This window comes from Emys orbicularis, chromosome 12, assembly GCF_028017835.1.
Source record: "Emys orbicularis isolate rEmyOrb1 chromosome 12, rEmyOrb1.hap1, whole genome shotgun sequence".
Taxonomy (NCBI): domain Eukaryota; kingdom Metazoa; phylum Chordata; order Testudines; family Emydidae; genus Emys; species Emys orbicularis.
In genome coordinates, this window is record NC_088694.1 from 51,623,728 (window position 1) to 51,695,467 (window position 71,740).

At 49.5% G+C, this 71,740-nt stretch overlaps 2 pseudogenes and 2 gene segments (V, D, J or C); all 4 read right to left on the reverse strand.

Annotated features, from left to right (window-relative positions):
- Positions 1-9,932: 9,932 nt before the first annotated feature.
- LOC135886384 (Ig heavy chain Mem5-like) lies at positions 9,933-13,458 on the reverse strand (annotated as a pseudogene).
- A 306-nt stretch (positions 13,459-13,764) lies between these two features.
- On the reverse strand, positions 13,765-35,164 carry LOC135886385 (uncharacterized; annotated as a pseudogene).
- Positions 35,165-36,618: 1,454 nt separating this feature from the next.
- LOC135886386 (Ig heavy chain V region 914-like) lies at positions 36,619-39,154 on the reverse strand. The segment is given in 3 exon segments: positions 36,619-36,940; positions 38,923-39,001; positions 39,103-39,154. Coding segments are annotated over 3 exon segments (453 nt in total).
- Positions 39,155-41,407: 2,253 nt separating this feature from the next.
- On the reverse strand, positions 41,408-43,041 carry LOC135886387 (Ig heavy chain V region 3-like). The segment is given in 3 exon segments: positions 41,408-41,470; positions 42,460-42,902; positions 42,996-43,041. Coding segments are annotated over 3 exon segments (552 nt in total).
- Between the last annotated feature and the right edge of the window lie 28,699 nt (positions 43,042-71,740).

Here is a 71,740-nt window from a genome sequence, read left to right on the forward strand (position 1 = left end):
CTGCAACTTTAGGTGCCTAGCTAGCTTTGAAAATCTGGCCCAGAAAGAGAGTTGTGCAAGGGGAGTTTTGTGGAACCTCCATCATTGGAGATTTTTAAGGGCAGGTTAGACAAACACCTGTCAGGGATGGTCTAGATAATACTTAGTCCTGCCATGAGTGCAGGGGACTAGACTAGAGACCTCTCGAGGGCCCTTCCAGTCCTATCATTCTATGATTCTATGCCCTGGGGAATAGTTATTTGTAAGCAGGGTTATAACATTCAAATATCTTCAAATATCTATTTGGTGGAAGAGTCCAGGGTGATGGTGATGGTGATTCGGCCTTGGAAGGATGGGGAGTACATTGTGCTCCCGGTCCAGTATGCCATCCACTCCAGCCCTTGGCCTGGGGCCTGGCATATCCAGTGCCAGTAGTAGCTGCTGGTGACGGTGACCCCAGTGACAGCGCAGGTGAGTGTGAGGGTCTCTCCGGGCTTCACCACCCTTGGGCCAGACTCCTGGAGCTGGAGCTGGGACAGGACACCTGGGAAAAGCAGGGATCAGTCAGATTCAAACCCACCTTCCCCCCAAACCAGCGCCGCCTCCCGCAGCCTCCCGCAGCCACTCACCCGGGGCCAGAGCCAGGAGGAGCAGGGGGAGGAGCAGAGAGTTCATTGTGTGCTAGGCGGGGACAACACAGAGCTCGCAAGGGACAGCTCAGCGCCTGGGGACTGCAGGTCTGGGCGCCCCAGGGCCGCTACTTCAACACAGAGCCAGGAGCGGGGATTTGCATAACGTTGGAGCGTCCAAACGAGGGGAGAGACAGAGCTGATAAAAAGGCCGGGGGGTGGGCTCTGCCTGTCTGTCCACCTTGGACAGACAGAGGCAGTGGGTTAGACAGAGACAGATAAATGCTTGGCTCGCGGACTGCAGAAGAGGAAAATGCAAACACCCATATTGAACGGAATTCAAACTCTCAAACCACCCCATCAGTTTCTTGGTGCCCATTAATTCGTGCAAACAAAGGAGGGGTTGAAGAAGTGGAATTTGGTCCCAGGAACGTCAGTTATTCGGCATCTTTCCTTCTTTCAAAGCCTAAACACTTACCCTGGTGTATCCTAAACTCAACACTTATTGACTGGATGAACAGATACCGTAGCTAGGTGGGCAGTTAGATAACTCTGTTACCTTATTAAGGGGGAATTTGAGGTTCAGATCCCCTAGACTCTCACTCTAATATTTCCCAGGACAAGAGGCTCAGTTTGTGGCGGGTTTTGGCCGTGCTCTTCTTCTCCATAAGGATATGGTGGCAGAAGGGTTTGTCCGACTTTAAATAGGCTCCGAGATCCTCCATTCCAGCGCTGGAGATGGGTCACTTTGGCTGGGGGCAGGGTTTTATGCCAGGAATCACTAGATGAAATAATCTCGAATTGGCACCACGATCTCTACCCCAGCCCCTAGACTGACACACCAGTTTTGCAGCTGAACTGACTATATGGGGACTTTAGCCCAGATTCATTATTCAGCTTCAAACCAAGTCCCTGGTGCAAGCTTCACTGTGGCACCATTAGTGATAGCTGCATAATGGATCGTTTCTGTGATGTGTCCTGTCCTTTCCAACCCCCAGCAGAAATAAAGTCCACAGTACAGTCCTCGGCTATGTCTACACTTGCAGATGTAGGGCGCTGCAGTTACTGCGCTGCTTAGAGAGCGCGGCAGGTAAAGCGCTGCTGTGTGTCCACACTGGGCTCCTTGGGACTGTGGAGCATGTCCACATTAGCAGCTCTTGCAATGCCGCAGAGTGCAGTGCATTGGGGTAGCTATCCTAGTGTGCAAGTGGCTGCCGTGTGCTTTGGAAAGGGTTTGCAATGCCTAACACGGCAGGCACAGCATCACATGATGCAGGTTTCCAATCCCATTGTTACAGGGCATCTTACTAGATTGCCAGCTGCTTTTGAAATGGGGAGGGGGGGTGGAGTGTGACAGGAGTGTGTTGTGTGTATGTGTGTGGGGGAGACTAAGGGCATGGCTACATTGCAGGTGTAGAGTGCCGGGATTTAACCCAGCCCTTGGAGACCGCAGCAGGGAAAGCACTGCCGTGTGTTCACACTGACAGCTGCAAGCGCAGTGGCGTGGCCACATTTGTGGCACTTGCAGTGGCATTGGGAATGGTGCATTATGGGCAGCTATCCCACAGAGCACCTCTTCCCATTCTGGCACTGTGTCTTGTGGGAAGGGGGAGGAGGAGAGCGGGGAATCCTGGGTCCTGTCACAATTCCCCGTGATGCATCGCTTCGCATCCCAGCAATCCCTGTGCTTCTGTCCACATTTGGCGCCATCTTTCAACATTTTTTTTTACTTCATGCTCTGTCTTCCCTTTCGGTCTGTGGGAATGGATCCTGAACTTGTGAGGAAAATGCTGATGGGTCTCGCCGGCACGTCACGAATTGCAGTCGAATTACAAGCTTTAAGCTACAAAGTGACAGTGAGGAGTCTATCGATGATGTTGACACGCATAACGTATATGACACGAGATTGCTTGTGGCATTCATGGATATGCTGACCACAGTGGACCGTCACTTTTGGGCTTGGGAAACAAGCACTGAGTGGTGGGATCACATTGTCATGCAAGTCTGGAATGATGGGCAGTGGCTGCAGAACTTTCGGATGAGGAAAGCCATTTTTATGGGACTATGTGCTGAGCTTGCCCCCACCCTGCGGCACAAGGACACAAGATTGAGAGCTGCCCTGACAGTGGAGAAGCACGTGGTGATTGCAATCTGGAAGCTGGCTACTCCAGACAGCTACCGATTAGTCGCTAACCAGTTTGGAGTGGGAAAGTCAACTGTTGCAATCGTGTTGATGCAAGTTTGCAGGAACATTAATCACATCCTGCTCAGAAGAACCATGACTCTAGACAACGTGCATGACATTGTGCCTGGCTTTGCACAAATGGGTTTCCCTAACTGCAGAGGGGCGATAGATGGCACGCACATTCCAATTCTGGCACCAGACCACCTAGTCTCCCAGTACATAAATCGGAAGGGGTATTTCTCGATGGTTCTCCAGGCACTTTTGGATCACCATGAGCATTTCATGGACATTAACGCAGGCTGGTATAGAAAGGTGCATGACACACACATCTTTCGGAACACAGGTCTGTTCAGGAAACTGCAAGCCGGGACTTTCTTCCCAGACCAGAAGATCACCGTAGGGGAAGTCGAAATGCCCATTGTGATCCTTGGAGACCCCACCTAAACATTAATGCTGTGGCTCATGAAACCCTACACAGGGAGCCTTGACAGCAGTAAGGAGTGGTTCACCAACTGGCTGAGTCGGTGCAGAATGACTGTTGAGTGTGCTTCTGGCCATTTAAAAGGCTGCTGGTGCTGTCTTTATGGGAAGCTGGACCTGGCCAATGACAACATCCCTATGGTTATAGCCTTGTGCTGGACCCTCCATAACATTTGTGAAGGGAAGGGTGAAAGCTTCACTCAGGCATGGACCATGGAGGTTCAACACCTGGAGGCTGAATTTGAACAGCCAGAGACCAGGGCTATTAGAGGGGCCCAGCATGGGGCTGTAAGGATTAGGGATGCCTTGAGGGAGCTATTTGATGCTGAAAGCCACCAGTAATGTTTGGTGTCCTGCACAGGAGTGAAGTGCAGTGGTTCCAATGCTAGTAGGCATCTGTTTCCTATGTATGATGCTCTGACTTGCAGTGCCTGTTGCTTTAATGGGCTGCGCTATCTTTTACTTAATGCAATAAAGAATGTTTGCAAATCCAAAAAAAAAAAAATCATTTATTGAAAAGAAACACAACTGCTGGGGAAACACACATGGCATGACACATCTGTGTTGTGTGGGAGGAGAGAAGAGGGCGGGATGGGGAATGGAACAATCACAGATTTGCAAATGTCCTGATATCATATTCAGACTTCCTGTCTGGAGTGCCATGCAATGAGTGCTGCACTTCAGGCTGGCTCGCAAATGTAGTCAAGGTCACTGTGTTTTGGGGCAGAGTGTGTCAGCATGCTGTCTTGTAAGTTCAGAAAGCGGCAAGGGGAAGAGGTAAACCGCAACCCCCACATCAGCCCACCCCCTGCGTCTGTCTCTCTGGCCTGGTCTACACTATGACTTTAATTCGGATTTAGCAGCGTTACATCGAATTAACCCTGCACCCATCCACACAACGAAGCCATTTATTTCGAAATAAAGGGCTCTTAAAATCAATTTCTGTACTCCAACCTGACGAGCGGAGTAGCGCCAAAATCGATATTGTCATTTCGAATTAGGGATAGTGTGGCTGCAATTCGATGGTATTGGCCTCCGGGAGCTATCCCACAGTGCACCATTGTGACCGCTCTGGACAGCAATCTGAACTCGGATGCACTGGCCAGGTAGACAGGAAAATCCCCGCGAACATTTGAATTTTATTTCCTGTTTGCCCAGCGTGGAGAGCACAGGTGACCACAGATAGCTCATCAGCACAGGTAACCATGCAGGCCGATAATCGAAAAAGAGCATCAGCATGGACCGTATGGGAGGTACTGGATCTGATCGCTATATGGGGAGAGGATTCAGTGCTAGCAGAACTTCGTTCGAAAAGACGAAATGCCAAAACTTTTGAAAAAATCTCCAAGGGCATGATGGAGAGAGGCCACAATAGGGACTCAGATCAGTGCCGCGTGAAAGTCAAGGAGCTCAGATAAGCCTATCAAAAAACAAAGGAGGCAAACGGTCGCTTCGGGTCAGAGCCGCGGACATGCCGCTTCTACACCGAGCTGCATGCAGTTCTAGGGGGGGCCGCCACCACTACCCCACCTCTGACCGTGGATTCCGAGGCGGGGATAATCTCATCAGCTACACCTGAGGATTCTGCGGACAGAGAAGAGGAGGAGGAGGAGGATGAGCTTGCGGAGAGCACCCAGCACTCCGTTCTCCCCAAGAGCCAGGATCTTTTTCTCAGCCTGACTGAAGTACCCTCCCAACCCTCCCAAGCCAGTATCCAAGACCACAACCCCATGGAAGGGACCTCAGGTGAGTTTACCTTTTAAAATATAAAACTTGTTTTAAAAGCAAGCGTTTTTTAATGATTACTTTGCCCTGAGGACTTGGGATGCATTCGCGGCCAGTACAGCTACTGGAAAAGTCTGTTAACGTGTCTGGGGATGGAGTGGAAATCCTCCAGGGACATCTCCATGAAGCTCTCCTGGAGGTACTCCAAAAGCCTTTCCACAAGGTTTCTGGGCAGTGCAGCCTTATTCCGTCCTCCATGGTAGGACACTTGACCGCGCCATGCTTGCAGCAAGTAATCTGGTATCATTGCATGACAAAGCCTGGCAGCGTATGGTCCCGGTGTTTGCTGGCATTCAAGCAACATCCATTCTTTATCTCGCTGTGTAATCCTCAGGAGAGTGATATCTCTCATGGTAACCTGGTTGAAATACGGGAATTTAATTAAGGGGACAGAGGTGGCTGTTCCTACTGGCCTGTTTGCCTGTGGCTGAAAAGAAATCCTTCCCTGCAGTTAGCCAAGCGCAGGAGGGGAGGGAATTGGCCCAGAGCTTTTCGCGTTTGGCTAGCAGGGATCTTCCCTGATACCAGCCACACGGTGGGGGGAGGGGTAAAGCGATCATCCCAGAGAATTCATGGTGGGGTGGGGGGTGTTAGTTTGGTTCCTGCAGGGATCTTCCCTGATACCAGCCACACAGTGGGGGGAGGGATAAAGCGATCATCCAGAGAATTGGATGTGGGGGGGGGGGGTTAGTTTGTTTTCTGCTGCTGAAGGTTAACAGGAAAACCTCAGCAGTCAACGGGCTTTGCTTGGTATGTGGGAAAGGAGGGCGCAGAAGCCGAAAGACAATGGCTTACCATGGCCGCATGCAAGCTGAATTCTGTTGCCCGGACCTGCATCTGTGATCTCTAGCAGCAAAGCCACAGGCACTCAATATTAAGAGGCAAAATGCGACCTTGCACAGAAATCACATGTGCTATGTAATGTGAATAGTGTTGGTCACCCTGAAAGAGTATAAGCATTGTTCTGCAAAATGTATCTTTTAAAAAAATTCTCTCCTTTTTTCCCTCCCTCCAGCAGCTGCAAATTCTTCAAGCCTCCCTCCTCCGTCCCGAAGGCTATCTCAGATAAGGCGTCGGAAAAAGAAGACGCGAGACGAGATGTTCGCAGAAATCATGGAATCCACCCGCAGTGAAAGAGCTCATCTGAATGAGTGGAAGGACACGGTTTCAAAGTATAGGAAAGAAGCCAGTGAACGTGAGGACAGGAGGGACCAACGTGAGGACATGAGGGACCAACGTGAGGACAGGAGGGACCAACGTGAGGAGAGGAGAGACGCTCGAGATGAGAAGTGGCGGCAGGAAGATCAGAGGAGTCGGGATGCAATGCTGGGGCTGCTGCGTGAGCAAACAGACATGCTCCGGCGTCTGGTGGAGCTTCAGGAATTGCAGCAGGATAACAGAGTGCCGCTACAGCCCCTGTATAACCCCTCTCCCCCCTCACCATGTTCCATATCCCCCTCACCCAGACGTGTAAGAACGCGGGGGGGGGGGGAGGCTCCGTACACCCTCCCATTCCACCCCAGTGGACAGCCCAAGCAAAAGGCTGTCATTTTTTTTACCTTTTTTTAGTGGCCTTTTCCTTCCCGCCGATCCTCCTCCCAAACCCCACCCGGGTTCTCTCCCTCTTTTTATAATCAATTAATAAAGAATAAATGATTTTTAAACGATAGTGATGTTATTTCCTTTGAAAGTAAGCTGGGGGAAGGGGGAGGGTGGGTTCCTTACAGAGAATGAGTCAATAAAGGGGGCGGGTTTTCATGAAGGAGAAACAAACAGAAATTTCACACTGTAGCCTGGCCAGTCATGAAACTGGTTTTCAAAGCTTCTCTGATGCACAGCGCTTCCTGGTGTGCTCTTCTAATCGCCCTGGTGTCTGGCTGTGCGTAATCAGCAGCAAGGCGATTTGCCTCAGCCTCCCACCCCACCATAAAGGTCTCCCCTTTACTTTCACAGAGATTGTGGAGCACACAGCAAGCAGAAATAACAATGGGGATATTGGTTTGGCTGAGGTCTGAGCGAGTCAGTAACGATCACCAGCGACCTTTTAAACAGCCAAATGCACATTCTACCACCATTCTGCACTTGCTCAGCCTGTAGTTGAACAGCTCCTGACTCCTGTCCAAGCTGCCTTTGTATAGCTTCATGAGTCATGGCATTAAGGGGTAGAATAACTATTGGCATTTCAACATCCCCAACGGTTATTTTCTGGTCCAGGAAGTAAGTCCCTTGCTGCAGCCGTTTAAAGAGAGTAGTGTTCCTGAAGACGCGAGCATCATGAACCCTTACTGGCCAGCCCACGTTGATGTTGGTGAAACGTCCCTTGTGATCCACAAGTGCTTGCAGCACCATGGAAAAGTATCCCTTGCGGTTTATGTACTGGGTACTCTGGTGCTCCAGTGCCAAGATAGGGATATGGGTTCCATCTATTGCCCCACCACAGTTAGGGAATCCCATTGCAGCAAAGCCATCCACTATGACCTGCACATTTCCAAGAGTCACTACCTTTCGTAGCAGCACCTCAGTGATTGCTTTGGCTACTTGCATCACAGCAGCCCCCACAGTAGATTTGCCCACTCCAAATTGATTCCCGACTGACCGGTAGCTGTCTGGCATTGCAAGCTTCCACAGGGCTATCACCACTCACTTCTCAACTGTGAGGGCTGCTCTCATCTTGGTATTCTGGTGTTTCAGGGCAGGGGACAGCAAGTCACAAAGTTCCATGAAAGTGCCCTTACGCATGCGAAAGTTTCGCAGCCACTGGGAATCGTCCCACACCTGCAGCACGATGCGGTCCCACCAGTCTGTGCTTGTTTCCGGGGCCCAAAATCGGCGTTCCACGGATAGAACCTGCCCCGTTAACAACATGATCTCCAAAGCATCGGGGCCCGCGGTTTGAGAGAATTCTGTGTCCATGTCTATGTCCATGTCCTCATCACGCTTGTCGCTGCGCTGCCGTCGCCGCCGCCTCCTCGCCTCGTTTTTCTGGTCCTGGCTCAGCATAAACTGCCAAGAACGCGCGAGGTGTTTACAATGTTCATGACTGCTGTCTTGAGCTGAGCGGGCTCCATGCTTGCCATAGTATGGAGTCTGCAGTGTTCACCCAGGAAAAAAGGCGTGAAATGGTTGTCTGCCGTTGCTTTCATGGAGGGAAGGGTGAGGCTGTACCCAGAACCACCTGCGACAATGCTTTTTGCCCCATCAGGCACTGGGATCTCAACCCAGAATTCCAATGGGCGGGGGAGACTGCGGGAACTATGGGATAGCTATGGGATAGCTACCCACAGTGCAACGCTCCGGAAATCGACGCTAGCCCCGGTACATGGACGCACACCGCCGAATTAATGTGCTTAGTGTGGCCGCATACATTCAACTTTATACAATCTGTTTCCAAAATTTGAATTATATAAATTTGGATTAATCCCGTAGTGTAGACATACCCTCTCACACACTCACAAATGCCTGCCTTTACAGCAGGAGCATTCCACAGTAATGGTTTGCTTTGTGTCCCGAAGCAGATAAGCATGTGGGCTGTCAGAAACAGAGCTTTGAAAGGGGATATCCACATGCCTGAGCCCAGTTCAAAACAATGACCAGGGTGGTCACTTGACTTCAAGGGATTATGGGACGTTTCTGAAGGCCAGTCACAGCGCAGTAATGCAACACGTCATCCACACTGACACCACAGTGCTTCAGCCTGGGTGCAGAAAGCTCTATGCCTCTCGTGGAGGTGGATTGCCTGCAGCGCTCCAGCCACAGGTTCCGGGCACTCTAAGTGCCTTGCCAGTGTGGACACCTCAGGAGTCCTCTGGGGCTGATTTAATGCACTCTAACTTGCAAGTGTAGCAAGGCCCTCGCTTCATTTTCCTTCTCTGACACACACTCTCTCTGTGTCCCTGAGCAAGTCACTTAGTCTGGCTGGGTCTCAGTTCACCCTCTGTCTAATGGGAATAACAGCATCCCCCGCCACACAGGAATGTGGTCAGAAGAAATACATTGATAAGATGCATCTGAAGAAGTGGGCAGTAGCCCACGAAAGCTTATGCTCTAATACATTTGTTAGTCTCTAAGGTGCCACAAGTACTCCTGTTCTTTTTGCGGATACAGACTAACACGGCTGCTACTCTGAAACCATTGATAAGATTGAGAGGCTCAGATACTGTGGTGATGGGAGCCATAAAATTGCTGAAGATTGAAAAATACATGATCATAAGATTTCCAGGCCTCAGTTCCCAAAATCGACTAACCAATCTTCTAGAAGTGTTGTGGGGGTATGTTACAGATTATAAGATGCTCAGATAGGATGGTAGTGGATCCCATTAACAGACATCGATAGATAGGGAGAGAGGAAAAAACAATGGCTGGGAAGTCAATAAATTTCCCCAGCTGGAAAGGGAATAGACACTCCAGACGAGAGAGAGAGAGAGAGAGAGAGAGGCTGGAGTGAATGAGTCTTGCTTTGGGGGGTGGTACTGGTGCAATTTATCCTTTCTGGGTGTGTTGGAGGGAATGACATGGGGTTTGGTGTGTGGATGAATGTGGCTGGTGACGGGGAGACCATGGCAGAGAGCTTTTAAATGTATTTAGTGTTACTAAATCCCCGTGCACTTTGACTGTGTAAGGCCAAACTCTTTCCTGCAGGGATACAAGATCATGGTGTGTTTGTTTCACAGGCTGGTCTTATTTACTTTTAGTGTAAGGATGGGTTGAGGACGTCTAGAGGCAGAATTTACAGGGCCCAGACTGGACAGTCAGTAGTTAATTCGGTTCATCACCGGTGCGCAGACACGTTTTCACGGAGCGATCACTCTTCACTGGTTTCTTCCTCTGTCCTCATGAATTTTCACCCTGTGCAAGTGAAAACAGAGGCTGTCCCTTTAGTGCCATCTAGCGGAAAGATCTCCTGCTTTTCTAGACAGATAAATAAAAGCGTTGTAGATGTCTGTGCAGGCTTCGCTTCCCCCTTTTTTTCGGTCCCTGGCGCAGTAATAGGTGGCAGTGTCTGCAGCTGTCAGCAAGCGGAGCTGCAGGGAGAACTGGTTCTTGGAGGAGTCAATGGAGATGGTGATTCGGCTCTGGAAGGATGAGCCGTAGTTCGTGTTCCAGGTGGAACTGCTGTAATATCCCTGTCCCAGCCACTCCAGCCCTGTCCCGGGAGGCTGCCGGACCCAGCTCCAATAGTAACCACTGGTGATGGAGTGACTCGAGACCGCGCAGGTCAGTGTGAAGGTGTCTCCGGGCTTCACCGCTCCCTGGCCAGATTGTACCAGCTGCACCTGAGAAAGGACACCTTGGGGGAAGGAGAAAGCAGAGCTGACTCACTTGGAACCGGTGCATTCCCCACCTCGGTGTTCCTGGGGGTCCCGTGAAACACTCACCTGATGGGGCAGTGAGTAGGAAAAGGGAGCAGAGCAGTGACAGTGTCATGGTGATGGTTAATGGAGACACTCTCCAGGGGGCAGGACCTGTCAGTTCTGTATCTGGGGAGAGACTGCGGCTCCTAGTACCAGGGGTTGGTATTTAACAGGAACCCCCCGGGGCAGGGATTTGCATGCGGGTTCCCAGTGTGGGTGGAAGACAGGGTGAGCGCTCACTACCTGGCCGTGTCCCCTTTACATCCCAGGGAGGCAGTTCTTTCAGCTGAGCACACATGTAACGAGAGGAGGTGGCTGTGAGAGGGGGGTTTGGAGGGTCAAAGAACAGGGCACTGGGACTCAGGCAAACCCGCTGGGACAGGGATTATCACGCGGTTGCCACCCAAAGGGGCTAACTACATGGAAGAGCTCTCTCCGGGGAGGGCTGTCTCGCGGTTGGGAGGGTCACACACGCTCTTCATGCCTTAGGGGCGACCTCGTGCACTGAAGTCGATTGGTGTCTCCCCATTAGAGCAGTGCCCGCTACAGAATGTGCTGGGGAGATAGAGTAAATATGAACAACGCACAGGCGCTGTGAGTGGAAATGAGTCTGATGGGGCAGGACGGAGGTCAAGCTGCGGGGGAAGAAAGGCTGGCAGCACGCAGCAGAGAGCGGCAATTGGCTGTAATAACAGGCGGCGGAACTGGAGGTGGCCAGGAAATGCAGCTGGTGTTGGGGCTAACAGAACAAGGGCCGCGCGCCTGTGGAACCAAAGGGTGGGGCGATGCAGTGGAGGGAAATGGAGCGCTTCACTTCGGAGTCAGTTTTCAAAGAGAACAGTTTGGTGTGTGAGTCCTGCCCACTGCTCAGCTGTAAGGAATCCAGCCTGCCCTGTGTGTGTGTGTGTGTGTGGTGGGAGTGAGTGTGATAATGTGTGTGTGTGTGTGTGTCTGTGTGGTGGGAGTGAGTGTGATAATGTGTGTGTGTGTGTGTGTGTGTGTGTGTGTGTGTGTGTGTGGTGGGAGTGAGTGTGATAATGTGTGTGTGTCTGTGTGTGTGTGGTGGGAGTGAGTGTGATAATGTGTGTGTGTGTGTGTGTGTTGGGAGTGAATGTGATAATGTGTGTGTGTGTGTGTGTGTGTGTGTGTGAGTATGCGCGTGTGACCTATATGTGCACAATAGTTCCACTGATGCCTCCAAACAAGTGGCAGTGAGTAGGAATAGCGCCTGTGTGTGTCTCTTGCAGGGACGTGAGCTGATAGAAGTTTCCCTCCCCCCCCCCGAATATAACTCCCCCTCAGTCCGTGCCTGACTCTGCTTCGGGTGGGGATGTTTGTGTAAAAGGGCCTCGAGTGTCTGCGCGGACCCCACTTCCCCTTTTTGTGCCAGGCCCTGCTCTGCTCTGTGCACTGTGTGCCGGGCGCAGTAATAGGTGCCGGTGTCTGCAGCTGTCAGCGAGCGGAGCTGGAGATAGACTTCGTCCTTCGAGGTGTCCCTGGTGATGGTGATCCGGCTACTGAAAGCCGAGTTGTAAGCTGTGTTGCCTCCGTCTGCAGTGCTCTGGATGCGCCCCATCCACTAGAGCCCTTTCCCAGGGGGCTGCCGGTTCCAGCTCCAGTAGTAGCTGCTGACTGAGAGACCTGAGACCTTACAGGTGATACTGAGGGTCTCTCCGGGCTTCACCATGCCCGGGCCAGTCTGGACCAGCTGCACCTGGGAGAGGACACCTGGGGAGGCGGGGGGGAGAGAGAGAACAGGGCTGAATCTCCCTGGTGCATTCCCACCTCAGTGTTTCTCAGGATCCTATGCAATACTCACCCGATGGTGCAGTGAGTAGGAAAAGGGAGCAGAGCAGTGGCAGTCTCATGGTGATGGTTAATGGAGACACTCCCCAGCGGGCAGTTCTGTGTCTGGGGAGAGACTGAGGCTCCTAGATCCAGGGGTTTGTATTTACACAGGACCCCCCAGGCAGGGATTTGCATGTGGGTTCCCGGGGCGGGTATAAGAGCTGGTAGGGGGTGAGGGCTCAGTACATGGCGATGTCCTCCAGAGAGACTGTGCTCAGCTCAACACAGCTGTGTATTGGTCTGGTGAATTGCCTGGGGCCATAGGACAGAGGACAGGAGTCGCAGGCTCGGTTCCTAAATCACCCACTCGCTCTCTGTTGCCATTGGGTAAATCCATCTAGGGGCTCTGCGTACACAATTCCCCCTCGTGTTGCTGGGCGGTGGGTGCCCAAATCCCCTAGGCAGGTTGGTTAATCTCCGCTTTTGTGACTCTGGGACTCAGTTCCTCATCTGTAAAATGGGGTTAATGAGACTTCCCTGCTTCACGTACAGAGTGTGAGGGTGAAATCCAGGACTGGTTGTGAGTCGCTGACACGTTCCAGTGACAAGGGGCAGAGAAGAACAGAGGCAGGTAGGGGGCTGGGCATCCAGCCGCCAGTGAAATCCAATGAGATTCTGGTTCCTAAATCCTCCAGGCTTCTTAAGAACATAAAAGTGACCCTACTGGGTCAGACCATAGGTCCATCTAGCCCAGTATCCTGTCTCCTGACAGTGGCCAATACCAGGTGCCCCAGAAGGAATGAACGGACAGGTAATCATCAAGTGATCCATCCCCTGTCACCCATTCCCAGCTTCTGGCAAACATAGGCTAGGGACACCATCTCTGCCCATCCTCACTAAAAGCCATTGATGGACCTGTCCTCCATGAATTTATCTAGTTATTTTTTCAACCCTGCTATTGTCTTGGTCTTCACAACATCCTCTGGCAAAGAGTTCCACAGGTTGACTGTACGTTGTGTGAAGAAATACTTCCTTTGTTTGTTTTAAACCTCCTGCCTACTAGTTTGATTTCATGACCCCTGGTTCTTCTGTTATGGGAAGGAATAAATAAGACTTTCTTATTTACTTTCTCCACACCAGTCATGATTTTATAGACCTCTATCATATGCCCTCTTAGCTGTCTCTTTTCCACGCTGAAAAGTCCCAGTCTTATTAATCTCTCCTCATATGGCAGCCGTTCCATACCCCGATAAACCTCCATCCTGAATTCATGTAGAGTCCATCTACTTTGTGTTGTAAGCTGGGGACGAGAGCCCAGGGTGAGAGTTGGGTTTTACCTGTCAGTTCCTTGTTTAAACCATAGTCCTGCAATGAAAAAGGACATTGTTTTCACTGCTGTTCTGACATATCAGTGTAACATTTCCTTGTGTGAACTTTATGAAATCCTGACTCTCTCCTTCTCAGTTCCTGCATCTGCCTCTCAAGAGAAAAATGACAGCATTAAATGTCCTGAATGTCTGTGTAGAAACCGCTTCCCCTTTCTGTATGGGTCCTGCCTTGCTCTGTGTCACTGTGTATCCCCGGTGCAGTAATAGGTGGCGGTGTCTGCCGCTGTCAGCGAGCGGAACTGCAGGGAGAATTGATTCTTGGAGGAATCTATGGCGATGGTGATTCGGCTCTGGAAAGCTGGGGCGTAGTTGGTGCCCTGGCTAGGTCCGTATATATGCCCCATATATTCTAAACCTTTCCCAGGAGCCTGCCGGACCCAGCTCCAGTCGTAGCCAGAAGAAATGGAGTAACCAGACACGGTGCAGGTCAGTGAGAGGGTCTCTCCGGGCTTCACCACGCCCGGCCCGGACTGGACCAGTTGGATTTGGGACCGGGCACCTGCAAAGACAGGAAAAGTTACAGTTAAATCCTGACCTCTCTTCCTAAGGGTTTGATCATTTCCCCTGAATTTCTCCTCCTGACTTACAGGGCGAGAGAGCGAGTAAAACCAGAAGTGACAACACATTTTCCATCTTCTTAAAAAGTTGAGAAAAAGGGACAAAGAATGAAATTCACTTCAGCCTGTGGACAGGCGGGTCCCGTGAGAACCCAGGAGCTGCTATTTAAACCGGGACCCTGGCTGGGAGATTTGCATAAAGATCAGGCACTCCAATATCACCCTTGAATAGGAGCTGAAACCACCTGAGCTCTTTAGCTCCTTTGTTCAGTTGCTCTCTCAGGGCTGTGTAACCAGGCAGGGAACTGAACCAGCTATTAGCGAATGCTGTGTGATCTGGCCCGTTTCTTTCTTTCTTTCACCAGACTAGAAGTCTCCTAATGAAATTAATAGTCAGCAGCTGTAAAACAAATTTAAGGAACTACTTCTTCCCACAAGGCACAGTCAGCTTGTGGAACTACCTTCCATGGGATGTTGTTGTGACGGGTTGGATCACAGAAACCCCCTTGGGAGCTGCCACCCAATGTGCAAAGACTACCCCTGCTTCTGTTTTCCCTGCCAGCTCAGGACTCCAGCACCCCGTCTCGCTGAGCCAGACACTCCAGTCTGCTCTAACAAAGACTCAGGGTCTGAATCACTTGTCCCAAAGCTGCAAGTTTACCTGAAAACCAGCTCACAGGAGTGTGCTTGTCTTTAGCACTCAGATGCCCAACTCCCAATGGGGTCTAAACCCAGATAAATCCGTTTTACCCTGCATAAAGTTTATGCAGGGCAAACTCATAAATTGTTCGCCCTCTATAACACTGATAGAGAGATATGCACAGTTGTTTGCTCCCCCAGGTATTAATACATACTCTGAGTAAATTACTAAATAAAAAGTGATTTTATTAAATACAGACAGTAGGATTTAAGTGGTTCAAAGTAGTAACAGACAGAACAAAGTAAGTCACAAGCAAAATAAAATAAAATGCGCAAATCTATGCCTAATCAAACTAAATACAGATAATCTCACCCTCAGAGATGCTTTAGTAAGTTTTTCTCAGACTGGACACCTTCCAGGCCTGGGCACAATTCTTTCCCCTGGTACAGCTTTTGTTCCAGCTTAGGTGTTATCTAGGGGATTCTCCATGATGGCTCCTCTCCCTCTCTGTTCTCTTCCACCCCTTTATATATCTTTTGCATAAGGCGGGAACCCTTTGTCCCTGTGGGTTTCCACCCACCCCCACTGGAAAAGCACCAGGTTAAAGATGGATTCCAGTTCAGGTGACATGATCACATGTCACTGCAAGACTTCATTACTCACTTGCCAGCACACACATATACAGGGAGACTCACAGGTAAACAGCCATCTGCAGACAATGGGAGTCATCAAGATTCCAAACCATCATTAATGGCCCACACTTTACATAATTACAATAGGCCCTCAGAGTTACATTTTATATTTCTAGTTTTAGATACAAGAGTGATACATTTCTACAAATAGGATGATCACACTCAGTAGATTATGAGCTTTGTAATGATACCTTACAAGAGACCTTTTGCACAAAGCATATCCCATTTGCATTATAGTCACTTATTATCAAATTTTTTATAAAACTATCCCAGTTACATTATATTCACTTATTATCATGTTTTTATAAAACCATGTAGACTGCACAATGTCACACCCTCCTCCTGAACTTACTGCCAGAGACTTGGACACTGACCATGGCGGAGGCAGTATACCTAAAATTCGTTTTTGGGCTCCCCTATGGGGCAGACACTCCTGTGTCCCCCAAAAGGGAAAGAGACCCTGACCCAGCTGTAGGCTCACAGCTACCAGCTATGAGGGACCTTTCGCTGGCCAGCAAAATCCCCCCCCTTTCACTCAGGTTGGGTTTGCTTCCAGCTAGAGTCCTTGGGGTTTGTTCCCACCGCAGCAGTCACCAGGACCCCAACTTCCAGCTTCAGGATACATGTCTCTGTGCACCTCTTCCACTCCATTACAGCCAGGTCATGCTTCTGGGTCTTAATTGCTTTGTCTCTTAAGTCCAGGTTGGTGGGCACCCTTTTCTTTTTCCAGGTCAGCCTTTTCCCAGGCAAATTGTACATTAGTTATCATTTGTCTTCCCTTGAGACCACCACTCGATGAGCTGGGATACCACAGAGAACACCCTCCTGCCAGAACAGGCACCCCTCCACTCCTGTCTTGCTAAATTAGACACTCCAGTCAGCTTCAGCACAGACAGAGGTTGGGCCACACCCATCTGCAGTTCACTGAAACTGAGATCACTCAGCTCAGGGGCTTCTTAGTTAACAGAGACATTCCCAGCACCCATTGTTCAGTCTTTCTGGGCAATTTGAAACTTGTGTAGTTTTAGCTTCTTTTGATCTTCATTCTTACTTATTTTGCTTCCTTTTCTGTCCCTACTTCCCTTTCCCGAAATAAGCAAACAGAAAATAACAAACCAGTAACCACTTTGTCTGTTCTCCAGCCACCACACTTAAAACTCACTTAAAATCACTACCAGTATCTCAAAGCAATCAGCTGTGCACAGACCCTGCTCGACTACCCCACTGTGACGGGTTGGATCACAGAAACCCCCTTGGGAGCTGCCACCCAATGTGCAAAGACTACCCCTGCTTCTGTTTTCCCTGCCAGCTCAGGATTCCAGCACCCCGTCTCGCTGAGCCAGACACTCCAGTCTGCTCTAACAAAGACTCAGGGTCTGAATCACTTGTCCCAAAGCTGCAAGTTTACCTGAAAACCAGCTCACAGGAGTGTGCTTGTCTTTAGCACTCAGATGCCCAACTCCCAATGGGGTCTAAACCCAGATAAATCCGTTTTACCCTGCATAAAGTTTATGCAGGGCAAACTCATAAATTGTTCGCCCTCTATAACACTGATAGAGAGATATGCACAGTTGTTTGCTCCCCCAGGTATTAATACATACTCTGAGTAAATTACTAAATAAAAAGTGATTTTATTAAATACAGACAGTAGGATTTAAGTGGTTCAAAGTAGTAACAGACAGAACAAAGTAAGTCACAAGCAAAATAAAATAAAATGCGCAAATCTATGCCTAATCAAACTAAATACAGATAATCTCACCCTCAGAGATGCTTTAGTAAGTTTTTCTCAGACTGGACACCTTCCAGGCCTGGGCACAATTCTTTCCCCTGGTACAGCTTTTGTTCCAGCTTAGGTGTTATCTAGGGGATTCTCCATGATGGCTCCTCTCCCTCTCTGTTCTCTTCCACCCCTTTATATATCTTTTGCATAAGGCGGGAACCCTTTGTCCCTGTGGGTTTCCACCCACCCCCACTGGAAAAGCACCAGGTTAAAGATGGATTCCAGTTCAGGTGACATGATCACATGTCACTGCAAGACTTCATTACTCACTTGCCAGCACACACATATACAGGGAGACTCACAGGTAAACAGCCATCTGCAGACAATGGGAGTCATCAAGATTCCAAACCATCATTAATGGCCCACACTTTACATAATTACAATAGGCCCTCAGAGTTACATTTTATATTTCTAGTTTTAGATACAAGAGTGATACATTTCTACAAATAGGATGATCACACTCAGTAGATTATGAGCTTTGTAATGATACCTTACAAGAGACCTTTTGCACAAAGCATATCCCATTTGCATTATAGTCACTTATTATCAAATTTTTTATAAAACTATCCCAGTTACATTATATTCACTTATTATCATGTTTTTATAAAACCATGTAGACTGCACAACGTCACAGTTGTGGAGTGCAAAATTAAAAATTGGATTTAAACCGAATTAGATGAATTCACAGAGAACATCAGACATTAAGCATGGCAATACTCGTTCAGATCAAAGGTCCATCTAGCCCAGTATCCTGTCTTCCAACAGTGGCCAATGCCAGGTGCTCCAGAGGGAATGAACAGAACAGGAACCATCCCCTGTTATCCATTCCCAGCTTCTGGCAAACAGGGGACGGGGCACTTCACAGCATGGTTTTGCATTCCTGACCGTCCTGGTTACATAGACCTTTCCCAGACCTGAAAACCAGCTCTGTGTTGCTCAGGAACGTGTCTCTTTCACCAACAGAAGTTGGTCCAGTAGAAGATATTATCCCACCCACCTTGTCTCTTTGATAGCCTGGGACCAACAGGGCTACAACAACACTGCAATGCCAACCACCTGCCTCTGAAGCATCAGCTACCGTTGGAGGTAGGATGCTGGATTAGATGGATTTGGAGTCTCATCTGATATCTTTTCTACGAGATAGGAAAAAAACTCATTTGTTCATTTACAGAGTTTTGGAATACAAGAGAATTCTCTACTCTCTCTCTCTCTCTCGCTTTCTCTCTGTGGATGCTTATATTACTCCTGGAGGGAATGAGTTCTGCTCTGTGTCAAGGGGGGTGTGTGTGTGTGTGTGTGTTGTGATGATGTAACTAAAGATGTGATTACAATCCTAATGAGATTAACCCGTTATAAGTCTCGCTTCCCGCAACTTTCCTCTCCCCAAAGCTGAACCGCTAGAACAAATCTGAAACAGAAATAAAGAGTCCACACACAAAACTGGCACCCATTTAACTAAACGGATTTAAATTAATTCAGTGTAAGTGCTTTTTGTAGACAAGTCCCCAGGGAGCTGTTGCTGTTTTAAGGTCACTGTGCCAAGATTTACATGAACGTTTAGCACTAAAAGTTGTCTAATGGGGAGAGGAGGGAGTGGAAAGGGAAAGCAGAAGATGTCCCTTCATTTCCATCTAGTACAAATTTTGTGTGTGTGTGTTTCCCTTCCTCTACACAGATAAATTACAGCATGACAGGGGCCTGAAAGTCTGGTCAGAATCTACTCCCCCTTTTTGTCCGGGTCCCTGCTTTCTCCTGTGTCACTGTGCACCCTGATGCATCCCATTTCAAAAATCATGTCAACAGGATGATGGGGGTTAGCAATGCATTTTTCCACTTTACAGACAGTGGGGACTTGGTTATTTTAGGCTTCTCTTACTAATTTAACAGACTAGATGGATTTCAGTCTATTAATAAGCTCTCTCTGGAGAGAGCTTATTAATAGGAAAGAATGGGTGGATGGATGGTCACATCATTAGCTGAATTTAATATGGTGCTAAAGTATGCATGTGTGTGTGTGCACACGTTCGCATATAGGTGTGTGTGTTCCTGCAAATAATTTCTGTGACTATGCTTCAAGAAGAAATGGTTTCATGAGTTTTGACTGAAATATCCAAGAATCACAACATGGGTGGAACCGGAAAAAGGAGGGTCAGGTTCTATGTGGTGCCTAATTTGATGTAACACCACAGGCCCAAACTTGCAAACTTCTTCAAGCGGCCAAGCATGGGCCTCCAAGTACATAGCATTGACTCAATAAATATCAGTTCCCTACAACTCTGCCTGCCTGCTGCATCACTTATTGCTAACGAAACACACAAGAATGTGGTGTGGGATTTTCAAAAGCAGCTCAAGGCCAGAGCTACAAAGTATTTAGATACTTAGAGGATTTTGAAAATTCCCATATTTTTAGAAGTCTGCTCCCAAGTATTTACAGGTGCAGATAGATACCTAGTAGCATTTACAACAGTACCTAAGTACTTTAGACACCTAATTCACTTCAAGACTTTTGTAAATTCCATTGGACACCTGTCTACATCTTTAGGCACCTAAACACCTTGTAAGTATGTCTCCTACTAATTTAGGAGCAAAATCCTCACTGAAGGTAAAAGGAATTCATCCTAAATTACTCAGGTACTTTAGAAAATCCAAAATGGAGAATTTATATTCTTTGTAGAAGTGCTGGTCACCCACTACATCTCTTTGAAATCAAGGGGAGCTGCAAGTGCCCAGTGCATTTGGGGAAGCATTTTTAAAGGTATTTAGGTGCCTAGTGAGATTTTCAAAATGCATACAGGTGCCTTTTCCCCATTGAACTCAAGGGGTCTTGGGCACCTTGGGTATTTTGAAGGTAACCCTCAGGCACCTGAGCATCTTTAGAAATGTGGCTCTTCCTCTCTTTCAAAACTGACTTTGCAAAACAAAATTGCCTCCAGGAAAAACGAATGAAGGAAATAATTCTAGGGATCGGTTTAAACAGATCCCTTCTTTCTATTTGTAAAAGGGTCAATATAGCCACTCAGCTGGAAAGAAACGAAACGAAACGAAACACTGGGCAGATGAATCAGCGAAATTCAGACAATCCGATCATTTCTTGGGGTAAAATTGAGCTCTCAAAGTATTTTACAAAGTAAGTAATTGTATAGATGGGGAACGGAGGGACAGAGCAGTGACTTGCCCAAATTCATCAGCAGCAGAGACAATAATAGACTCCAGGCCTCCTGCGTCTCAGTCCAGTGCCTTTATTCACTAGACCACGCTGCCTCCTGTGTGGCTTTTGTACTCCGTCCTCGGGTTTCTGGACAAGGCTTCGGTTAATTCAGGCTGAGCCTAGTGGGAGGATGTATTTCTGCAATATTCTGCTGTGTGATGTAGTCATGTCCCAGAGGGAGATCCCCAGACACACAGACAGCTCCCTGCCTTCTCTTATATTCCTCCCTGTTCCATCGCCCCCCTCCCCCTGGTGAAACCCACATGCAAATCGCTGCCCCAGGGGGGTTCCTGTTTAAATACAAACCTCTGGTGCTCGAAGCTCAGACACTGCCACATGGTGATATCTGACTGATCGCTGCCCTGCCCTAATGAATCATGGAGTCTCTATGGGATTTCAGTTTGCTGTTGTCTACCCTGACTTGTGAGTATTTCTGGAGAACGCAGGGAACTTTCATATCCTAAACTTGAGGTCTATGGAGTAAAACTGGGGTAGGAATAAGAAGGCCCATAATCACTTTCCCTGTTCCCAGGCATCCACTCCGAAGTTCAGGTGGTCCCGTCTGGCCCGGGAGGGGCGAAGCCGGGAGAGGCCCTCACCCTGACCTGCGCTGTTTCGGGTGATTCCAGCGGTGTCATCACTAATGGCTGTTGTGTATGGAGCTGGATACGGCAGAGTTTCGGAAAGGGTTGGAGTGGACGGGATGTATAAATAAAGGTGGAAGCACAAGCTACGCCACATCCCTCCAAAGCAGGATCACCATCACAGTCGATTCCTCCAAGAACTGGTTCCACTCCTGCAGCTCCGCTCCCTGACAGCCACAGACACCATCACGTATTACTGCGCCTGAGAGACACAGGGCATGTCTACACTACAACGTCGATTTTATAGAAGTCGATTTTTAGATATCGATTTTATACAGTCGATTGCGTATGTCCCCACTAAGCGCATTAAGTCGGCGGAGTGCGTCCTCACTACCATGGCTAGCATCGACTTACAGACTGGTGCACTGTGGGTAGCTATCCCACAGTTCCCACAGTCTCCGGCACCCATTGGAATCCTGGGTTAAGCTCCCAATGCCTGATGGGGCAAAAACATTGTCACGGGTGGTTTTGGGTTGTCAGTAGCCCTTCCCTCCATGAAAGCAACAGCAGACAATCATTTTGCGCCTTTTTTCCTGGGTTACCCATTCAGATGCCATACCACGGCAAGCATGGAGCCTGCTCAGCTCACCGTCACCGCTGCTGTTGTGGGCAAGTCTACTGTGAGGTCTACTGTGATCCAAGTAGCCAATGTAATCATTGACATTCTGTTATCAAGGGAGTGACTCTGGGAAATGAGCGGGCCTTTTTAGATTTTAGGTGCATCATATTCCTGTCCTTGGTCGCTGGTGAAGAAGTCTTGCAGCCGTACATTCCAGTCTGGTCAGCGCGGTAACACTGTGTACAGGGGTTTGCCGGGGCTCGACCCTCTCCGGGGTGGCGGGGAGCCACACCGGCTCACTATACACGGTTGACATTGGGGGCAATTAGTTTGGCGGCGGGGTCTCCCTTGGCAACCCTTGCGTTACCTGTAACAAACACTGTGAGCCCAGGCCCTGGGTCAGAGCGGGGCAGCAATGAGTTAGGGGCTCAGGCCCTCTGGCAGGGCTGAGCAGTCCATACAAACAATATCAGGCCCAGGCCCTAGGTCATGGCGGGGCAATACAGAATCCGGGCTCAGGCCCTCAGGCAGGGCTGAGCAGTAGAAGTACAAACAGTTGGGAGCCCAGGCCCTGGGTCAGGGCGGGGCAATAATGAGGCAAAGGCTAAGGCCCTCAGGCAGGGCTGAGCAACAACAGTAGGCCCAAGCCTCCCCAGGCCTGGGGGAGGGGGAGGGGGACACCCGCGAGTTTGGTGGCAGGGGGGATGCAGGCCCTCCCACTCCACTGCATCCCAGCCCGGGGCCCTAGCAGCGGCGGAAACTCGCTGCTGTCAGTGGGGATCCTGGCCACAACACACTGACATCGGCTCTGGCAGTGCTGTAGCCAGACTGGGCTCGGCTGCCCCCGGGCTACTTCCACACTCCCCCTCGGGTAGGACCATAGGTGGCAGGTTTGTATAATTTTTGGTGGTGCCCAGAATGGGTCTAATCCCCCCCCCCACCCTATAAACCAATATATATATATTTTATTAAATAGTGTAAAAATGGACTGGAAGCCGTAAGTGTTTAAGTTTCTCTTTATTGCACAATCACTATCATAAAAAAAAATTATGTAACTAAGAATATCAACGTTATTAATACTCTTTTGAATATGGAAACGACCATACACTGTTTGTTCAATAACCCTCAAAAACAAATACTTTCTAAAATTAAAACAAATATAGCCCCTTCTTTTGCGATGTTCTTCAGGAGGCAGCAAACACTTTTCGTCGTTGTTTGGTTCTTGAAATGAAGTCATCCAGGAGACTTGCAATGTCCAATTCAGAGGTAAAGCTCTTATGAACGTGCAGAAATGTCAAGTGATTTAGACGTTCTTGACCCATTGTCGTTCGCAAATAATTTTTCAGTCGGCGCAAGCAACTGAATGATCGTTCTGCGGTGCAGATTGTAGTTGGAATGGTGTAGAATAATTTCAGGAGAATTGTAACTTCTGAGAACATGTCACTCAAGCCTTCATTTTGTTTTAGAAATTGCTTCACTTCACTCACTGAATTAAGCTGGCAATTTCTCGATCTGCAAATATCACTCAACATTTCTAAATGAAGAAATAGTTTCTCCGTGTTGATGTCACCATGGAAAGCTTCACTTATTGGGACAATGTCCTGTTTCGAGCCATTTGCTGCCTCAGTTATAAGCTTCTCCAATTTTACTGTGAATGTACAGCTTTCTTTTGAAAACCTCTGTTCAATGGCAACTTTGCAAGCATCAATGATCTCAACATATATTTGATGAAAATACTCTTTGGGGTCACTGAAGGTGTGAGGAAGGCTTCCATGGTCGAGCCATCTTGGTGGTTTGCGTTTTCTCGGGAGTGTAGGCTCATCTAAATAAAGATTTCTTGCCTTCTCTACTGTTGTTTCCCAGAAGTGATTGTATGATGAGTTGGTGCGCATCCCACTCAACACCTCTTGCAACAGGCCAACTTTCTTCATAATGACATTTCTTGTCAATGACACATTTGGGCTTTGAATTTTTGCATTAGCTTCTTCTACAGGACCCATGGCTTTCACAAGAACTGTTAGTGTAAAATATGTTGAAAAAGATTGAAGTTGCTTCGAGAATCCACTACATTTTAAGCCAAATTCATTGGAAGAGTAACTAAGTTCATCTAGGCATCTACCATTTCTAATGCTACCACTAATCCTAACTCTGGGTACACTTACACTTACACTTCCTGGTTCGGCGACAGGCAATCGATCTTCTGGGATCGATTTATCGCGTCTTGTCTAGACGCGATAAATTGATCCCAGATCGATCCCGGAAGTGCTCGCCGTCGACGCCGGTACTCCAGCTCGGCGAGAGGAGTACACGGCATCGTCGTGGGAGCCTGCCTGCCGTGTCTGGACCCGCGGTAAGTTCAGACTAAGGTACTTCAAATTCAGCTACGTTATTAACGTAGCTGAATTTGCGTACCTTAGTTCGAAGTGGGGGGTTAGTGTGGACAAGGCCTAAATCCTCTCTCTCGAGCTTCAATCCCGATCCTAATTTTTACTCAAATACTGACCCTCGCCCTAACCCCAATCATACATTCTTCTTTAACCTAACCAAAACCCACCCCTTAATCCCTTTATTTTAACACATAAGATGTATTATTTCCCTCTTTCTGGGTCTTCTCTAAATTCTCACCAAAAGGCAGCCAAGACAGGGAAGAAAAACCCCAAGACTGTTCCATCCCAAGTGTTTGTTTATTGGGGATAAATGGCCCAGGCACCCAGGAATCACCAATTCGGGCGCTGCACAGCTCGCTCTGGGTTGCTGCAATTCCCAGGCCGGTGGGATTTTGTGCCAGGAGGATAAATATGACTTCTGGTGCCTCTGTTTGTGGTTATCTCACCCAGATTGTTGGTGCTTCAAGCTCTTTGATAATTCCAGTCCCTTGTGCCCTTTGAGACTCTCCTCCTGGGTTAGGAGCCAGAGCGGCTCCACCTACAGAGAGTTGACGAAGGGGCTGGCTGTCTGGAAGTAATATCCTGGATCCTGTGAAAATTACTGTCCTGTGGCTAAGCAGAGTTTGGAGATAATTATTTTTTTTAAATAGTTTTGACAGCCAATATTCATGTCTATTTGAAACCATTTTTGACTGTTATATAGTTGCACAGAACTGTGTGTTTTCAGCATGATTTTACTTTGATAATTTGTAAATTTCAATGATGGTGGATGGAAATATGTTTTCGGGGGGGGGGGGGTTCATGTGTTTGATGAAATTCAGGTTTACCAACGTTTATCAAGACAAATCTGCTCCCTCCAGGCCTACAGATAATGTAAGACCTGAGATATTAAACACCCTGCTTCCCCTTTTTGTACCAATCCTGCTTTGCTCTGTGTCATGGTGTATCAGGCGCAGTAATACGTGGCGGTGTCTGCAGCTGTCAGTGAGCGGAGCTGCAGGGAGAACTGGTTCTTGGAGGAATCTGCAGAGAGGGTGACTCGGCCCTTGAGGGATGGGGTGTAACTTGTACCCTCGCTATTTGGATGTAGGAGTCCCATCCATTCCAGCCCTTTCCCAACAGCCTGTTGGATCCATTGCCAGTAGTAAGTGCTGTCAGTGATGGAGACCCCAGAGACAGCACAGGTCAGGGTGAGGGTCTCTCCGGGCTTCGCCGCACCCGGGCCGGACTGGACCAGCCACACCTGGGAGAGGACACCTGGGGAAAGGAAACAAAGCAAGGAACGATGTAGCCACTGAATGTCTCTCTGTGTGTCCCTAATTCCCCCCACTGCCCCATAGACACTCACAGCTGGGGGCGGAGAACAGGGACAGGAAAAGCAACAAAGATTTCAGTCTAGTTTTCAGGCAATGAGGGAAACTCTCCAGGGGGTAGTACTGGGCAGTTCTGTGTCTGGGGTGAGACTGAGGCTCCTAGAACCAGGAATTTAACCAGGAACCCCCGGGGCAGGGATTTGCATGCGGGTTTCCAGGGTGGGTATAAGAGATGACGGGGGTGAGCGCTCAGCACATGGCGATGTCCCCTCGGGGACAGGTGTCCCCTTTATACCCCAGAGAGACCGTGCGCTCAGCTCAGTGCACATGTAATGACAGGAGGTGGCTGTGAGAGGGGTGGGTTGGGGGGTCCAGAGGAGGGGGTCTGGGACTGGGACTCAGGAGAACCTGCTGGGCCAGGGATTTGCATGCGTGTTTCACCCCCCTGTGGAAACACTACCAGGGTGACCTCTCTCCAGGCAGTGCTGTCTGGTGCGTGGGAGAGTCACACGCCCACTTCATGTCACAGGCTGTGATCCAAAGTCTGCTGAAGTCTATGGGTGTCTGTGACGTTTTCTGATTAAAATATGACTATAGAGATCATTGTTGCAACCACTATTACATATTTGCAATGAATCTTATAGAAAATGTGGCATATAAGACATCTATGAAAAGGTTATGATTTGCAGGTTATGATTATGCTATCTGCATGCATGTATCATTTTTGTATTTGAAGTTATAAGTATTGTCTCTATAGCTGGAATTCAAATGTTTGCTCCTGGGGTAACACCCACAAGGTAGCTGGCCAGCACATCTTGGAGGGACTATTCAAATTGAGAGGGCCATCAAAAGGTCACTTAACTGACAATGGACCATGGGAGACGCCCATCTACACTGAGTGGACTGACCTATAAACATGTCTTGGTAAAGACATAATGTTTTTGTTAACTAATATAGATTTTGTCATATTATAGAATTAAAATATTCATAAATATTAATAAAAATATATCGGTTCTGATGGCACAAGATTAGACCTTGATGAACGTGTTCTCTCAGATCAGCTGATTATATAAACAAACCACTACTAGTGGCTGGTACTGGATTAAGTGCTTGTTGAAAGGTAGAGAATTGTTACATTTTATTGCAGGGGTGGGCAACCTTTTTGGGCTGAGGGCCACATCTGGGTGGGGAAATTGTATGCAGGGCCGGGGCAGGGGGTTGGGATGGAGGAGGGAGTGCAGGGTGTGGGAGGGGGTGCGGTGTGCAGGAAGGGGCTCAGGGCAAGGGATTGGGGCAGAGTAGGGGTGTGGGGGGGCTCAGGGAAGGGGGTTGGGGTGCAGGAGGGGTGCAGGGTGTGGCAGGGGGTTGGGGTGCAGGAGGGGTGTGGGGTGTACGAGGGGGCTCGGGGCTGGGAGTTGGGGGGTGGGGTGCAGGAGGGGTTCAGGCTCTGACCAGCGCCGTTTACCTAAAGAGGCTCCGGGATGGCAGCAGCATGCACCGGGGCCAGGGCAGGCTTCATGCACGCCTATCGTGTCCCTGGCCCCGCACCGCTCCAGGAAGCGCTGCGGCCCCTGGGGGAGGAGGGAGCAGAGGGCTCCGCGGGCTCTGCCCTTGCCGCGCCTCCAGGTACCTTCCCCAAAGCTCCCATTGGCTGCGGTTCCCAGTTCCTGGCCAATGGGAGCTGCGGGGGGGCAGGGGGGGGTGGCGGGGCAAGGGCAATGCACAGAGCCCTCTGCCCCCCTGCGCCCAAGGCTGCAGGGACGTGGTGCCGGCTTCTTCTGAGAGGCTGCGGGGCCCGCAGCGCCAGGGGGGCAATCCCGCAGGCTGGATCCAAAGCCCTGAGGGGCCGGTCCGGCCCGTGGGCCACAGTTTGCCCACCCCTGTTTTAGTGTCTTTATAGTTTTACGTCTAGTTGACTAAGGAATTATTTATGTGTGAGAATTCCTCATTATTGTCTTCATATGGTAGCTAAAAGAGGTGACAGGTTGATTGGTTGAGCCCTAGCTTGGTAGCTTGGCTGTCATCGTAGGCTTTCGTGGTCTATAGGCCCAGATTCAAGGTGAAAATTTGTGAGGACAATCTTGTACAGTGAGTTTCGTGAGGATACACATTTGAAATTTTGGACATTATCCCCCTGTCTGTATCCGTATCTGTGTTTACTATATATATATATATGTCATCTCTTTGTCTCCAGCTCAGCCTGTTATATTATAGCTTGCGTGCTTGAGTTTTGATTCAGTGATAAGGATAATAACCTGTCTGATTGTTTCATTTTGTGTTCTTAATTAGTATTCCTTCATTTTAAGTCTTTTCAGCATTTGTGTCATATTCAGCATTTGTGTACATGTTCACAGTAGAAGATTTCAAGTGTGGATAGGCTACATCTTTACTTTAGAGCATTTCAGGTGTAAGTAGGACACTTATTTACAGCAGAACATTTCAAGTTGTAAAGGCTATTTATTGTAAGCAGAGTCAGGATGAGCTCTATCCTGACATCTGGTGGTGAATTATGGCGAGTGTGGAAAAGAACTCCAGGGGCTGATCTTGTTTGCATAGGCACACCCACTCGCCTGGCATGAAACAACAGCAACTGAAAGTGGTTACTTTGGCTGGTGTGGGATCCCCAGTTTCTCTGTTATTGGGGCAGGGAGAATAAAGTTTTGTTACCCTGATTCTGAGAATCAAGGCCAGTGGAACTGTTGTATGACAGAAGCACTGAGTGAGTCCTTCACCATTACCTAAGTAGCACTTGCTTGACAAGGGGCATGGGTTACAAAACCCAGTGAATTGAGAGAGATTGGGGGTAGGTATTTGTACCTGGTGGTGTGGGTGCCTTTTCTGAGTCTGAAACACCAATTGTATCTTCTCCTCCTCTCTCCACTGTTGAATGTCAGAGCTAACTTTGATTCTATTATGAGTGTAGTTACAGGCTGCTGAGCTGAGTTCATGTTGGGCCAATAGTGCACCAGCACTGGGGCTCCCCTACTATCACTAAGTGCTGAAATCACAAAAGAGCTAAAGTTACCAAGAGCTGAGATCACTGAGGCTGTGTTAACTAGTGGGGGAGCCTGAAGCTATATTGCTAAGCGGCTGGAAGAGCAGCTAGCAGAGTGGAGCCTCGTGGGGATGGTTGGAGCAGAGCCGAGCGGCTGGAGGAGCAGCTAGCAGAGCGAAGCCTTGTGGGAGCGGCCCAAGGGATGGCTGAAGTGGAGCGGAGCCGAGCGGCTCACAGGTCCGTGAGCGGAGCGGAGCAGCTGGTAGAGCAGAGCAGTTCGTGGGACGGCAGGAGTGGCTCACGGGACGGCTGGTGGAGTGGAGCGGCTCGTGGTGAAGGCTGCGGCGGAACCCCATGGAGAGGCCGCTGGTTGGCCTCGGATCACGTAAGGTGCCCCTTAACACTCTGCGCACTCCCCCCCCCCTTGAACTCTGGGGCTGCACTGACCAGGGACAGAGACTTTGGGGGGTTGTTGGACTTTTGGGACTTTGGTGATTCTTGGGTTGCTGGTTTCAAGAACCAACGGGAAAGGACACGGCCCAATCTGCTGGGGTGGGTCTTTGCTCATGGTTTGGTCTATGAACTCTAGTTGTGGTGTTTTCCCAATTTAATGCTATGTCGTTTACCTCATGTTATTAAACATTTTCTGCTACACTGAGGCTCTGTGCTTGCGAGTGGGGAAGTATTGCCTCTTCGAGGTGCCCAGGGGTGTGTGTAAGATTTTCCCAGGTGGGGGCTCGAGCTGGTTCCATGTCACGCTGTTGGGAAGGGACCCCTATGTACTGAACCCGGCCCTTGCTGCTATCAACTGGCCTGGCAGAAGGGTTACATTATTAACAATGGAACATTTTAAACTGTGGATATGCTACTTATTTACAGACGAACATTTCAAATATGGTTGACTACATGTTGCGTATTTTTTATCAATTTGCCTGCATCGGTGGCTTCAGTTGAACACACCTTCAACATGTTGAAGCAGGTAAAGAACTATCACTGTTCAACTACAGGACAAGAGCATTTGAATGGGCTCGCCATGCTTAATATCAATTGTGACATTGCACAAAAGCTAGATTTTCCCTCAATAATTAGTGCATTTGCACAGAAAAAGGCTAGAAAAGCATTGGTTAAATAAAAAAAATCAAATTATGTCTCAATCTTTTTTTGGTGCCTTATTTTGTTTTCATGTGTCATCATTTTTTATTTTTATTATGGCTCGGGGCGTCAAAAGCTGGAAGTGGCCCGGGCCTCTCTGGAGCTCTGAGAGGGCCTGGCTAGATCCCTTGTGTTACCAATGTTTTAATCTGTTTAAATAAATGGGCCAGACCACCAGCTATTGTCAGTCGGGGTAGCAGCCTTGGGATCCACGGAGCTTTCAGAATTCAAATCTGTGAGGTTCTGACCCCAGAACGATTGTCCTTCCTTTGGCCTTGTCCAAAGCTCAGAAAAGTCAGAGAAAGTTTTCAGAATCGAGTGCAATGGGCATTGGATCAGCCCCTTAATACATTTCTCTCTCTGAAGGCAGCAGACTCTGTCCCCTGACACCAGGCAAGTGTCAATCACCAAGAGAGTGATGGGTGTAGATAGATAGATAGATAGATCCACTCAGGTCTTTTATAACATTAGTTAGAAAACACAACATTACCTTGGATATGTCATTAAGCTCACACATTTCTGAGAGACAAAGCCTGAATTTAGTCCTTTCTTTGGACAAATCTGATCTATGGAATTTCTCCAGAAGTATAATCTGGTAAAATGTCAACAGCTAGTACCGAGGAAATACCCATTTGTGCCCTGGATAGAGTGAGCCCATCTATCTAGGGCACCTGCTGACAGCCCCGTTCAACTCCTAACATCTCTGGATGAAATATACCTGTAACTCCCTGTCCTGGGGAGTTCCTGTTTAAATACAGGTAGGTTAATTGGATTGTATTGAGAGGGGAAGTCAGATGGGTGACAGATCAATTATGTGACATGGCCCTAGATTCTCAGACCAGATCAATGGGTGGTATTCAATGAGGCCTATAGACGTGAAACAGTGTGCAGGGCAGGGCAGGGACTCGATTAGTTACGTAAGTTGTTTAATACCTGCAAGCAAATAGTACAGAAATACACAATGATCGATAGCAACATTGGGGGTAGCCCAGTGCCTTGTTCTGAATGACAGGGTTTTTGGTTTTGTTTATCGCGTTTTATGCCCCCTGATTTTAAGGGGATGTAGAATGGGAGTCTTTACTGCCCATAAAATTTACTTTAAATGTATTAAAAATAAGAGGAAAAGGTCCAGGTACAGCCCTTTTCACTCAGGAGGGGACCGGCCCTTGGATCTGTGTGCTGTGTGATGCTAGATTTGGCTAGAGCAGGGCACCTTGCAATGAACACGTTGCTTTCTCTTTTGAGTTTCCAGTGCCCGGAGTGTCAGGGTCTCACGAGTTGGGGTTTTCCCTACTGACCGCAATGGGAGGTTTTTGTCTGAGCTCACAATGGCTTCCCCTCACTGTGTCTCCCACACAGTAATACCGGGCGGTGTCCTTGGGCTTCAGGCCGGTCATTTCCAGATACAGCAGGTTGTTGGGATTGTCTCTGGAGATGGTGAATCGGCCTTGGACCGAGCTGGCATAACGTACAGTACGGCTGGCCCAGTAGCTTATAGCTGCGACCCACTCCAGTCCCTTACCAGGAGCCTGATGGATCCAGCTTATCCAGTGGTCTCCGAAGGGGAACCCGGAGGCTTTGCAGAAGAGGCGGAGAGAGTCTCCGGGCTTTTTCACATCCCCGCCAGACTCCACCAGCTCTTGGGACCAGACACCTGGCAATAAAGTTCTGTTACAGGGAACATTAATATCTAGGGAATAGGATAATAATCCCCCACCTCCCTAATACAGTGTGTCATAAACATACAGCTAAGGGTAGCATAAAATCCCTCCTTTACCTCTAAAGGGTTAAGAAGCTCAGATAACCTGGTTGGCACCTAACCAAAAGGACCAATAAAGGGAGAAGATACTTTCAAATCTGTGGGGGAAGATTTTTGTTTGGGCTGTTGTTGTTCTCTCCGGAGACAAAGAGAGAGACCAAGCAGGTAATCCAGCTCCTACTGAATGATACATCTAAAAGTACAGAAATAATAAGTAAGAGCAAGAAAATGCATTAAAGTATCTTTTGTTTTAGCTTGTGAATTTTCCCTGTGCTAAGAGGGAGGTTTATCTCCGTTTTTGTAACTTTAAAGTTTTGCACAAAGGGGAATCCTCTGTGTTTTGAATCTGACTGCTCTGTAAAATTACCTTCCATCCTGATTTTACAGAGGTGCTTCTTTTACTTTTTCTTTATAATAAAGTTCTGTTTTTAGAAAAATGATTGGTTTTTAGTGTCCTAAAAACCCAAGGGGCTGGTTGGTTACTCTCAAGTAACTCACCTTGGTTACTCTCAAGCCTCCCCAGGAAAGGGGGTGAAGGGGTTTGGGGGGGATATTTTGGGGAACTCCAAGTGGTCCTTTTCCTGAATCTTTGTCTAACTCACTTGGTGGTGGCAGCAGTACCCATCCAAGGACAAAAAAGAATTTTTGCCTTGGGGAAGTTTTTAACCTAAGCTAGTAAAAATAAGCTTAAGGGGTCTTTCATGTGGGTCCCCACATCAGTACCCTAAAGTTTAGAGTGGGGAGGGAACCCTAACACAGTGAAAGGAAGAAAATACCTTCCAGAGCTCCTGTAATGAGAACAAGATATAACCAAAGCCTCGTTGTCCCGGGTGCTGGCGGGGAAAGTTCTCAGGGGGTTGGCTGGTAACTGCACAGACCCAGGGGTCTGTGGGTTGTGTCTCCGATCGAGCCTGGGCAGAGGGGGAGAGAGAATTAAACAGAAAACTGACACCCTTATTTACATATCCCACTGCTTATAGGAGAATGTTTGGAGTTATTTGGCCGGTCGCTCTAGGAGAGGGAGTCGGACTGGTGCTAACTCTGTGTCTGGGAAGCGCCCAGCGAGTGTGGGGCCATCTGACCATTTTGGTGCACAAAGAGCTCCCTTGAATCCTCTCACACCTCTCCAGGTGTAAGGGCTGAGCTACAGTCTGTTGAAGGGAACGGAAAAAGTCACCTTTGGCTTTAGCGGACTGTAGATCAGGCCCTTACAGAGAAAACTATTTCGCTAGTGAGCAGGGCAGCATCATGGGTAATCATGGGACAACATCATGGGAGTTTGGAACCTGATGTCTTCTTTCAAGAGTGTTAGGTCGATAGTGGCATTGGGTGATTTTTCAAAGGGAGCTGAGACATTAGTACCCGATTCCCAACAAACCACAGTAGGGGTTTGACACCCAGCGCATTTAGGCACCTTTGAAAATCCAAGTCCTAGTTATTACACCAGTTATTACAATTGATTCCCGAAATAATCCTCTTCTGCACGGTGCATTTTCACGTTGGTGTCTGATAAATGCCAAATTCAAACATCTGAATATTCCAGAAGCCCCAGTTGTTATGGACACATGATCATATAAAAAGGGAAATAAGGACAACTAGGGGAATTACAGACCAGTCAGCTTAACTTCAGTACTCGGAAAGATAAGGGAGCAAATAATTACGCAGTCAATTTGCAAACACCTAGAAATAATAAGGTGATAAGTAACAGTCAGTATGGATTTGTCAAGAACAAATCACGTCAAACCAACCTAATAGGTTTCTTTGACAGGGTAACAAGCCTTGTGGGTAGTGGGGAAGTGGTAGACGTGGTATATCTTGACTTTAGTAAGACTTTTGATACTGTCTCACCAGGGCCGGCTTCAGGCACCAGCGCAGCAAGCAGGTGCTTGGGGCAGCCAAGGGGAAGGGGCAGCACGTCCGGCTCTTCGGCAGCAATTCGGCAGCGGGTCCCTCGGTCCCTCTCGGTAGGAAGGACCTGCTGCCTAAGTGCCGCCGAAGAAGAAAGTGGCGCGGTGGAGCTGCTGCTGAAGTGCCGCCGATCGCAATCGCGGCTTTTTTTCCCCCCCCGCTGCTTGGGGTGGCAAAAACCCTGGAGCCGGCCCTATGTCTCACTTGACTGTCTCATAAACTAGGGAAATACAACCTAGACAGTGTTCGTGGGCTTTCCCTTCACCCTCCCACTTCCCTGGTTCTTGTCAAGCAGACAGCAAGCAGCAAAAGACCAGAAGTCCAAAGTGTAGACAATGCGATATTTATTGGGGTTAGTTCCAAGCAAATGTGTCCAGAGCTCTACACACTGGCAGAGTCCGTTTCCCAGTGTTCCATTCCCAGCTCTGACACCACAGAGCCTTTACCCCATATCCCCTTCTCAGCTCTAATGCCCCAGAGCGTTTACTCCGTGTCCCCCTTCCCAGGTCTGATGCCCCAGAGTGTTTACCCCATGTCCCCCTTCCCAGCTCTGACCCCTCAGAGCATTTACCCCATGTCCCCCTTCCCAGCTCTGCCCCTTGCCTGTGTCCCCCTATTCCGACCTCCTCCTCCTTAGCAGGCCCAAATTTACCTGCAGTGCACACCCACAGTCCCACCCCTTACAACATAGGGTCATGTTCCATTTTGGACTGGGGGTCCTCATCCCACCCCTTTTGTGCCCCATCGGAGGGGTAATGAGTGAGGTTATGCTCTGGTCAGGGTCGGGCATTTTTTGGTCTTTTAGTGTTTTATACCTTCCCTCCTGAGCCCCTTTGCACCTCCTGACTGGTTGCATGATTTTACCTTGAGATAGGGGTTGAGGCAATCTTAAAGTGTGCTCCGAGTAATTAACTGCTCTTATCTGTTCCCATTGTACTAACAAATCCAGGTGACTAGACAGAAGCAACATCACAGTGTCTTTGTCCCTTGTTTACACATCTTAGTATAAGAGTATTGAAAAGTCAAATCCAAAATTCTATCCCAGGCTAACAAACAGACATATATATATTCTGGGATGTATTAGCAGGAGTGTTGTAAGCAAGCCAGATAGTTCTCCCGGTCTACTCCACGCTGATTAGGCCTCAACTGAAATATTGTGTCCAGTTCTGGGTGCCACATTTCAGGAAAGAGGTGGACAAATTAGAAGAAGTCCAGAGAAGAGCAACGAAAATAATTAGAAGTCTAGAAAACATGACCTATGACAGAAGAATGAAAAAACTGAGTTTTTTTAGTCTGGAGAAGAGACAACTGAGGGGTGCGTGATAACAGTTTGCAAGTACATAAAAGGAGGAGTACAAGGAGGAGGGAGACAAATTATTCTCTTTAACGTCTGAGGATAGGACAAGAAGCAATGGGCTTAAATTGCATCAAGGGGGGTTTGACATTAGGAAAAACTTCCTAACTGTCAGGGTTGTTAAGCACTGGAATACATTTCCCAGGAAGGTTGTGGAATCTCTGTCACTGAAGATTTTTAAGAGCAGGTTTGACAAACACCTGTCAGGGATGGTCTAGAATAGATAATACTGAATCCTGCCATGAGTGCAGGGGACGGGACTAGATGACCTCTCGAGGTCCCTTCCAGTCCCAGGATTCTATGATTCTATAGATGGATATTGAGCTCTGAAACCTGAGGACTGATTTGTTTTTCACTCTGGTTGTAGATCCCATTCCTCTGCCCAGGGTTGGATTGTTTGTGGAAGTGCTGCCCCCACGCGGCGCACGGGAGAAGTTCGGTTCTGCCGCTCGGGTTTTTGTATAAGCAGTATTGGGATTCCCCTCAGGGTGTGTCTCGCACAGTGATACTGGGTGGTGTCCTCGGGTTTCAGGCCAGTCATTTGCAGGTACAACAGGCTGTTGGGATTGTCTCTGGAGACGGTGAATCTCCCTTTTACCGAGTCTCTGTAGTGTATGCTGGTGCTGTACATGTAGGCGACTCACTCCAGTCCCTTCCTGGGAGCCTGGTACTCCACCTCCCCGAGAGGATTAACAGCTGTTGTGTATTGGGTGAAACGCTTCAGTGCCAGTGTAAACGAGAAGTAACATTACAATGCTCTAATTGACCTCAGGAAACATCCCATAATCCCCTTAACTGAAGTGGCCTCTCTTGTCTTTGTTGTGAACTCGGGACGCGGAAGTGCCCTTTCAAAGCTCCGTTTTGGAGTGCCGTCTGCTTATCTGCTCCGAGAAAAAAACAAACAGCTAATGTTTGCTTTGAGTGAGAGAGAGGTGTGTGGGGGGGGTCTGAACTTACAAGACAGCATGCTGACACACTCTCAGCACCCCAAAACACACTCTCTCTCCCCCCACACTCCCTGTCACACTCCACCTCCCCCCATTTGAAAAGCACTTTGCAGCCACTGTTAGGATAGCTGCCCATAATGCACTGCTCCCAATGCAGCTGCAAATGTGGCTCTCAGTGTGGACACTCTGGAGCACTTTCCCTAGTGTTTCTCTGAAGGCTGGTTTAACTTAAAGCGCTCTACAGCTGCAAGTGTAGCCAAGCCCTTAGTCACCTGACTGTCCCCAATACCCTGAGTACCAGCGCTGGGCTGAGTGATGTCATCAAGGGCTGAGGGGTGGGGTCTTTTATCTCCATGGTGACTCTGTGACATTGTGGAACTTTATTGTGGGTTGCGATGTGGGCATTGTAGGGATAAAGGGATAAAGGCTTGTGAAGGGCAGAGACGCCAAGGTGAGGGGCCCCCAGGGCCGGCTCTAGGCACCAGTGCCCCAGGCACTTTTCCAGCGCTTGGGGGGGGCCGACATCTTTTTTTTTTCTTCTGGCAGCAAAAAACCTAGAACCGGCCCTGGGGGCCCCACATCTGTTATAATGAACTAATCACCTTCTGTTCCATTAATGCGCTAACCGTCCCAGTTTGCGGAAAGGGCCAGAGCCTCCCTGGTGTAAATCTGGAGTAACTCGAGTCTAGCGGAAGCCGTTGTGGTCACTTTACACTACCGGAGGATTTGGATGCAGGAGCAATTTGCTGCATTGCTGGGTCTGATGCAAACCCCAATGCGCTTGTCCCCTTTACACTGACAGACGCTGTCCTGTGAGTCGGACACAGAAACGGGTCCCAGGAGAGCCAACATGCCAGGTCTGCGAGGGGAGAGCGACTCAGAACAGGACTCACTCCGGATTGGAGTTCACAGATGAAGCGAGGGATCTCTGCACCCAGCGGGGCTCTGGGCAGGAAGGGGAGACACATTGCCCGGGAACGGAAGGGTTAAAACTGATGGGAGGTTTGTGTTACATTCACCCAGTTGCGGGGTCTCCTGTCCAAGCCCGAAGCAGTGTGTGTGTCACTGCTGCCCCTGCGCGGCTGCTGGGAGAAGGGCGAATCCGCAGCCTGGGTTTTTGTATGATCACAAACTGGTTTCATTTCACTGTGTCTCCGGCCACACAGTAATAGCGGGCGGTGTCCTCGGGCTTCAGGCCGGTCATTTGCAGATGCAGCTCACTCTTGGAATTATCCCTGGAGATGGTGAATCGCCCTTTCACTGAATCAAGGTAGTATACAGTATCCCCATCGGTGTTTATAGTACCGAGACATTCAAATCCCTTCACGGGAGTCTGACGGACCCAGCTCATAGCGTAGCTGCTGAAGGTGAACCCGGAGGCTTTGCAGGAGAGGCGGAGAGAGTCTCCGGGCTTTTTCACATCCCTCCGGACTCCACCAGCTGCACCTGGGACTGGACACCTGGGAATAAAGAGACGATAGAAATATTAATATCAAAATAGCAAATATACTATTTGTCTGCCTCTCCAGTGCATTTAGGTTAGAAAATACCTTCCAAAGCTGCTACAATGAGAACTAAATGGAGCCAAAGTATCATTGTCCCTGGTGTCGGAGGGGAAAGTTCTCTGGTGGGTTGGCTGGTAGCTGCACAGACCCAGGGGGCTGCGGATTGTCTCTCCTGGTGCAGCCTGGGCAGAGAGAGGGACAGATTTAAACAGGAAACTCACTCTCGTTTGCATATCACGCTCCTTATAAGGGACACACATTTTGATGTGATTTGTCACTTGCAGTAGGGCTCAGAGGGAGGCTGTCAGATTATCGCAGCCCGTGAGTAAGTGCAGCGCTGGGCACAGCGCGATGGGATGCTCAGTACACTTTAGATAAGGGGAAAACAAACAGACGCCTCGAAAGGGCTCAATTCCCGTGACTGAAGCTTAGGGCCCGATTTCAATCACTTTGCTCGGTGGTGGGAGACTGGGAGATCCTGGTAGGAGGTTGCCACACAACAAGGAAATTGTTTGTTTGTCACTGCTGCCCCCACGCGTGAATGGGAGAAGGGCTGGGTTTATGGCTTGGGTTTATGGCTCACCGCTGTGCCTCTGTCCTCACACAGGCGGTGCCTCTGGTCGCTCCCCGGCCATGTGTAGTTAGCAGCTGGAGCTGTCCCTGGAGGGTGTGAATCGCCCCTGGAGGGTGGGGGAGGAGCAGGCTGTGACTGAAGGTTTGTGGTAGCTCAGCAGCCGCCCCAACCCCCTTCCCGGTTCCCGTGGGACCCCCGGTCCTTGGGATTAAACCCGGTCCCGGCGCATTTCAGGGGGTGGAGTCTCCGGGCTGCTGCCCATCGGGACCCGGCTGAGTCAGAACAACCTGCGACCTGGCCCCTGTGGGAGGGGTGAGAAGAGGGAACCGGCCACAACAAACACATCCCCCTCCGTTAAAAGGAGACCAGGTACAAACCGCAGGCCGAAGACAGTCGGCAAGGAGGAGGTCGATGGCGGCTAGAGACCCCATGGCAGCGGGGCGAGGGGATTAGCTGGTTGGGAAGAGTTGCGGGGACTCAGCCGGATCTGGGTCCCTGCGGAGTCACGGTGAGTAGCTGGGTCTGGAAGTGGCTCCCAGCTTTGCATATCGCAGGCTGAACGGGACAGACTGCATACGGATAGAGCGTGACGGAGCCCTGGGGTTAGCGCGGGGCAGGGCAACCCTTGGCTCGTGGGGGGCGGGGGGGCTCTGCACTAAAGGAGGGGAGCTGGGGTGACAGTGGTTAAAGATGCATTTATTAAACACCAGTCGCTCCACACCTCAAACCAGGGACAGTGTTGCGGGAATTGGGGAATGGGACACAAGGCCGAATCCGACGGGGGGAGGTTTGATGAACATTGGTAGGCTCTGGAGAGGTTGAGGGGACACTGTGGACGGGACACTTTTCTGACATTTTGGGGTCATGGTGAGGGAAGTGCCATTGCATGGCTACTGAACAGACTCTAACACCGCCTTGTGCCAGCATTTCTGCAGCTGTATTTAGAACATTCCCCTGATTCTCTAGGAATTCCTTTTCCCCTCACTCGCCAGTTCAGTTTCCACCCTGGTAGCTATCTGCACACGAGCTCCCTGTGCGGTTTCCCCTTAGTTCTCTGTGTAAGGGCTGCCCCCTCCTGATCAATGCGATCCATGGGCCTTCAGGCGGCTGGTTTTTGTATGAAGCGTAATAGGTTTCCCCTCGCTGTGTCTCTCGCCCAGTAATACACGGCGGTGTCCTCGGCTTTCAGGCTGGTCATTTGCAAATAGAAACTGGAGCTGTCCTTGGAGGCTGTGAATCGCCCCTGGATTGTTGGGGAGTAGCTGTTGTCAGACGGAGAATAATAGTAAATCAGCCACTCCAGCCCCTTCCCGGGGGCCTGCCGGATTCAATGCATGTTGCCCATACTGCTAACCCCACTAACTGCACATTGCAGCCTATGGGACTCTCAGGCTTTTTCACCGCTGTCCCCGACTGGGTCAGAACCACCTGCGAGCGGGCCCCTGGCAGGGGGAAAGAAAAACGGGAAAGTGGACATTAAATTCATGATATTGGACAAAATAATGGGCAATGGGGAGAAAGAGCAAACCCAAACCCAACTCACAGGAAAGCGCGGCCAGTGCAAGGACCAGCTGTACCAGGGGAAACACAGCCATGGAGCGGTTCGGGAGCCGAGCTCAGGTGGGTCTGATCCGAACTGTGGTCCCCGAGACAGAGATCCGGGACTTTGTGAGCGCGGAAAGTCTGCGGGGGGTTTAAATAGGACCAGAGAGGTCTCCACTTTGCCTATCGCTGGCAGGAGGGTCTGCCACAGGCTAAATACGGGATCCACCCCCTGAGAGAGCTCAGGAGAGTCATTGCCCTGGGGGTGAAGGGGGAGCCTGTGTTACGGTATAGAGGGGCGGGGAGATGTTGGTACTTTTGGTGTCTCTATGAGGTGCGAGTGGCTCTGGGGCTTCAGAACTCCCAGCCTAGTGCCTTTCATTCTCTCCCGGGGAGCAGATACTACTGTGGAAGGCAGAGGTGCTGCAACTAGGGGTGCGGGGGGGAGGGAGCAACCACAACCCCTGGCTTGAAGCGGTTTCCACCATATCCAGGGTTACCGTTTGGTTCAATATCAGGGGGTAGCCGTGTTAGTCTGTATCCACAAAAACAACAAGGTGCCACCGGACTCCTTGTTTTCGTTCGGTTCAATGGATCTCAGCACCCCCACTATACACATTGTCCCAGCACCCCTGGTAAAGGGGATGTTTATAAATTCCTAACTGTATAGATGGAGCCTCTTCGTATGAAAGACTCAGATTTTCAAAGGAACATAAGGGGGTTAGGCACCTAATTGCCATTACATAAATAGCTCCCATGTGTTTACTGGAGTGTTTAACTGTTTGAATAAAAGGTCAAGATCGTCAGCTGCTGTAAATAGGGGTATCTGTATTGAATCCAGTGGAGCTGTGATCACTGATTCCAGTTGTGGATCTGCTCGCACCATGTATGTCTTTCTTAAGACCACAACAACCAAAGCTGTGTGAAATCAGAGGCAAGAGTTTCATTGGTTCCAAGGGCTGTAGATCAGCCCCATCACCCATTTCGGTTCTCTGAGGTGACAGCCCCTGTCCAGTGAGTCTGAGATAATAATGTCTAGGAGAGTGAACGTTCTCCTCCTACCAGGGGAGAGTGGCTCTTACAACAGGAATCCCAGCTGAGCAGGGTTTATGGGGGAATCTGATGGTCTCTGCAATGCAGGCCCCAGTGCGGCTAAGTGCAACAAGGGGTGACATTGCCAGGGAACTACATCAGAACCCCCATCCCCCGATACACACACACACAAACTGTTTGTTTTGAACGCACGAGGTTCGCTCTCCTGCCTGTGCCACAGGCTGCATGATTTGTGGAACTGATGCCCCCATGCGGCGCATGGGAGAAGGGACAATCTTCAGCCTGGGTTTCTGTGTTAGCAGCAAATATCTCGTTTCACTGTATCTCTCGCACAGTAATACCGGGCCGGGGCCTAGGGCTTCAGGTCGGTCATTTGCAGATACAGCAGGTTGTTGGGATTATCCCTGGAGATGCTGAATCGACCTTTAACAGAGTCGGAGTAGTTTATAGTACTGCCATCCCTTGCTAATTTCTGAGACCCACTCCAGCCCCTTCTCAGGTGTCTGGCCGACCCACTCCATTCAGTAGTCGCTGAAGGTGAACCCGGAGGCTTTGCAGGAGAGGCAGAGAGAGTCTCCGGGCTTTTTCACATCCCTCCGGACTCCACCAGCTGCACCTGGGACCGGACACCTGGGAATAACAATTAATTATGGGGAACAGGAGTACCTCGGGCAATAACACAATAATGCCCCACCTCCCCAATACATCCAACACATGGAAAGGGAGAATGCACCTTCCAGAGGTGCTGCAATGAGAACAAGGTGCAACCAAAGCCTCATTTTCCCAGGGGTTGGCGGGGAAAGTTCTCAGGGGACTGGCTGGTAACTGCACAGACCCAGGGGGCTGGGGATTGTCTCTCCGGGTGCAGCCTGGGCAGAAAGAGGCTCAGATTTAAACAGGAAACTCTCACCCTCATTTGCATATCCCCCTACTTATAAGAGTGACCCAGCATTTCTTAAGAGAAAACGCGGCACTTTGTCTCTGTGGTACCAGCCTTGTCTCAGTCGGAGCTTCCTACTTGAAGATAAGGAGACCAACTGGTATCTTCTTTATCCCTTCTCTAGCTCCCACACCTAACCGTGACCCTGGGGATAAACTCCACTTTATATGTCTTAACCGGAAAACTACATGAATAACTTACTTAGAGCACGGAATCCTGACTTTACCCAGGATGCAATGCTAACCCTGAATGTAAATTCTAATCTGACTTTTAATATTGGCCCTCACCCTTCACCCCTACCTTGTAACTAACACTAGGAGAGACTTAGGAAAGTCCTGGCCCATATCCAATTCAGAGGGAGGTGAGTTCTGTGACCCTAGTGCCCCCCTGAGCCCACCAACGGGCCTCCCTCAGCAGCCGCCTCTCCCTGAGCTACCACATTAAATCCTATCGTGTTCCTGTCTACAACCCTTAGTCACATGACTGTCCCCAATGCCCCGAGTGCCAGCGCTGGGCTGAGTGATGTCATCATGGGCTGAGGGGCGGGGTCTGTTATCTCCATGGTGACTCTGTGACATTGTGGAACTTTATTGTGGGTCGGGATGTCTCAGCTCCACCCATTGACACTAGCGGAGAGGCCGGGCTGCGATTTCCACATGTCAATTGGATGAAAACAATCCACAAGCCACTTTGGAAAGTCCCGGCCGTGCCACATTCCCAGGCTCAGTGGAGTGGGGTTTATTCAGGTGCTGGGTGATCTCTGCCCACAGCCCCACCCGGACTCTGAATGGCCCATTTGCATATCCCAGCCTCCATGTCTCTGTGCCTCAGTTTCCCCTCTCTGAACCAGGGGCTGTGATAGTTCCCCGGCCTCCCAGTGGCATTCTGGGGATAAAGGCAATAACCACTTGTGAAGGGCGGAGACGCCACAGTGAGGGGCCCCACATGGGTTATAATGAACTAATCACCTTCCGCTGCATTAATGCGATAAAAGTCCCAGTTTGCCGAAAGGGCCAGAGCCTCCCTTGTGTAAATCCGGAGTAACTCGAGTCTAGCGGAAGTCGTTGCGGTGACTTTACACTAGTGGAGGATTTGGCCCCAGGAGCAATTTGCTCCATCCATTGAGTCTGATGCAAACCCCAACGCGCTTGTCCCCTTTACACTGACAGACGGGCCCGGGAGAGCCAACGTGCCAGGTCTCCAAGGGGAGAGAGACTCAGAACAGGACTCACTCCGGATTGGAGTTCACAGATGAAGCCAGGGATCTCTCCACCGCAGGCCCAGCGGGGCTCTGGGCAGGACGGGGAGACACGTTCCCTGGGAACGGAAGGGTTAAAACTGACGGGAGGTTTGTGTTACATTCACCTGGTTCGTTGCCGGGTCTCCTGTCCAAGCCCGGAGCTGTGTGTGTGTCACTGCTGCCCATGCGCGGCTGCCGGGAGAAGGGCTTTTCCGCAGCCTGGGTTTTTGTATGAGCACAAACCGGTTTCGCTTCACTGTGTCTCTCGCACAGTAATAGCGGGCGGTGTCCTCGGGCTTCAGGCCGGTCATTTGCAGATACAGCTCACTCTTGGAATTATCCCTGGAGATGGTGAATCGGCCTTTCACTGAATCAAGATAGAGTATACTACTCCCACTGCCGCTTATATAAGCGACCCATTGCAGTCCCTTGCCAGGAGCCTGTCGGAGCCAGTGCATATAGTAGCTGCTGAAGGTGAACCCGGAGGCTTTGCAGGAGAGGCGGAGAGAGTCTCCGGGCTTTTTCACATCCCCTCCGGACTCCACCAGCTGCACCTGGGACTGGGCACCTGGGAATAAAGACAGGCCATTAATATCGGTATAAAAACAGCGATAACACAATATTCTTCTAACTCTGCCAGTTATTCAGAGGAGGAAAATACCTTCCAAAGTTGCTACAGCGAAAATTACAAGGAGCAAAAATCCCATTTTCCCGGGTGCTGGAGGGGAAAGTTCTCAGGGGACTGGCTGGTCACTGCACAGACCCAGGGGCTGCGGATTGTGTCTCCAGGTGCAGCCTGGGCAGAGAGAGGCACAGATTTAAACAGGAAACTGTCTCCCTCATTTGCATGCCCCCGCGTTATAAGAGACACACACTCCTGCTGCCAGGGATCTGACTGACTCGCCCTAGGGCTCCGGGTGTGGGAGTCAGACTGTCCCGGCCTGTGTGTCTGTGCAGCGCCGGGCACAGGGCTCCGAGTGCGGGAGTCAGACTGTCCCGGCCTGTGTGTCTGTGCAGCGCCGGGCACAGGGCTCCGGGTGCGGGAGTCAGACTGTCCCGGCCTGTGTGTCTGTGCAGCGCCGGGCACAGGGCTCCGGGTGCGGGAGTCAGACTGTCCCGGCCTGTGTGTCTGTGCAGCGCCGGGCACAGGGCTCCGGGTCCGGGAGTCAGACTGTCCCGGCCTGTGTGTCTGTGCAGCGCCGGGCACAGGGCTCCGGGTGCGGGAGTCAGACTGTCCCGTCCTGTGTGTCTGTGCAGCGCCGGGCACAGGGCTCCGGGTCCGGGAGTCAGACTGTCCCGGCCTGTGTGTCTGTGCAGCGCCGGGCACAGGGCTCCGGGTGCGGGAGTCAGACTGTCCCGGCCTGTGTGTCTGTGCAGCGCCGGGCACAGGGCTCCGGGTCCGGGAGTCAGACTGTCCCGGCCTGTGTGTCTGTGCAGCGCCGGGCACAGGGCTCCGGGTGCGGGAGTCAGACTGTCCCGGCCTGTGTGTCTGTGCAGCGCCGGGCACAGGGCTCCGGGTGCGGGAGTCAGACTGTCCCGGCCTGTGTGTCTGTGCAGCGCCGGGCACAGGGCTCCGGGTGCGGGAGTCAGACTGTGCCGGCCTGTGTGTCTGTGCAGCACCGGGCACAGTGCTCCGGGTGCGGGAGTCAGACTGTCCCGTCCTGTGTGTCTGTGCAGCGCCGGGCACAGGGCTCCGGGTGCGGGAGTCAGACTGTCCCGTCCTGTGTGTCTGTGCAGCGCTGGGCACAGGGCGCTGGGTCCTCCTGACACTTTCGGACCCCTGGGAGGAATGACCAGCTCCCTGCAGTGACTGTATTTCCTCACCCAGGAACTGAGGGCCTGGCTATTGTGAGGTGACATTGGGGACTGGGGGGACTCAGCTCTGGAGCCCCGTTCCACGCGCACAACGGCCATGTAACGTCCGGTCAGGGGGGTCAGTGTCTGGGGAGGGGTCGTGTCCCAGGGATCCATTGGGCTGGGCCACCCGCTGGAGAGGGAAGATTTCCCATGGTGCTGGGAGGGATTTGGGACGAAAGCCCCTTTCCCTTCCCGGCAGTGACCGGCTACATTGAAATGATCCATGACACTAGGAACGTGATCTGAGCAAGCCTGGCTCGTGCTCTGGACCAGGTCTGGGGCCCGCCTGTGGGTGCAGGTGGGAGAAGCTGGGCGGGGGGGGAGTCTGAGGATGGAGTTAAGGTTTTGCAGTGGAGCCTCCCTGACATTAGTGGGCCGAGAGCGGCGTGTCTGGGAGTTTTTCTTTAGGGGACAGTCGAGGGAGGATTCAGGCTACAGTGAAGTAAGATTATTATGCAGGTAATTACCGAGTGATCCACCCCCTTTCGCCCATTCACCGCTAAGCATCATCATCAAGATCATTTACTCAGTTAATTATTAATAAGCAATAAAGTGTAGACAGAAGCTTTCTCCTGCTTGCGTTTAAAGAACTTGTGTGATATGAACGCTACATGTTTTTAAACCATCCCCAGGATGCAATATTGAGGGATAACAACAAAAATATTTCCATTCCCACTGACTTTCAGACAAGTATCAGCATTCACACTGAGACACAGATCTCCATTTCCATTATCACTGATGTTCTCGTTCATATCCCCACACTCATTCACACACACTGGAGAGAGAGAGAGAGAGAGAGAGAGAGAGAGAGAGAGAGTGTTTTAAGGGAATGTCAGTTAGTTCTTGTGGTCTTAGTCCATGAAAGCTTATGCTCAAATAAATGTGTTAGTCTCAAAGGGTGTCTACACTACCCGCCAGATCGGCAGGTAGTGATTGATCTATCGGGGATCGATTTATCACATCTAGCATAGACGTGATAAATCGATCCCCGATCGCTCTGCCGTCGACTCTGGAACTCGACCACGGCGAGAGGCGGAAGCGGAGTCGACGGGGGAGCAGCGGCCGTCGATCCTGCGCCGCAAGGATGCGAAGTAAGTGATTCTAAGTCGATCTAAGATACGTCAACTTCAGCTACGCTATTCTCATAGCTGAAGTTGTGTATCTTAGATTGATCCCCCCCAGTGCAGACCAGGCCTAAGGTGCCACAAGTACTCCTGTTCTTCTTGTGGTCTGAGTTTTCTGTCTACGAAATGGAGACAGCCATAGTGTCCTGCCACCCATGGGAGTTGTGAAGATAAATGTATTAATGTTTCTGGGGTGCTGAGATACTGCAATGATGGGCAGCGTGGATGTTCCAAAACAGCAGATTATCTTTGAGGTCTGTCAAACCAGGCTTCTTTCCAGTGAAGGTTTGGTCATTAATTTAAACCTTTTTTGTAGCTAAGCTTTTTCTTTTATTATGAAGACTTCTAATATACTGAGTAGTAACTTACACTTTGAGACCACTCGGAAAGGAGTTAATCGGCCTGATTCCACTGGTGTGATTTTGGCTTAATCTTCTCCCACTAACTGCACTCCGAATCGCCAGTAACTCCATTGGAGTCAATCTGAATGAGTCTCATTTTATGCAGCCCAGTTTGAACTGGGAGTAACTCCATGGGTGTCAGAGGATCAGAGTCTTATTTCACCCCGGTGTAAATCAAGAGTAGCTCTATTGGACTCATTAAGGCTAATTCTCCCATCACTCATTCTCGTGTAAATCAGGAGTGTCTTTTGGAATCAATGAAGCTGATTCTCCTCTCAGCCACGAGGAGTGAGAAGAGAATCGGGACCAATGGATCTACCCATGGAGTAAAGTGCTATTTGTAATGGCAAACAGAATCTCACCCCATGTTAGCATTGTCACAATTTGAAATGTAAAATCAACATGAACATTTAAGTCCAGAATTTTTACCCGCCTGGAGTAGAAATGTTATTGTACTGAAGTCAATGGCACTACACCCATTTACTCCAAGTGAGGATCTGCTCCCTTAACTTTCCCCTTCAATTCCCCTATCAGAACACCCCATGCTGAGCCAGAATCTTCAGAGCTGTGCAATGCAGATCGAGTTCTAGTTTGGAGGGGTTTTCATTCAAACTCCCCATTCCCGAAATTCTTTTCAGCACAAAAACAGTGTAGTGCCTGCACAAACCTCTCCCCGTCTGACACTTAGTTAGGCAGTAGGCAGGAAATAGGGGGGGGGGGGCGAAAGACAGACAGGCCTTCAGCTGTGTCTTTCTATGAAATCGAAAGTCCATGTGGTTTTCAGAGCTGACCGCAGCTGCAGATGAAAATGAGAACCGCCAGCTAAAAGACACCCAGAGCTCTGCTGCCATCATGTGCACATTAATGGATGTTGCTGTTTCTGTCTCATTCCTCTGCGTCCGCTAAGTAATCACTAGTGGCCATTGTAGAGAACAGCCTCGTGCTGGCCATTCCTACCCCTTGGCTGAAAGCATGTGTGGCATTACACAATATCGTCCCCCTGTCTCATGCCATGTAGCAGCCGTTGTACAGAATGGCCTTACTTTATTCATTCTTGGCTATTGGAAAAGGAGGAAGGCAAATGATTCTGCATTTTCAAAGGTTTTGCGTCTCCCTTCTGTCTTTCCCCACCTACTCTCGAGGCACCCATTGACTAGTGCAGTGGGACTCAGGAGATCTGTGTTCAGGCTGAAGTTAGCTACCCAACTCCCTTTGAACCTCATTGGGAGCCATGTGCCTATTTCCCTTAGGCCCCCTTGAATAGCTCAACTTCTATTACCAGCGCTGCCACATACTCAGTGTGTGATGGGAACAGAGGAATTGCTCCAACGGCTCAGTCTTGTCCATCTAGCTCAGTTCTTCAACAGGAGCCAATACCGAATGCTTAAAAAGAAGGTGTAAGATCGGTTCCTACTAGAGTCAATGGGATACCCTAGCCATAGGGGAATTTTCTTCCCAACCACATTCAGTTAAAGCAAAACTGAATGGGTTGTCCAAGGTCTCTGCTGTTTTGAGCAAGCGTGTCAACCTTTAACTTCGTTCCTCATCAAATAACAATGGCTTCCTACGATTCATGGCTGTCTTGGGGATAAATACATTATTGTTTTTGAGGGGCTCAGATCCTTCCGAGGTAGGAGCCATGGAAGATCCTGAACCAAAGGTTATTTTTGATGTTGGTCAAGCTTTGGCTAGAAATACAAATGTTTCACAGTTTCACTTTAAATGATGAGGACTTCTGAACACCGAGTATGCACTTATACTGTGACTAGTAACAATGGAGTCATTGGGGAAGAGCCCCCCTCCCGCAACTCAGTGTAAAGCAGAAATGATTTCACTGTACTCAAAGAGCCTGATTTTCTTAATCAGTCGGGTGTAAAGCAGAAATAAATTCATTGTACTCAATAAGACTCATTTACCATGGTGTTCGTCAGGACTAAGTTCACTGGTGTCATGGGGCTGATTCTCCTTTCACGGACTCCTGTGTAAATTAGAAGAGACTCCAGTCTACAGTCCCTGTTACCGAGAGGAGAATCCAGAGCAATGGAGCTACTCACGGAATAAAGTATTACTTGACATGAGTAATGGGAACAGAATCTCACCCCGTGCTAGCATTGCCCTGTTTTGAAATATAAAAAATCCATGTAAAGATTTAGGGCTAGATCATGAGGTCGTGTGTCTGTGTGCAGTGCTAATGAAGTCAGCATGGCTACGCTGAATTACACCACCTGAGAATCTGTCTCTTTCCAGTTTACTCTTTCTAGCAAAGGAATTGGGCTAGATTTTAAAAAGTCTTTAGGAACATGAAGATGCAAAGTAGGCACCTACTGGGATTTTCAAAATAGCGTAAGAAGGTTTGGCACCTAACTCCAGGGCCACCCAGAGGATTCAGAGGGCCTGGGGTCTTCGGTGGCGGGGGGCCCCCACCGCTGAATTGCCACCAAAGACCCGGCACTTCGGCGGCGGGTCCCGGAGTGGAAGGACCCCCCACCGCCGAATTGCCGCTGAAGACCCGGAGCGGAAGAAGATCCGGGGGCCTGGGCCCCGTGAGAGTTTTCCGGGGCCCCCGGAGTGAGTGAAGGACCCCACTCCAGGGCCCCCAAAAAACTCTCTTGGGGGCCCCTGTGGGGCCCAGGGCCTGGGGCAAATTGCCCCACTTGCCCCCCCCGCCCCCGCCGGTGGCCCTGCCTAGCTCCCTTTGAAAATAATGGGAGTTAGGCACCTAACCTACCTTTTTGGTATCTAAAATACCTTTAAAAATAGGACCAGTTTTCCTGAAAGTCAGACATACGTTGGGTGAAACCCCCTCAGCCTCTGCAAGACACTTCAAAGCTATTAATTGCAAGACAGTTTTATTCTGGTAGGATCTTTCATGCATACTCTCATCCCTTAAAATTGTACACCATACAGCAATAGGATAGTAGCTCTTAAAATCTTTTCCTGTCTGGTGCTGTTAGTTATGAAAGCAGCAGGCAGTGGGGAAACCACAGACTTTCATCTGGAATTTAAAATGAAAGAGAAACTCCATGTGGTTTTCACAGATGACCACAGCTGCAGGTGGAACTGAGAGCTGCTCGATCTCTGTCCTTCAAAAACTCTGCTATCGTGACTTGCTCAGTAGCGGGTATAGCAACTTCTATCTTATTCCCCTACCTGCGTTATCAACTCCCGGTCATTGTACAGGGCACCGCATGCTATCACTTCCTGACCATTTGCTGCTTCTACGTGGTCACTATGCAATAGACTTCTCTGTCCCATTCCCCAAGTTCTGCTGCCCTCTGGAGACCACTGCACCAAAGGAATTTGTGTTCCCTCTAGGCTATTGCAAATTGGTGGCAGATTAGGATTAGAATCCAAATCACCTCCCTCCCTGGCCAGCATTGTCACCGATATCAGATAGATATACTGTAGCTCAAATGATACGCTGTGGCTCAAACAAAAATCATGGGTTTGTTACAGAAATGACTGGGGTTGGGCTCTTTGCTGTGTGTCACGCAGAGGGGCACAATGTTCTCAGAATGGTATTTCTGGCCTCACAAATCTGTGACTCTGTCCTCCATTTTCCTTAAAACACGAGTGCTCCTATTCAACATTTCGGGTGGATGCAGGACCCACTGGGTGGGACGGTCTAACATAATGGTCCTTTCTCCCATTCAAATCCACAGGTCATTATTGTTGGCATTTTAGTAACACCTGAAGGGTCCCAACCAAGATCAGGGTTCCAGTGTGTCAGGTGCTGCCCATTCACACCACAGGAGACAGGCCTTGCACTGAACAGGTTTCAGTCTAAACCAACAAGCCCAACAAAGGAATCTGAGACTGGGGAAGTCACTTGATTCACTTCACATTGTGGCAAAGCCTGGAGCAGAACCAACATTTCCTGATTCCCCCTGCAGTGGCCTGACCAGCAGACCATGCTGCTTCCCGATCACAATCTCATTTGAAGAACACGAGATAAAATTGCAGAAACCAAAGCCATGAATCTCTCAGGGTAAAATTCAACCCTTTGGAGAGGCAGCAGAGCAAGGCCTGTTCCCCAAGGAACCCGTACTCTGAGGACTGATGTGGGACCCCACTGACACATAGGGCCTTTTACTGTCCCTGTGCCCCAGGATAAAGTTCATGCAGGACAGAGGTGGGAGGGCAGTTCCACGAGGGATGTTGTAGGAGAGGAAGCCAGGCAGTGATCACTGTGTATTTCTGGCAGAACAGTAAGTAGCCGTGTCTGCAGCTGTGAGACTGTTTATCTTTAGCCTGGCAGTGGCACCGCTGGTGCTTGGGGTAACCCGTCCTTTGAACTCATCCGTGATGTAGGTTGTGTAATCTGTTCTGAAGGCTGCTAGCCAAACCGGACCTTTCCCAGGGGCTTGTCGGATCCAGCTCAAATGGTGGTCATTGATATTATACCCAGAGATGACACAATCCAGGGAAAGGGAACTGCCTGGCTCTGCCTGGGCAGAACTCGGCTGGGTTAGAGTGACCGCAGCCCCGCAGCCTGTAAAAGAAACAGAGCAGAGATATTGTTATATCACACCCGACCGGGGAATTCACCTTATTTGCAATAGACATTTCAGAGGACACTGCAAGACACTGCCACTCTGCAATGGGCAGTTACAAAATAATCAGCCTATATGAGAAGCTTTTCCCAACCCTGCTCATTGACAGATTGGTTTGGTGCTTAAACCAATAACTCAGTGATGTCATCAGTTCCTGGTATATAAGAAAAAAAACCCACACTATACAAGAGGCTATATCTCGCTGCTCACCTGAGAAGATGAACCACAAGATAAAGCAAAGACAATGTAACCACTAATTTGTAAACAAATTAGAGGATTGGGCCAAAAGAAACCTGATGAGGTTCAACAAGGACAAGTGCAGAGTCCTGCACTTAGGACGGAAGAATCCCATGCACTGTTACAGACTAGGGACCGAATGGCTAGGAAGCAGTTCTGCAGAAAAGGACCTGGGGTTACAGTGGACGAGAAGCTGGATATGAGTCAACAGTGTGCCCTTGTTGCCAAGAAGGCTAACAGCATTTTGGACTGTATAAGTAGGGGCATTGACAGCAGATCGAGGGATGTGATCATTCCCCTCTATTCGGCATTGGTGAGGCCTCATCTGGAGTACTGTGTCCAGTTTTGGGCCCCACACTACAAGAAGGATGTGGAAAAATTGGAAAGAGTCCAGCAGAGGGCAACAAAAATGATTAGGGGTCTGGAGCACATGAGTTATGAGGAGAGGCTGAGGGAACTGGGATTGTTTAGTCTGCAGAAGAGAAGAATGAGGGGGGATTTGATGAATGAGGGGGTTCCAAAGAGGATGGATCTAGACTGTTCTCAGTGGTACCTGATGACAGAACAAGGAGCAATGGTCTCAAGTTGCAGTTGGGGAGGTTTAGGTTGGATATTAGGAAAAACTTTTTTACTAGGAGGGTGGTAAAGCACTGGAATGGGTTACCTAGGAAGGTGGTGGAATCTCCTTCCTTAGAGGTTTTTAAGGCCAGGCTTGATAAAGCCCTGGCTGGGATGATTTAGTTGGGAATTGGTCCTGCTTTGAGCAAGGGGTTGGACTAGATGACCTCCTGAGGTCCCTTCCAACCCTGATATTCTATGATTCTATGATTCTATGACTGCTGATGACCTCAAAGTGTGACAGGCCCAATTCTCCTCATTCACTCATAAGAACAGCCACATTGGGGCAGTGCCCTTAGCTTCCATTGAAGCAGACACCGTGGCAGAAGCGCTGCTGACCATTTCCAGCTGAGAGGGGTTCCCCAAGGAAGTCTTGACAGACCAAGGGTCCAACTCCATGTTAGCCCTGCTCCGGTGTTTGTGGGAGAAATGTGGGGTCTGGCACAGCTGGGCCTCACCATATCAGCCCTAATCCAACGGGCTGGTGGAGAGGTTCAACTGAACACTAAAGATGATGCTAAAAGCCTTTATGAACCAGCACCCACAGGATTGGGACAAGTACTTATCTCAGCTGCTGTTCGCGTACAGGGAAGTGCCCCAGGAGTCTACCGGGTGTTTGCCTTTCAAACTGTTTTATGGCAGGAGGTTAAGGGGGCCCCTAGACCTGATGAGAGACGAATGGGAGGGGAAGGCCACTCCTGATGGAGAGTCGGTGGTGGAGTATGTCCTGACCTTCCGGTAAAGACTTGCTGAACTCATGGGCCTGGCCAGGGAGAATCTGGCCAGAGCCCAGAGGAAGGAGAAGGTCTGGCATGACCGCACAGCGCGGGCCCGCGCCTTCGCCACCGGGGATCAGGTGACGGTTCTCATCCCCGCGAGGAAAAACAAACTACAAGCCGTCTGGGAAGGTCCTTTCAAGGTTGTCAAGCAACTAAATGAGGTAAACTATGTGGTGGAGCTGTCTAACCGGGCACACCACCGCCGGGTGTACCATGTGCATATGATGAAGCCATATTATGACAGGGGGAATGTGGTATTGGCCGTGTGTGAACATTGGGAGGAGCAGGGAGATGACCCTTTAGTAGATCTATTCCCTGGGAGAAGAGCTGGTTCCCCCCTGGAAACAATCCCCCTCTCTGATCGGCTAACCCCTGCCCAGCAAGCTGAGATCAGAGGGGTGCTGCATCTGTACCGACAGCAGTTTTCCAACCAGTCTGGACACACTAATCTGACTGTCCACCTGGTGGAGATAGGATCACACCCACTGATAAGATGCTCCCCCTTCTGAGTCACAAGGAAAACTGCTCAGGACCTGGAAAGAGAGGTCAGGGACATGCTGGCTTTGGGGGTGATCCATCCATCTTCCAGACCTTGGGCCTCGCTGGTGGTGCTGGTCCCCAAAAAGGACTGGTTGATCCGGTTCCGTGTGGACTATCGCAAGCTCAATGCCATCACCGTGTCTGATGCCTACCCCATGCCCAGCCTGACGAGCTCCTAGACAAGCTGGGAGGCGCTCGGTACCTGACCACCATGGATCTTACAAAGGGCTACTGGCAAGTGCCGCTGGATGCAGATGCCAGGCTGAAATCCGCCTTTATCACCCCTCTGGGGCTCTATGAGTGCCTCACCCTGCCTTTAGGCCTCAAGGGAGCACTGGCCACCTTCCAGCGCCTGGTGGATCAGCTACTGAGGGGGATGGAGAGTTTTGCTGTGGCGTATATTGATGACATCTGTGTCTTTAGCCAGACCTGGGAGGACCACGTGTCCCAGGTTAGACCAGTGCTGGACCAACTCCAGGAGGCTGGGCTGACCATAAAAGCTGAGAAGTGCAAGGTGGGGATGGCTGAAGTATCTTACCTGGGCCATCTGGTGGGGAGCGGCTGCCTAAAGCTGGAACCAGCCAAAGTGGAGGTGATCAGAGACTGGCCTGCCCCCCAAACCAAAAAGCAGGTCCAAGCCTTTATTGGGATGGCGGGGTACTATCGAAGGTTCGTGCCCCACTTTAGTGCCATAGCCGCCCCCATCACTGAGCTGTGCAAAAAGGAGAAGCCAGACAAGGTGGTGTGGACCGAGGAGTGCCAGGAGGCTCTCCGGGCGCTGAAGGAGGATCTGGTCAGTGGCCCAATTCTGGCAAACCCAGACTTTGATAAGCCCTTTATGGTGTTCACCGACACCTCAGACATGGGACTGGGGGCGGTGTTCATGCAGGAGGATGAAAAGTGGGAGAGACACCCGATCGTGTACCTGAGAAGAAGTTGCTATCCTGGGAGCAAAACTATGTGGCCATCGAGAGGGAATGCCTGTCCATGGTGTGGGCCCTTAGGAAACTAGAACCATATCTCTTTGGGTGACACTTCACCGTGCACACCGACCACTCTCCCCTGACCTGGCTGCACCAGATGAAAGGAGCCAATGCCAAGCTTCTGAGGTGGAGCCTGCTCCTGCAGGACTATGACATGGACGTGGTCCATGTGAAGGGAAGTGCCAACATGATAGTGGATGCGTTGTCCTGGAGAGGGGGCCCTGAACTTCCCCAGGTCACTGGTCAGAGTGACCCCGCTCAGTTCAGTCTCGAAGGGGGGAGAGATATGACGCAGTAAGGAGCGGGGCGGATTGACCTGGGAAGGTTGTCTAGTTTTACTGGGTCTGTCTGCATGGGGGATGGGAAAGCAGGGGGTGACTTTACTTGAGGGACAATATCTGAGCCTGTAACCTGAGTCAGGATGTGGGTTGGGGCCAGGTGACACCTTTGCCTGGGAAACTGGACAAAGGCTGGAGGAGGAGCTGCGGGGAGGCTGAGTGAGACTGCCGGAGGGGGTTTCAGATTGGAGCTGGCTGGGGAAATGGAGGGAACCCCGGGACTGGGGTCTAAGCTCCCTGCCCCCCAGAGGGACCTGACTGAGGGGTGCTGGTTGTAACTACAAGCCCTGTTTGGGACTGTGCTCCTGTCGTCTAATAAACCTTCCGTTTATTTACTGGCTGGCTGAGAGTCCCGGTGAATCGCAGGGAGAGGGGTGCAGGGCCCTGACTCCCCCACACTCCCTGACAAACCTTAAGTTCCATTTTTTTTTTTAGGTATATACATTGGTATTTTTTAAGGATTTTAAGATTTGGTTACTGTTTTTATTATGCCATTTTATGAGGATCACCGGATCACGGGTAGGAATTCATGATTGGTTGGTGGGGAGTGAATTATTTTTTAAATATTGGCTTATGAGGAGGGCTGCAAAGTTTTTTATGATTGCTCTGATTATTTGGGCACTAAAAGTTCCCAGCAGCAGGTCAAGCCAGACCTTACCCTGGAGTTTCATTTTTGGTGGATTAAAATTGTGGTGGTTAAGCAGCGTTTCATGCTCCGGTTCCAGGGTGTTGTTTTTTGCAAAGAATTTAAACATTATTATTTATGTAAACGGTTTCATTTATGAAACATATTTATTTTAGTTTTGATTTGTTTTCGATACGGTATAGCAGTGGGCTAAGGCAGTTCACTATGGAGTAAGGGCCTATTTCCTTTGATTCCAGTGAGTGACCCATTTTAACGTACATGATTTTGTCCCCTATTTTTTACAGGGCTGCCTTTGTGGGCTTTTGTTTCTGAATTTCGTTGCTTATGTGTTCGATGGTCTGATGAACCCTATACTGGAGGGTGGTTTTATTGTTTTGTAACTGTTTGAGCCATTGAAAATAGTCATGCTGGGTTATATTAGAGCTTTTTTTTTTTTTTTTTTTTGACCCTATACCAGGAAACTAGGATCAATTATTAGGTGCATTGGATGTCCAAACAGAATTTGGAAGGGTTGAATTTTTGTTCTTAGGGCTGTTCTACACTTGTGTGTGTGTGTGGGGGATTGAGCTAAGATACGCAACTTCAGCTACGTGAATAATGTAGCTGAAGTCGAAGTATCTTAGATCGATTTACATGGGATCCACACGGCACGGGATCGATGGCTGCGGCTCCCCCGTCGACTCCGCTACCGCCGCTCGCTCTGGTGGAGTTCCAGAGTTGACTGGGAGCGCATTCGGGGATCAAAATATCGCATCTTAACGAGACGCGATATATCGATCCCCAATAAATCGATCACTACCTGCTGATATGGCGGGTAGTCTAGACGTACCCTTAGTTTATTACTGCTGCAGATGGCCGCCAAAATGAGAGGCAGTTTATTCGTCCAGTCTTTTTCTGTGTGATTTACTACCTTTTGGAGCGCTTTTTTAATAGTGCGATGTATGCACTTTACTTGGCCTGAGGACTGAGGCCGGAATGGTACATGGAGCTTTGGTTTAATTTTTAAGGCTTGTATTACTATTGTCAAGATTTTTTTATAAAGGCTCCCCCATTGTCAGAATCTAATATTTCGGGGCTGCCATATTTATATACTACCTTATTAAAGAACTTTTGGGCCACCACCTTGGTGCTGTTATTTTTAGTGGGAAATGCCTTTACCCATTTTGAAAAGGAATTAATTGTTACCAGTAAATACTGGAATTTTTTTTTACTTTTTGTCAATTTATTAATCAAATCAATTTGAACCCTGTGCCACGGCCCAAGCCTTCGGTGGTGCATTATGGGTTGCCAGTGCGGAGGACGAGCCTTGTCCTGAGCGCACCGCACACAATTTCACACCCATGTTTTAATATTATTTTTATACATTTTATTTTGCTACTTGCTTTAGCCTTCTTAAAGTTTTTTTCCACTTTTTTATGCATAAACTGATGGGAACTCCTGTAAATCTATTCTCATTTTTTTGAACATGCAGTATCTTTTTTATTTGCTGCTTTTTACCTGTTTCTATACCAACGATGTATTTAAAACTGTATTCCCGTTACACAAAAATCACTGTTAGCATAAATATACACGGGCCGTGGGGAATTTTCATATTGCCTCAAAACCTAATAAATTGTGTGGAACTCGGCATGCTGAGGCAATCCATGGTCTAAATGTCCCTGAATGACTTCCTCTTCTATGTCTTGCATCTGAAGAAGTGAGGTTCTTACCCACGAAAGCTTATGCTCCCAATACTTCTGTTAGTCTTAAAGGTGCCACAGGACCCTCTGTTGCTTTTTACAGATTCAGACTAACACGGCTACCCCTCTGATACTTCCTCTTCTATGTTAATGGCAGCATATTTTCTACATTTTTTTTGTTATTATTGCACTTTTGTCAGTAAACCAGATGTGCTTTTCTTGGCCTACGATATTTAATGTTTCCAGTGGGGGTGCCTTTACCAAGGCAATTCTTTGCTCCACAGTGACCTCTGGACATTTATGTCCGTTCCCTTTTTTAATTAGGGCATGTGTTAGCATGTCCGGCTTGGACACTGTTTTTGTGGTTATTTTTTTGTTAACTAAAATAAGCGTCCATTGGGCCATTCGGGTGTTTGAGACTTTCCCTCCCATCAATCTCCCTGAGAAAATGTACTTGAGAGGAGTGTGGGGGCTTTGAATAGTAACAGGGGCTGTTCCTGTGAGCGGCTCAAAAGATTGTACTGCCCAGACGGCTGCTAGACACTCACGTTCACAGGGATCAACATTTATTTCTGCTCCTTGTAATTTCCTGGATTCATATGCTACTGGCACTAGCTTTCCCTCTTCATTGTTTTGTAATAGTGCAGCAGCCAAGATCATGTTATTAGCCGCCAAACGAATAACCAAAGGCTGATTCATCAGGGAAACGCAGGGCTGGGGCTGTGAGAGCCTCTGTTTTAGTGGGGTTAAAGCGGAGTCTTGCTCTTTTCCCCATTCCCACTTTGTCTTTTTCCTTAGCAGTTTCCACAACGGGTGAGTGATTTCAACATATTTATAAATGTGTGGTCTGAGAAAATTGAATCCTCCTAGCAGTACTTTTAAAGAGTGGGCATCAGTAGGGACTGGCATTTCTCCCAGTGCCCTGATCTTCCTCTGATCTACCTGTCTCCCTCCTTGTCCAATGACTATGTCCAGGTGTGTAACCAGAGGTAGCACCAACTGAGCCTTGTCTAAGGCTACTTTGAACCCCGTTTCTTGAATTAGTGCCAACACATTCTCCGATAGTGTTTGAGTTTGTGCCTCAGTTTCCACAAATATTATAATGTCATCTACATATGAAAACACAAAAGGCCTTTCCTGTGGACTCAACTGGTCTAGCAAATCCACAACATGCCGATGGGCAATAGCCGGGCTGTTGTGATATCCCTGGGGCAACCAACAAAAGGTCCATTGTTGCTCCTTTATTGTAATGGCAAACCGATCTTGTGAGTCCGGATGTAGGGATATGGCAAAGAAACAATTGGCCAAATCAATAACTGAGAAATATTTAGATGTGGCCTGCACTGTTTGTACGACCTGTGTCATATCAGCCACAATAGGGCCACAGGGATGGTGCGCTTATTCATTCTTCTATAATCAATTGTTAAACGCCAGGACTGGTCGTCTGCCTTTAGCACTCGCCACACAGGGGAGTAAAAGGGTGAATTCATCTTTCGAAGGACCCCCCATTGTTCCTGGATGGTTTGTACCAATTGGGCCTCTGCCTCTCTCGGGTAGGAGTATTGTTTTTGGGGAGGCACAAATTCCCCAACAATCATAACACAAGCATTAATTTTACCACAATCTGTTTTCTTTTCAGTCCATACTGAGGGGAATTTCAAGCGCCACTTCTCAGCTTGTTGAGCTGTAAGTGCGGCTACTGGTCTCTGTCCCCCTTTTGTTAATATAACATCCTGCCCGATTTTTCCTGAATGGGGAGGGGGAATTTCTAACTTCCAAAGGGTACTTCTAGTCATATTGATTGCCACATTGTTTTTGAACAACCAGTCGGATCCCAGAATAATTTCATCAACCATATCGGGATTCTGGATCCAATCCCCTAATGTCTCAAACCCTTGCACTGAAAAGGGGACTTGGGTCCATTCCCACCTGAGACTAAGTTTCCCTTGAAAGATTTCAAAGCTACCTGTTGTAGTCTTTTCCCTGCTTTTGGGGCTGTTTTGATTAAGGGTACAGCGGCTCCTGTATCTATTAAAGCTAATGTAGGGGTATATCCACCCTGCTGAACGTACACACCTGGTCGTCCTCCGGGATCCCAGGAGACCTTGCCTATGAACCTCCACCTCTGTGCCCCTACTGGTGGTGGGGGTTCCCCGTTCAGCGGGCCCCTCTATTCTTGCCACGGAAAAGGGAGCGGGTCCGGGAAGCATTACAGCGAGGGAGAAGGAGGTGGTGGACTAGGAGTTACGCTAGCCACCTCTTTTGGTGGGGTTTGCAACCTCATGGCTTCTCTGACTAGTCCTAGAGTAGGGGCCCTGTTCCACTGTTCTCCATTTGCCCTGTGCTGCATTAGTGTTCGCGAGGCTATCCAGTGAACCTCATTTTCCGTGAACCCACCTCCCTCCTTTGATTGCTGGGAGAAGGGTGTCTGATGCTGCCAGAGTTCTGGGAGTCCTTGTCGCCCCTGGTTTCCACGTTCACGAGAGTGGCCTCTAATACATCCTCCTTGGGACCCCATGATTCCCTTTGTGCTGTTCTCATTGGTGTACATAACTGCTGGTTCTAATGCAGCTACATGGGCAGCTCTTTCCTTTTTTATTGTGGGCTGTGGTGCAGAATGGGTGCTTATTTGTTGGACCAAACCTCCTAGTTCCCCTGGGTGACCCTCTTGCCCTGTGGTTCTCAAACTGGGGCCACCGCTTGTGTAGGGAATGCCCCTGGCGGGCCGAGGGATTTGCTGGCTGCCGCTTCCCGCAGCCCCCATTGGCCTGGAGCAGCGAACTGCAGCCAGTGGGAGCCCCGATCAGCCATACCTGTGGATGGGGCAGGTAAACAAATCAGCCCGGCCCACCAGGGGCTTTCCCTACACAAGCACTGGCCCCAGTTTGAGAACCACTGCTCTTGCCAAATTCCAAGTCTTCCGGAGTAGTAGGGACTAGGGAAGCAACACAGTCTCTTGAGGATTGTACGTTGAATACCATTGTATCCAGCGTGGTGGTGCTGCCCACCGGTGTTAAGCCGGCCATTACCTGCATCTAACCCCATCGAGTTAGATAATTCTCGGGGTCCTCATTGGGCTCTTGGTTATGGCTATGGCTTGTGCTATAAAATTGTGCCTGCCTATTTGCTCTCCAAAACGTCCCATTAAGATCAATATGCTGCTGTCCTCGTTGACTTTAATCCTATCTAGGGCCCTCCGAATTCCTGAAGCCGCGCAGATGCTCATTAAGCGGCAGACTTCAATTGCATTCAGCTCTTCCCTCACTGCAAGCAAAAACACATTAGCACATTACAGGGGGAGAGATAGCTCAGCGGTTTGAGCATTGGCCTGCTAAACCCAGGGTTGTGAGTTCAATGCTTGAGGGGGCCATTTAGGGAACTGAGGTAAAAATCTGTCTGTGGATTTGTCCTCCTTTGAGCAGAGGGTTGGACTAGCTGAGGTCCCTTCTAACCCTGATATTCTATGATTATCAGGAGAAATTATTTCTCTTTAGGGGTCCCAAATGATCAGCCATTTCCTATAGGTCAGCAGCCGATACAGGGACAGTGGTGACAGAAAATTTATTTCCCCCATCTTTTGTGGATGCTGTGGCTGTAGTTTGTCGTATGGCTGCGACAGGGTTTGGGTTAGGTTCCAATCCCTGCGGCTCATCCCATATGTCTCCATTCCAAGCTTCACTAGGGTCCCATTCTCCCTCCCATTCGGGGACCTTACTATCTTGGGCTTAGCCCCATTCTCCTGTCATCACAGCAGCTACTTGGCGGGTAGCAAACCCCAATTTTCTTTTGAGGTGTTTAATAATAGATTCACAATGGCTGTGATTTGCAGGGGCTCTACCTTGTTCTAACATTAATTTCTTTACCATTCCCTGTAAAACCAGATTTTCTTTTCGTATTTTATCTTTTTCCTCTATTTGTTCAGACAAGCCCCTCTCTTTTATTTTAGCTTCTCTTAGGGTATTTTTGAGAATGTCTAACTGGCTTTGGACCCCAGTGGCCAGTATTTTCCATTTATCTGTTTCTCGTTCAGATACACTGAGTTTCTCATGCAGTGCAGTGTTCTCCTCCTGGCAGCTAGCCAAGTGAAGGAATGCCTCATTGCGTTCTTCCCATAATAGCCAGATTGCAGCCGAGTCTCTTTTTAGCGGGGTCGATGGCCTGTAGACCAACAGATATTTTGCCAATCTATCTTCCAAATCAGCTATGGACATCGGCTAATGCTTGTTCAGTCCGTGGACTGTGCCCAAACTTTTGCAAACCTGTCTTAAAAGGAGTCATTTCCTGTAGGAATGGCAATTTTTTTTCTCTTCTTGAGCTTTGTCCTTAGGGGAGTCTTTTCACCTAAACATATTTCTTTATGAATCTCTTTTACCCTTATAACTCTTCTGTGCCCACGCTCATGCTGGGACTTACAAAACACAAAAGTCAATGCCCACTAAAAACTCTGCCTGACAGAGCAGGAGGGGGAAAAGCTAAGCCCCCTTCCTTTTGGGCTCGATCCTGATACGACCAAGGGTATATTCACCTATGCAATTTTCCCCTGACAGATGGGTAGGAGAGTGGACTCTAATCTTCCCCCTTATGGCCCGGCACCTCTACAACCGGGGGTGTATATACCTAGACAGTTTCTATATCTTATCTGTATAGTTTTCCCCGACAGACGGGTCGGAGTGAGGACTCTAATCCTCCCCCTATTGCCTGGCACTTCTACGACCGTGGGTGTGCACACCTGAATGATCGATCACTTTATATGTATGGAATACCTTTTAGCAGCATTTAGCTGTATTTTCAACAATCACAGTGCATGTCTTCCCCCTTTCGCAATTCTCCACCAAAAATGTTATGCTTATAAGAAGGACGCGGGATCTTTTTCAGGGGAAAAGGCAATATGCCGCATTTATTGAAGATACAACAATTATCATATGCATTCAATCACACACACACACACACACACACACACACACACTGTCCTGCCAGTCGATGTTATAGTTACAAGTCCAGAGTCTGGATCAATCTAGTGGCCAGCGAGATTGATCACTGGTAGGAGGAGCCGGGTTCTGTCGGTCGTGACACGATGCTCTGGGGAAGTCTTGGCAGGATGAACCCAAAGTTTCATGGCAAGGCCCCCTGTTTATATAGTGATTCTCCTTCATTGGGACCAATGAGTTTTGCACCGTCATGCTGTAATCAATTCTCGTTTGATGAGTGCTTGTTTTCTTAAATTGTCCTTCTTATCCTTTATCTTTTTCTTTCATCAAGTCTCTCAGGGAGCTATCAGATGACGCAGGACTCTTTGTTGCTTATTATTCTTTATCCTTCATTCTAAATTATACAAAATACAAACATAAAATCCTACTACTACACTTGTTCCAACAACATTGTCTTCCCAACAAGCTGGCCAAACACAGCCACTTGGTCATAGGGCTGTTAAAATTCCCTGACAATTTTTATTCCATCTAAAATCTTCTCAAAGCTATCCACACGGTCTTTACAAAGCAAAGTCAATGGATCTATACATCTCAGAAAGACTCTGGCAGTTAGGAACTGGAACAAGTCTCCCAAACAATCTGTTGCTTTCTCTATACAGTGATTCACCCGGAGTTAACTCAAGCACATCACTTCCACACCCATCAGTTGCAGCAAACTGTTTGCAAAAACTACCCTGAAGATTTTTCGCTTCAGGAATCTTTCCAAGCAACAACCCATTTTTCACAGAAATTCTGCCCTTACCCTTTTCACCTAGGGCTTGCTCTAAAGGAACAGTTTCCTGGGAAACAACAGACTCTTTCTGGGTTTCACTTAAATCCAGAATCACTTCTGTCCCATCAGGAGGATTTTTACAAAAAACCTTTTCAGGTAAACTGCTAGACTTCATAGTCACAAGATTAGACACATTCTCTTCCTTGTTACAAGTTTCCACACTGTCAGTAGGTAACATAGTCAAATCACCTTCATGCTTTCCTTGTGCCCTGGCTATGATATCACTCTGATTAGAGAAGATTGTCATATCTTTACCCAGCAACACACTAGCACAGGGATCGGCAACCTTTGGCATGCGGCTCACCAGGGTAAGCCCCCTGGCCGGCCAGGCCAGTTTGTTTACCTGTCGCGTCCACAGGTTTGGCCGATCGCAGCTCCCACAGGGCGCAGTTTGTCGCTCCAGGCCAATGGGGGCTGCGGGAAGCTGAGCGGGACGAGGGATGCGCTGGCCGCCCCCATTGGCCTGGAGTGGCAAACCACGGCCACTGGGAGCCGCGATCGGCCGAACCTGCGGATGTGGCAGATAAACAAACCAGCCCAGCCAGCCAGGGTGCTTGCCCTGGGGAGCCGCATGCCAGAGGTTGCCGATCCCTGCACTAGCAACAGTCAAAATAAAAGCACCAGAGTTGTTTGGTCTCTGGGAGCTATGTATGACATCAACTGGATGCAACCTAGTTACAATACCACCATCTCTAGCAGACACAGATTTAGGACCACTTCCTTCCTGGGCTTTAGTTGTATCCAGAATCAACTCTGGGTCAACTGATAGATTTTCAAGTAGCATAAACTGAGAAGCATTTTCAGTCTGCTTCACAGACAAAAGACTGGAGGTACATTCTCCTTCATTATGCACACTGCTATTTGCAACAGACAAACAATTGGAAACAGTTTTTCCTTTAATTAATTAAGTCCATTAATGGGTATTAGCCAGGATGAGTAAGGAATGGTGTCCCTAGCCTCTGTTGGTCAGAGGGTGGAGATGGATGGCAGGAGAGAGATCACTTGATCATTACCTGTTAGGTTCACTCCCTCTGGGGCACCTGACATTGGCCACTGTCAGAAGACAGGATACTGGGCTGGATGGACCTTTGGTCTGACCCAGTCTAGCCGTTCTTATGTTCCTTCAATGGATAAACTGTTGCTTTCCACAAACAGTGGCTTATCACATTGAGCTATTTATGTACAGGCGTGACTACCTGCCCTTTTCTGGTTACTATAAGCGGCCAGTCCACATCCATATCCAATAATTAAAATAATAAACTAATAATTTAAAATAGAATTTAATCCATTAATAAGTATTTATTGTATATATTTAAAACCATTCTATAAAAGGACAGATGTTAAATAGCACTAAATATAAAGATATTGAAATCTATATTTGAAAATTTAAAACATGGAAGCACATCACTTTTACATTGGTTAGGCACACTCTCCCAAGTGTTAGCAGCCAACATTCCCTCACTCATAAAATATCTACCCTTTTTCTCCTCCATTAGGGCTTTAACCTGACCATCAACTTTAATCTGCTCTAGAAAAAACTTTTTTTCTGACCCATGAGTTCTCTCTGTGCTTTATCTAATTCCAGATTCACTCCTGAGATACTAGATAGATATTCAGAAACGTCATTCACAGACAAACAGCTGTATTCCACCTTCCCCAGATTAGAGACACCCTCTCCCTGGTCATAGCAAACTGGTTAAACACAGGCAACTGCTCAGAGTCATACAACATACCAACATTCTTATAAACTGGACTTTCAAGATGATACAGTTTCTGCTGTTCTTCCCTTGGTTTCTCCATTTGAAGCTTAAGTCTGGTACCCTCTCCTCAGCGGTCAGCCATTCCATGTGCCTTGCATGGGCTTCTTTCTCTCTTTCAGCCGCTTCTTCCTTTATTTTAGCCATTTCTGTTCATGTTCAAGCACAGGCTCCCTCTCAGGGCTTGCAGTTGCATTGTTTCCGCTGATGCCATCTGGCTCATGGTCACTGATCATTAACCTTTATAACTCTCAATATCAAAATTCAAATTTTGAATAGTGTGGGGTCCTGATCCACAGCTTAATTGACCTGGTTCTGTGGATCCTAGCCAGACTACGCCACTGTATCCATGCCTTAGTGGGTCATAACTGAGAATGTCAAATTCAGGATGAACTGCTGAGAAATAGGGCAAACACAATCCCAAACTGGAGGTTATTATTTTCTAAGATATACCAAACCAGCCACAAAAGTAAACTCCTGTTTCACCACACTGGCTAACAAGAAAACATACAGGCAGTTTCCTCAGGCATTCCAGTTCTTATATCACCACCAGAAACACTGGATTCAGAGATGAGTGGTTCCTTACAACCTGTCTCATCAAATCATAGGTTCTTCTGATCCCAAAGGACCAGCCACATACCCAGGTCAATATATAACTTTAATCTTACCCAAAACTCACACTGATACCAATCCTTTAGTATCTAAAATCTAAAGGTGTATTTATAAAAAGAAAGAAAGGTGAGAGTTAAAATTGGTAAAAGGAATCAATTACATCCAGTAATGGCAAAGTTCTTGGTTCAGGCTTGTAGCAGTGATGGAATAAACTGCTGGCTTAAGTCAAGTCTCTGGAGCACATCCACAGCTTGGATGGGTCATTCAGTCCTTTGTTCAGAGCTTCTGTTTGTAGCAAGGTTCCTCCAGAGGTAAGGAGCAGGATTGAAGACAAAATGGAGAAGATGCAGCTGCCTTTTATAGTCTTTTGCCATGCAGCCTGTGCTTCATTTGTTTCAAACACAAGCTGCCCAGCACATGGCTTGGAAGCCCTAGAGTTCTGTCCATGGGCATGTCTCCTGCAAGCCTTGCTGAGTCAGAAGGTGTATCTGCCATCTCTCAATGGATCAGTTGTATAGCTGATGGTCCTTAATGGGCATCAGGCAGGCTAGGCAGTGCTGATGCAAATGGTCTGGGGTGTCACCCAGAAGCACAGCACAAGTTTGAAATACAGACATACATACATACATAGCTATAACTCATAATACAAAGGTGATAAAAACATATAAACAAGATTATCATATCTGGCAAATGATAACATTTCTGCAGATAACTTACATGGAATATCTGGCTGTGACCGGTGTCCCAGTGGGGGATAGCTATCGTCACTCCATTAGGGAGAACAGCAAAGAAAGGGGCAGACAATCCCCGTAAAGCGGGTGAATATTCCAATACTTATAACTTCACATACAAAAATGATACATGCATACAGATAGAATAATCGTAACCAGCAAAATATAACCCTTTCATAGACACCTCCCGCGACACCCTTTGTACAATATTTGCTGCAAATATATAACAGTGGTTGCAACAATGAAGAGGATTCAGAGGGTCTCTTATTGTGTGCTGTGAAGCGCCTGGGCTGGGGGATCATGTTTGTGCTTTTACCTAAAGGAGAAATAAAATTATCTCAAATCCCAAGACATCTTTCCATGGCCTGATAGAGCGTGTTCTTGGGTCAGGGAAAAGCTTCCCTTATTCCTCATTGCCTTTGGGTTAGACCAGGGGTGGGCAAACTATGGCCTGCGGGCTGGATCCGGCCCATCAAGGCTCTGGATCTGGCCCATGGGATTGTCACCCCCTTGTGCCATGGGCCTCACGCTGCTCCCAGAAGCAGCCGCCACCACATCCCTGCGGCTCTTGGGGGAGGGTGGGCAGCGAGCTCCATGCACTGCCCTCGCCTGCAGGCACTGCCCCCCACAACTGCCATTGGCCGGGAATGGGGAACTCTAGCCAATGGGAGCTTAGGGGGAGGTACCTACAGGCGAGGGCAGTGCACGGAGCCCTCTGCCTTCTCCCCCCAGGGGCCACAGGGACATGGTGCTGGCCGCTTCCGGGAGTGGCATGGGACCAGGGCAGGCAGGCAGGGAGCCTGCCTTAGCCCCAGTGCAAGCCACTGCCACCCTGGAGCCACTCCAGGTAAATGGCGCTGGGCAGGAGCCTGCCCCCCAAACCTCCCCTGCCCCGCAACCAATGTTCCCTCTAATTTTTGACAGGCCGTGTGTGCAAAAAATTTATTCTGTGCAAATTGTTGTGCTTCTGTGCAAATTTTTGTGCGTGCAGTGTTTCGCCATGTGCACAGGGTTTAGGATCTGTGTGCATGCACACACGCGCACAGCTTAGAGGGAACAGTGCCCCCAACCCCCTGCCCTGAGCCCCCTGATGCACCCCACACCCCTCCTGCACCCCAACCCTCTGCCTTGAGCCCCCCCACTTCCCTCCCCCGCTCTGAGCCCCTTCCCTCCTGCCATGAACATAAGAACATAAGAAAGGCTGTACCGGGTCAGACCAAAGGTCCATCTAGCCCAGTATCCTGTCTACCGACAGTGGCCAATGCCAGGTGCCCCAGAGGGAGTGAACCTAACAGGCAATGATCAAGTGATCTCTCTCCTGCCATCCATCTCCACCCTCTGACAGACAGAGGCTAGGGACACCATTCCTTACCCGTCCTGGCTAATAGCCATTAATGGACTTAACCACCATGAATTTATCCAGTTCTCTTTTAAACGCTGTTATAGTCCTAGCCTTCACAACCTCCTCAGGTAAGGAGTTCCACAAGTTGACTGTGCGCTGCGTGAAGAAGAACTTCCTTGTATTTGTTTTAAACCTGCTGCCCATTAATTTCATTTGGTGACCCCTAGTTCTTGTATTATGAGAATAAGTAAATAACTTTTCCTTATCCACTTTCTCCACATCACTCAAGATTTGATATACCTATATCATATCCCCCCTTCGTCTCCTCTTTTACATGAGCCCCCTCCTGCACTCCGCACCCACTCCTCCACCCCTGGGTTAGATTGTGGGAGACACGAGCATTTGGCAGCTGGACCAGAATCTGAAATTAGAAACTCTCTGAGTACAAGGGGAAGTAGGTTCAGCTTTGTGTAGCCAGGGGAGACCTGGCAGTGACAATTGGCTGATAGCTAATGTAGGATGGGAAAGTCACACAAGACTTTGGGATGTTCTGGGCCAAATCTCACTCAGTGGGAGCTGCGTTCTGTGACTCTAGTGCCCCCCTGACCCCACCACCACCACCACCACCACCAACAACAACAACGGGCCTCTGCTTCTCCCTCAGCAGCCGCCTCTCCCGGACTGGAGTTCACAGATGAAGCAAGGGATCTCTGCACCCCAGGCCCAGCGGGGCTCTGGGCAGGAAGGAGAGACACATTGTCCGGGAATGGAAGGGTTAAAACTGACGGGAGGTTTGTGTTACATTCACCCGGTTGCCGGGTCTCCTGTCCGAGCCCGAAGCGGTCTGTGTGTCACTGCTGCCCCCGTGCCGCTGCCGGGAGAAGGGCGATTCCACAGCCTGGGTTTTTGTATGAGCACAAATCGGTTTCGTTTCACTGTGTCTCTCGCACAGTGATACCGGGCGGTGTCCTCGGGTTTCAGGCTGGTCATTTGCAGATACAGCTCACTCTTGGAATTATCCCTGGAGATGGTGAATCGGCCTTTCACTGAATCAAGGTAGTATATAGTACTCCCATCATAGTTTACATAAGCGACCCATTCTAGTCCCTTGCCAGGAGCCTGTCGGACCCAGTGCATCCCGTAGCTGCTGAAGGTGAACCCAGAGGCTTTGCAGGAGAGGCGGAGAGAGTCTCCGGGCTTTTTCACTTCCCCTCCGGACTCCACCAGCACCTGAGACCGGACACCTGGGAATAAAGACAGGCCATTAATATCGGTATAAAATCAGCAATGACACAATATTCTTCTATCTCTGCCAGTTATTCAGAGGAGGAAAATACCTTCCAAAGCTGCTACAGCAAAAATTACAAGGAGCAAAAATCCCATTTTCCCTGGTGCTGGAGGGGAAAGTTCTCAGGGGACTGGCTGGTCACTGCACAGACCCAGGGGCTGCAGATTGTGTCTCTGGGTGCAGCTGGGCAGAGAGAGGCACAGATTTAAACAGGAAACTGTCTCCCTCATTTGCATGCCCCCGCTTTATAAGAGACACACACTCCTGCTGCCAGTGATCTGACTGACTCGCCGTAGGGCTCCGGGTGTGGGAGTCAGACTGTCCCGGCCTGTGTGTCTGTGCAGCGCCGGGCACAGGGCGCTGGGTCCTCCTGACACTTTCGGACCCCGGGGAGGAATGACCAGCTCCCTGCAGTGACTGTATTTCCTCACCCAGGAACTGAGGGCCTGGCTATTGTGAGGTGATATTGGGGATTGGGGGGACTCAGCTCTGGAGCCCCGTTCCACACGCACAGGGGCCATGCAACATCCAGTCAGGGGGGTCAGTGTCTGGGGAGGGGTCGTGTCGCTTGGATCCATTGGGCTGGGCCACCCGCTGGAGAGGGAAGATTTCCCATGGCGCTGGGAGGGATTTGGGACGGAAGCACCTTTCCCTTCCAAGCAGTGACTGGCTACATTGAAATGATCCATGACACTAGGAACATGATCTGAGCAAGCCTGGCTCGTGCTCTGGACCAGGTCTGGGGCCCGCCTGTGGGTGCAGGTGGGAGAAGCTGCGGGGGCGGGGAGGTCTGAGGACAGAGTTAAGGTTTTGCAGTGGAGCCTCCCTGGGATTAGTGGGCCGAGAGCGGCGTGTCCAGGGACCAGAGTTTCTTGCAATTGGTTCTGGCCACTAACAGAGACAGGAAAATGGCCTAGTTCAGTGGCTGTCAACCGTTCCAGACTGTCCTGCATCAGGAGTCTGATTTGTTTGGCATACCCCAAGTTTCACCTCACCTAAAAACCATGTGCTTAAAAATCAGACATCAAAATACAGAAGTGTCCCAGCACATTATCGAGAAATTGCTGCCTTTCTCATTTGTATCATATCATTAGAAAATAAATCGATTGGAATATAAATATTGTACTAAAGTTCAGCCTATAGAGCAGTAGAAACAAGTCATTGTCCGTATGAAGTTTTAGTGTGTTCTGACTTGGCTAGTGCTTTTTATGTAGCCGGTTGTAAAACTACGCAAATGTCTGGATGAGCTGATGCATCCCCAGGAAGACCTCTGCTTACCCCGGCTGAGAACCACTGGCCTGTCCCGCTCCTTATAAGAGACACAAACTCCTCTCCTCAGAGATGTCAATTTCTAATACACTGGCTCAGAGGGGGGTCAGACTGCTCCTTATACATTTGTACATGGGAGAAATAAACAGCTCCCTTGAATAACCGGAATTCTTTTCCTGGGGATTTGGGGCCCCATACAAAATCTATTCTAGTCAACTAAGAGATGGTGGGAGATTCCGCTCTGAAGCCCGCACTCCGCATGGACCGTGGGGCGGTGGTTCTGTGGGGTCAGGTCACAGGTTTTCATTGGTTTGGGGGACACCTGCTGGAGGGTGACGATTTCCCGGGGCGCTGGGGCAAAGTGGCCCATTCCTTTTCCCAGCAGGGGCCCGCTCCACGGACATGTGCAGTGACCAGGGGGCAGGTCCCCAGCAGTAGCGCCTCGTGCACGGAGCAGGGCCGGTGCTGCAGATTGTCGCTGGAGATGGGAGAAGGGCTCGGAGGAAAGTCTGAGGCCAGAGTTCACAGCTGGATGCCCAGCGCCAGGGCGGTGAATGTGCTGAGGGCAGAATGTCTCGGGGGTGGGGGAGGGCCACAGAGTGTCACTGACAGCGAAGAGTTTCAGGTGTGGTTAGAAAAGGCTGGGGGATTCTTCACCCGTAACTCCTCATTACCTGGCTTCTCTGGGTTCGGGTTGATGGTGGGAATTTGCAGCTTAGAGGTAGTCCTGTGCAATGCCTATGTATAATGGGGATAACAGCGATGGGGCGGTTCAGGAGTGGGTCTCGGATGGGTTGAGCTGAAGTGTAGCTGAAGGGGAGCTTTTATCAATGAAAGCGTTTCCTAGGCTACCAGTCCTGCCTGCCGCGCTGTGATGGGCGGAGGCCGTTGTCAGTCATTGCCAGGGTGTTCTATTTCTGCCACCGTTGTAGGGGCTCCGTAGCGGCTGGCAATTGCTGGGCCCACGGGAGCTGCAATGTAACCCGGTTCTGGTCCCTATTAGGGCCCCAGGGGCTGTTCCACTCAGCTGAGCCAGCCCACCCCTGCGGCCCCCCAGCCTCAGCTCAGTGGGGTCCTTCAGTGCCAGGGGGTGTGAATTGAGCTATCAGAATTTATAGCCCCCCCTCCCTCCCCAGCTGGAGCAGGAGTTAGGGGCTTAGGAGTCAGGACTCCTGGGTTCTATCCCCGGCCTTGGGAGGGGAGTGGGCTCTAGTGGTTAGAGCGGGGGGGCTGGGGCTGAGAGCCCAGACTCCTGGGTTCTATCCCTGGCCTTGGGAGGGGAGTGGTGGTTAGAGCAGGGGGGCCTGGGAGTCAGGACTCCTGGGTTCTATCTCCAGCCTTGGGAGGGGAGTGGGGTCTAGTGGTTAGAGCAGAGTCCACATTGTGGAAGACGAGAGCCACTGTCTGTACGCAGAAGCCAATTCTAGTTCTCATCTATATCTTTTTCTCTTTATGAATAAACCTTTAGATTTTAGTGTGGGGCAGGAGCGGTGACTGCGGGCGGGGGGGTGAAGGGCTGTGCTGGTGGAAGGTCCTGCCGAAAAAGGGAAGGGTCTGAAGGGGGCAGGCTCAGGCTCAGGGAGAAAGGGGGCACTAGGACCCTGAGGCGGCAGTTGATCCAGGTAGGCAGCATGGATCTGCACAGGAGAAGCAGAGACGCTCTGCTCCGGGGCCCCAGGGAGGTGCGTGGGGGCAGCAAGGGGAAGGCGCGTGGGGGCGGCAGGTGAGGCCGGGGGGGAGACCCGGCCCCAAATATTGGTGGAGCCGGGCCCCTGGGCTCCAGCAGGGAATATAACTCGCCGTCCCGCTCTCCTCATCAGTCGTTACCACTCGGCAGTATTTTGTCACCCGCCAATCTTAGCAGCAGTGATTCTACGTTATCTCCCAATTCACTGATCAAAACTATGTTTAAAAATGAGTCCTTGAGAGCGTCTTCAGACGCTTAGTCCCCAGGACCTGCTCCCCACAGCACAGGGAGAAAAGGCCGTCCAGCCCTGCTGGTACCCGGGAGAGAAGCACTGAAGGAAGCAGGATCTCTCCCTCAGCAACTGCCTGGAGGTCCCTCGCCCCGAGGGAAGGGAGGACCTGCTCCTGTTGCACCAGGGTGTGGTGTTCTGTCCCAGCTAGTGGCGCTGAGACCACCTAGAAAGAGAATTAAAGGAGTCAGCTCCATAGCCTTAGCTAATAGCCAGTTGGCTTTTAGCTCCTGCTGGAGAGGCTCATGCACTAAGCCCCCAGGTTCGATCCTGCCCGCTGACGACCGGGGTCTCTCGGTGTTCTAAGGGAGGGGTTGTGACTTTATTGACATGAACTGTGACCGTATCGATCCTTGCTGCAGCCAAGGTCCTAGAGTTGCACCAAATCTTGTACGAAGGAGGTCATGTGAGGTGTCTATGGGAAGGTTGTAATTTGCTGGGTATGATGATGCTGTCTGTACGTGTGTATCACTTTTGTATTTGAAGTTATGAGTATTGGCTATGCACTTGTATCGCAATGTGTTTGGTTCTAAGTAGCATTCGTGAAGCATTTGGTCAGTTTCTTGAGAAAGGAATTTTCTGATGAAGTGCCCAATCAAGAATCACTTAACTCACAATGGAGCTTGGGAGACTCCAATCCACGTATGAGAAGCCTTCCTGGGAACGTTCAAGGTAGCATGTGAGCAATGGCTGCTCTACCTGTAAAGAACGGACTCAGGCATGGACATGTGACTTGCCCATGTGACTCCAAACTCCACCTTGCTGCTGTGCTTTTCCACAGTAAGAACAAAGGGGTCCTTCCCCACGGCAGAGGATAGAAAAGGCCCTGGAAACCCCTCCATTGGGGAGGAACTTGGCTACAAACTGAAGCTCTGACAATGGACTGAATGACCCATCCAAATCTCTAGATGTTCTC